Source organism: Leptopilina heterotoma, unplaced genomic scaffold (genome assembly GCF_015476425.1).
Source record: "Leptopilina heterotoma isolate Lh14 unplaced genomic scaffold, ASM1547642v1 Lhet_268, whole genome shotgun sequence".
Classification (NCBI taxonomy): Eukaryota; Metazoa; Arthropoda; class Insecta; order Hymenoptera; family Figitidae; genus Leptopilina; species Leptopilina heterotoma.
Genome location: NW_025110977.1, coordinates 1,353,796 through 1,425,884, shown reverse-complemented (window position 1 = coordinate 1,425,884; position 72,089 = coordinate 1,353,796). Strand labels below are relative to the sequence as shown.

The following is a 72,089-nucleotide window of genomic DNA, read 5'->3' as shown; positions in this document are numbered from 1 at the left end:
TTAAAAAGTGTTTTTATTTTTTATCATATTTGTAGTTGAAAAGTAAAAATAATAAATTTAAATAAGAAAAATAAATTTAAATAAAAATAGCAAAGTATATCTAAATAGAAATTAAAAATAAAAAAGTAATAAAATGAAAGTGATGCTTCAAAAAACAAATAATTGAAATTTCAAATAATTGAAAATATAAATTTTGAAAATAAGTGTTTAAATTAATTTCTATAATTTACATTCTCTTTTTATACAGACAAGATGCCGAGTTCTGATTATAGTGAAATAAAAATTGTCAACGATGGTCTCGATACTAAAGATATTATTAGGGATATCATCAATAGTAAAAATCAAGAAGATGCCTTTCATATTTTAAATGTCGGCGAAGTGGTTTCAAGACAAAAATTTTGGAAAGAAAACATGCCCCGAGTAACGCCTTACTTTGGTAAAAATAAAATAAATTACAAACTATTTTTTATCAATAAGTTAATATCAATATAATATTTTTTAATTTTTTAATAATATTAATTTAACATCAATTTTAATTCTACACGGAAAAAATATTTTACCTGGAATAGCGACAGTTTTTTCTAAAAAAGCAAAAGTCTTAACTGAAACATCTCAGTGTTTCGCTAATATAATAAAATTTTTAGTTATTCCAGAGAAAATATTTCTTGCATGATATTATTTATTATGTTTTTATTATATACTTAATTATTTTAACATTTTTTTTTTTGCATTTAAATTGTGATTTTTGCATTAAAATTTTGATTTTTGCATTAAAATTATTACTAATTTGAAAGAAATATAAAAAAAATTTCTAAAACTACAAAAATAATTTTCTTTTTCAGCTGTAAAGTGTAATCCTAATCCAACAGTGATAAAAATTTTGGCGAAAATGAACGGACACTTTGATTGTGCATCGAAAGTAATATTTTTCTGCCACTTTTTCATTTAAATAAATAATTAATATATTAGATATTTTTTCTTTATTTTTCTTTATTTTTTATTTATTATTTATTTTTATTTAAGAAAATTCACAGTTTTATTAATAAATAAATATATGTTTCTGGATTTCTGCAGAAAGAAATATCTGATGTTATGAAATATGATGTGCCTGGCGAACGTATTATTTTTGCTAATCCAATGAAAGCCCCATCGCAAATTAAATTTGCAAGAGAAGTTGGTGTTGACAAATTAACCGCTGACTGTGAACATGAAATTTATAAGATAAAGGATTTATTTCCAGAAGCAAAGTGAGTGTAAATTTTTTTAAATATAGCCATTATATTTTTGTTTTCAAATAAACCAAAATTTATTGTTTATTTTTTTAATCTGTTGCTTCCTCATAGAGAATTAACTTTGTATATAATTATTTACAAATATTTTTATACTGTTTAAATATATGATTAGGGTTCAATTTTTCTAAAAGGCATTTTTTAATATTTTGAACAATTTAAAAAAAAATATTCTCTAAACTTTCTAAAAAAGCGAAAACAAGTTTTACAAAGTTTGGAGAATATTTTTTTATTGAAAAAGTGACCTTAAAATATAATTATTTGTATAATTTATAATTTTATAGTTTATAATTTTATGCATTAAAAATTATATCTAATATTAATTTATAAATTTAATTTTAATAAACAAATTTTTATACACAAAATTTTATATTTATAAATATTTAAATAATATTATTATTAAGTAATTTTTATTATTTATGAAAATAATTAACTTTGCATACAATTTTAATAAAATTTTTTTTTAAATAATTGAATTCTCTTTGGGAAATTTTATTTTTTTTAGTGTTTTCAACAAAAATTTAGATTAGAAAATTTTTGAATTCTATTCTTTTTAAAATTGCTATTTTTATTTTCAAAAGGTAGTAAAAAGAGCGTGAATTGTTGCTGGTTTGCATTGTAATTTTATATTTTTCATTTCTTTTTTGTTTCTTCCGTAGAATAATTATTCGTTTTCGTTGTGATTCAAAAATTACGTGCAATAGTTTGGGAGTCAAGTATGGCTGTGATGCGAAAAAGGAGGCAATTGAATTGATTCGTTTAACCAAATCGTTGGGTTTAACATTATATGGATTTAGTTTTCACACTGGTAGTCCTTGTGGCGATTTGACAGCGTACAATGAGGGAATAAAAATTGCCAAAAATTTGATTGATCAAGCAAAAGCATTTGGTTGTCACGAGGTTTGTTTAATTGACATTGGCGGTGGATTTCCTGGCGAAAGTGATTACGATTTAAATCAGGTATAACTATATTTATATAAAATTTTATACCACGCAGAGAAAGGCGAAAATTTTTTATTAGAAGTAAATACAAATTAAATTTTTTCAAATTTTAATCACAGTTTTCTTAAAAGTATCAAATTTATACTAAAGTGGATCATACTACTGCCAAAAATTTGGATCAATTTTTGATTTGATCCATATTTTTTGTATCAATTCGTTCCAATGTGATACTATTATGTTAAAACTTTTAAAAGTGATTTAAATTTGATTAAAAATAATTATTTTTGTAAAATTTTATAAATGAAATAACCATTTTGAAAAATTTTATTTAATTATAAATGAAATAGACATTTTTTTGAAGATTTTATTGAAATACAAATAAATATTAAAATTTCTAATTTAATGCTTAAAATTTCTTGAAATCGTTTCTTTCTTCAATTGAAAAGATATCAAATGTCATAAACGAATCAATCAAGAACATCGATCCATCAATAAAAATAATAAGCGAACCAGGAAGATATTACGTAACAGCTGCTTTTGTGGCGGTCGCTCATTTATTTGGGAAAAAGACAGTAATTCGCGATAATGAAGAAGTGAAAATGTATTACATTAACGATGGAACATTTGGATCGTTCATTGAAGAATTGTTAATGATGAAAGCTCGTCATCCAATTTCACTCAATGGCGTAAGTACAAATACTGAAATTCAATTCAATTTTTGTTTATTTTCAATTTGAAAATTAATAACAATAATGTAACTGAATATTTAATTTAATTAAATAATTATATTATGATTTAATTTAATTAAATAATTACATTATATTTAATTCAATTAAATAATTATATTATATTTAATTAAATAAAATAATTATATTATATTTAATTAAATTAAATAATTATATGTGACGCTCCACGAGAAAAGGGACCTTATGATAAGAGTAAATAAGGTCCTTTTTCTCATGGAGCGTCACATATATTATATTTAATTACAGGCTAAGAGTGATAAAAAGTTCCTTTCGACACTATGGGGACCAACGTGTGATGCACTCGACTGTCTAATAAAAAATGAAATTTTACCTGATTTTGAAGTTGGCGATTGGCTATTTTGGAATGATATGGGCGCTTACACCTCGTCGTGTGCAAGTAAATTCAACGGCTTTCACCCTCCCACTGTTTATCCGTTTATACAAAAAAAAGATCTGTGAGTACTATTTACAATTACAAGACAAGATTAATTAATTTACAAAAAAATAAGAATAATAAAAAAATAATAGTCATTTCATTATATTTTAAAATTTAAATTTTACTTTTAAGTCTTTGCCGCAACACGTTTCAAATTATTCCTGAAAAATAATATATTTTAAAGTTTTAGTCGGCAACAATTTTAGTCGAAACATAATGGAATGACTCAAAAAAAAAATATTAATAAAAAAATAATACTAATTAAGTACTTTCTTTTTAGAATTACTCTAAAAGAAGAAATATCTAAAAACAAAAAAGTTTAAAAGAAGTGCCACTACTATTTTTTATATTAAAGAGAAAAAAAACATGTTTTATGACTGAAGATTTGAAAAAAAGTTTAGAAAAGAAAATTATAAATAGAATCATCGTTTCAAAAAATGTACTTTAATATTTTATATTATAGACACACTGCGTGTATTAAATTAATTGATTGATTTGATTAATTTTACTCAATTTAGGAAAATAATAATTTTCCATGGAATGAATTTTATTGAATGTAAGAGAATGTAAGAATGTAGAGAATAGGACAAACAAACAATTATTTTATCTTATGTATTTTATATTTGAATTATATTTCTAAAACATTATTTACATCCTTTTAAATCCTTTCCTTTATTTTCTTATTGTTTTGAAATATAAAAACTGTCATTAGAGTAGTGGATATTTTTAATTTTACGTTCTCTGTATTATGAATTCTCTATATGAAAGCGGTTGTTTAAAAAACCGTTCATAAGTATACTGAGAAAAAATTTGAAAATTAGAATGTTTTATCACATAAGATCTGTAGAGGCTAATGGTCTAAATATTCTTATTGTCTAAGAATATGATAATATTTAAGTAATATATGTAATTTAGAATTTATATTCATTGTCTTAATCATAGGGTATGTATGATATTATATTTAAATTCATTGTCTTAATTTTGAGGTTCATATTTATTTAATTATCTATCATTCTATTTATTTTATCTCTTGAACTTGAGAGGTATAATTTCATATATTAGATGGAAAGCGCGAATACAAATGTTATTTAATTTTATTTAATTTTATTCAATTTAAACGATTTTTTCAAATTTTCTTTAAAAAGTCCACTTGAACTCTAATTACAAAACTAAATCATTTTTGTTAATTTCAATTATTTTAAATATAGATTTTATCGAACTTTGTGGACAATTGAATGAATGTGAAAATGTGGTGCGTTAAATTTGTGGAAAATTGATTGTGAAAAACTGGTCATTTTAAAGGAGCTTCTCAAATTTTCTTTAAAAAGTCCACTTGAACTCCAACAAAAGTAAATAATTTTGGTTAGTTTCAATTAATTTAAATACAGATTTCATTTAAATTTGTGGAAAAATGATTGAATGTTATAGAATCTTGACAATTAAGATAATTGTCCTAAATTTTTTTCAAAAATTCTACTTGAACTCCTACAAAAGTAAATAAAATTTTTGTTAATTTAAATTCTTTTAAATTCAAAATTATTTTACATTTGTGGACAATTAAATAAAATGCAGAATCTGCTTAGTAAAATTTGTGAAAAATTTATTCAGTGTGAGAATCTGGTCAATTTTAACGACTTTTTCAAATTTCCCACATAGCACAATAGTATGAGGTAAGGTTATGTTGAGTACTAATCGTAAGGCACATAAGGTTACACAATATTGCTGCGGTAGACCTGAGGTGAACTAAAAACTTCCGCCATGGAGGTAAGGTTACATGTTAGGGTGTGGTGAGTATATATGATAAGGCCATGGTAACCTTACACGTTAAGGTTAAGGTAACCTTACACGTTAAGGTTGATGTAACCTTACACGTTAAGGTTGAGGTAACGTTACATGTTAAGGTTGAGGTAAGGTTACATGTCAAGGTTGAGGTAAGGTAATTATTAAGTTGTAAGGTTGAGGTAAGGTTAAGGTAAGGTTGTGATAAATTTACCAGTTATGGAAAATATTGAAAAAATAATTAATAAATAAATATTCAATTAAAAAGTTAGTTTGTTGCTCCTCTCTATTTTGGAAACCTGACATGAAGCAGAAAATTTTGAAAACAAATTTGGGGGGACTGGGATTTGAACCCGGGATCGACGCGCATAAACCTATCATTCTAACTAACTGAGCTAAGTAGAGAACTGGTAGAAGGAAAATTAATATTGCCTTTAAGGAGTTAATCATCTTCTTGGTTCACCTTAAAGGCATCATTAATTTTCCTTCTGCCAGTTCTCTACTTAGCTCAGTTAGTTAGAATGATAGGTTTATGCGCGTCGATCCCGGGTTCGAATCCCATTCCCCCCAAATTTGTTTTCAAAATTTTCTGCTTCATGTCAGGTTTCCAAAATAGAGAAGAGCAACAAACTAACTTTTTAATTGAATATTTATTTATTAATTATTTTTTCAATATTTTCCATAACTGGTAAATTTATCACAACCTTACCTTAACCTTACCTCAACCTTACAACTTAATAATTACCTTACCTCAACCTTGACATGTAACCTTACCTCAACCTTAACATGTAACGTTACCTCAACCTTAACGTGTAAGGTTACCTTAACCTTAACGTGTAAGGTTACCATGGCCTTATCATATATACTCACCACACCCTAACATGTAACCTTACCTCCATGGCGGAAGTTTTTAGTTCACCTCAGGTCTACCGCAGCAATATTGTGTAACCTTATGTGCCTTACGATTAGTACTCAACATAACCTTACCTCATACTATGGTGCTATGTGGGTTTCTTTAAAAAGTTTACTTGAAGTCCTGTAAATCTAAAATCTTTAGGCTTGTTTTGATGATTTTAGGTGCAACTTGCAGTAAAGTTTGTGGAAAAATGATTGAATGTGAGAATCTGATCCGTAAAATTTGTAGAAAATTGAACTTATGTGACGCCAATATCAAGGATTTTCTCAAATTATCCTCCAAAAGTCTAATTGAATTCCTAGAAAACTAAAACAATTTTGTTAATTTAAATTCTTTTAAATACAGATTTCATTAAAATTTGTGGAAAATTGAATGAATATGAGAATTTGTTCCTTAAAATTTGTGGAAAATTTATTCATTCATTGTGAGAATCTGGTCAATTTAGATGAGTATATGCTATTCTCAAATTTTCTTTAAAAAGTCCACTTGAACTGCTTCAAAACTAAATAATTTTTTGTTAATTTTAATTATTTTAAATTTATTATTATAAATTTATATTTAAATTCAGATTTAATTGAAATTTGTGGAAAATTGACTTAATGTGAAAAATCTGGTCCGTAAAATTTGTGGAAAATTGATTATGTGTCAGAATCTCGTCAATTTGAAGGATTTTCTTGAACTCCTACAAAACTAAATAATTTTTGTTAATTATTGAATTATTTTAAATACAGATTATTCAGTGAGTTTCTCAAATTTTCTTTTCAAATTTCACTTGAACTCCTAAAAAAACTAAACAATTTATGTTAATTTGAATTATTTTAAGTACAAATTACCGTAAATTTTGTGGAAAATTGAATGAATGTATTCATTCAATTCAAAAAATTTTCCCATAAAAATTTAGTAAGCAAATTCGATTAATTATTTAGAAAAGTTTACAAACATTATTAATTAATACTGTAAAATCAATTTTATGGTTTATGTTCTCCATTTTTAATAATTTATCATTCTATTTACTTTTATCTTTTGAACTTGAGAGGAAAATTTAATTTCTATGCAGATGAATGACGCGAATACAAATTGTATTCAAAATGTAAAATTTATTCTTCGGTTCGAACGCTTTAAATTTTTATTTATTAATTTAGAGATAGATCACGTTCTATCACGAGCAGATAGATAGATCACGTTTTTAAAAATTCATCAAACAGTAAAATTTAAAATAATGATTTGAAAAAAATTCAAAGATCAATTTTTTTTGGAGATATAATATTTTACTGTATATATTATTTGATGCGCGGTAACAATGTTAGACACGATGCTTTCGGGACGAAATACTTGGTGATATTAAAAATGAATAATGTAACACTTTTGTTCCGTGTTAGAGTACAGAGGAACTCATCAGTTAATATATACGATAAAAACTTCACTACTACCTAAAATCCCGTTGAAATATGAAAACAAAAAATTTTTTAAAAAATCGTGTTCCCCTTTTTCCCTCTTTTAATGAATTTTTGTGAATGATTATAGTCTTTTTCCTATAAAGATAAAAACACCGTAAAAAAGATCGTGAGACTGTTTTTTGACGATATTTAATTTTTAATTAAGATTCCATTTAATGTAGAATATAAAATAGTATAATATTTAATATTAGAATACTTAGAATATTTAGAATTAAAAAATTAGAAAATTAAAATATTTTACATGGATATTTTTATTATTTTATAGATTTGAAATTTTTGAGTATAATAATTGAAATACAGGCAGTTATAAAATCGGCTTGTTAAACAAATTAGTGAATTGTATGGCTTAATTAGATCAGAGAAGAAATTTTGTGATCGGAAGTAATATCCGGGTTGCGCCGAGGAAAGAGAAAATCAGTGCTGAATGACTTGCCGTTTTGTAAAACGATACCGAGTGACTGAGTGTGAATTCAATTAAGGGCTCACTTTAAACATCTATCAAGTCTTGTTTAAGGATCATTCATTATTTGGATAACGAGAGATGAAAAATGTTAATTTCAAGTCAATACAAGATGCAACTTATTCTCCACAAACTAAATTTAAAAATTAAACCGCAATATTTCTTCATTTTACATCAGAAGAAAATATTTCAAAAAAAAATTTGTAGAAACTTCTGAATAAAAATTATCTGATCGATTTAATTTCAATATTTTTTCTACTATTTTTCAATACTTTTTTAGATAATTTAAAAAACATTTTTCTTTTCTAAAAAAAAGTTTCTTTCTGAAAAGTTTTTTCCGTTGAAAAAACATTTTTTGAAACTTGTTCTTCTTACATATAATATAAAAATTGAAAGCTGAAACACGATTCTCCATAGTCAATGCGGCAGCCATAAAGGCTATACGGAGGAACATGAAAGCAGGGCGTTATAGGATTGAATTCAGTCCAGCCTCTCTCCCTATAACTTTCAAAGACCCTTCACCAATATGACTCCAGGGCACAGAAAACTGGGATGTGAACAAAATAGTTCGGGGCGTTTCTATCATGTGCTTCTTAATAAATTATGTCGTTGAAAATTTTTTCATTCCGATGAAATATCTTCGTAAAAATCCCAAAATTAGATTCCGATTATACATAGAAAAATACTTCTCTCATCCAATATCTTAATATTGCAGAAAAAATTTTCTACACAAAAATGTTTATTGTCCAGAATTTTATTATTTGTCTCAACATTCATTTTTATTCAAATAAGAATTCGTAATTACATTTTTTTTCTATTAATTCTTAATAGTAGTAATTTTGTATAAGTTATTCTCACTATAAATTTGAATTAGTGAGAATTGTTTACTAATTTGAATTAGTGACTTGCTTTTGAATTTATTTTACTAATAAATTAGTTAAAATTACTATTTGGTAGTGAAATTTACTATTTCAAAAGCAAAAAGTCAGTCACTAATTCAAATTAGTAAATATTTTTGCTAATTCAAATTTAGAGAGCAATTGGAAATTTTTTGTCAGAATTTTAATTATAAGATGTGCTACTGTTAATTAAGTCGATCACTTCAGGGAAAAAAAACTTTCAGGTGGAAGATTATTTTTGGTATTAAATTAAAAGATCTAAATGGGAAATGGAATTTTGGGATTATTTACGAAAGACGATGTTAATAAAAACTAAAGAGGGCTGTTGTGTGGTAATAATCCGCAAGTGCCTTATATGGCAGAAACCCTCTCTTGGAATTATAGGTCCGGTCAGTCGGTGGTTTATAGGATTAATTAAGGCGAGAGTGTTAATGCTCGATTTCGTCAGTCTTGACAAGGATCTCTGACAATGAGTTGGACAAACGGAGGGTCATTTCAAACGCACTATCCTCACTGGAATCACTTCCGAGAATTAATATATGTACAGAAATGAATGTTCCAATAAATAAAATTCACTCTATTTGTTTGTGTAAATAAAAAAAAATTAAAAAAATTTTATGATTTTATTGAAATTTGTAGAAAATTGAATAACTGTCAATATCTGAACCGTAAAATTTGAATCTATTGTGAATTTAAAGGGTTTTCTCAAATTTTTTTCGAAAAGTCTACTTGAACTTCTATTAAAGTATAAACTATTTTTATTAATTTCAATTTACTTAAGTACAATTTACAGTAAAGTTTGTGGAAAAATGATAAGTGTCTTAAATTTTTCTGAAAAAGCTCTTCTCTAATAAAAAAAATCTCCAAATTAATGAAGAAAAGCCCAAATTTGATATTCGACTCCAAAAAATTTTGCAAATAAATTAACAAGACAATCGTCGTTTTTCAAGATACAATTTTTTCTGAATCAGAAATAAATTCTATAAAAAAAGTTCTGAGTACCTTATCGTAATTCGGAAAAGCTCTTTTTTAATCAAGAAAGCTCAAATTTTTTGAAAAAAGACAAAATTTAATAATTGCCTGCAAAAATTGAGAAAATAAATTGTCAAGACCATAGCGTCGTTTTTCAAGAAACAAATATTTTCTAAATCGGAAAAAAAATTCTAAAAAAGTTCTGAGTACTTCCTTGTTTTGGAAAAAACTCTCCTTTAATAAAAAAAGCTCCAACTTGGAGAAAAAAGCCCAAATTTGATCAATTTGACTTGAAAAATTGAGAAAATAAATTGTCAAGACCATAGCGTCGTTTTTCAAGAAACAAATATTTTCTAAATCGGAAAAAAAATTCTAAAAAAGTTCTGAGTACTTCCTTGTTTTGGAAAAAACTCTCCTTTAATAAAAAAAGCTCCAACTTGGAAAAAAAAGCCCAAATTTGATCAATTTGACTTGAAAAATTGAGAAAATAAATTTAAAGGCCTGCGTCGTTTTTCAAGATACAAATTTTTTTGTAAATCGGAAATAAATTTTAAAAAGTTATGCGTACCTATACGTGTTTTGGAAAAAGCTCTTCTTTAATAAAAAAAACTCCAATTTGATGAAGAAAATCCCAAATTTGATATTCGACTCCAAAAATTGTGAAAATAAATTTACAGCTTCCTTTTTTAAGATCCAAATTTTTGTGAATCGGAAATAAATTCTGCAAAAAGTTCAGAGTAAAAAGCTCCAATTTTATGAAAAAAAAGCCCAATTCAAAGGATTTTTTAAAATTTTCTTTCAATAGTCTATATACTTGAAGTCCTACAAAATTAAATAATTTTTATTAATTTCAATTATTTTAAATACGAATTTCATTGAAATTTGTGGACAATTGAATTAATGAGAGAATCTGGTCCGTAAAATTTATGAAAAATTCATTGAGTGTAACAATCTGGTCAATTTGAAGGATTATCTCAAATTTTCTTTAAATAGTCCACTTGAACTTTAAAAAAAAATAGATAATTCAGGATGGTTTTAATTATTTTAAATGCAGTTTTTATAGACAAATTTCTGATAAATTGTACGAATGTCAGAATTTAATCCGTAAAATTTGTGGAAAATTTATTGTGACAATCTGGTCATTTTAAAGGAGTTTCGCAAATTCTCTTCCAAAAGTCTAATTATAAACTCCTACAAAAATAAATAATTTTTGTTAATTTTAATTATTTTAAGTACAAATTACAGTAAATTTTGTGGAAAATTGAATGAAAGCGAGAATTATTGTCTTAATCTTAAGGTATACAATAATATTATATTTAAATTCATTGTCCTAATTTTGAGGTTTACGTGCATCAAATTATTATCTATCATTCTATTTATTTTCATATTTTAAACTTCAGAGGACAATTTAATTTTTATGCATAGATGAAAGACACAAATACAAGTTGTATTCAAAATAAAAAATTTATTCTTCTATACGAGCGCTTTTAATTTTTAGGTATTTTTAGTTTCAATTAATTTGAATACAGATATTTCATTGAAATGTGGGGAAAAAGTGATTGAATGTTAAAATCTGGTCAATTTAGTTAATTGTCCTAATTTTTTTTTAAAAGTCTACTTGAACTCCTACAAAAGTAAATAATTTTTGTTATTGCTTCCTCATAAAGGAAGCTTTGTATTAGCAAAATTTTGGATTGTCATTTTTTGACATATTTATAAATTTTTTTTTATTATGCCTAATCTTTTAGTATTTTATGCACGAATGGGCATTGATCCTATAAATGTTATAAATAAATAAAAAAAAATTTCGACGTATTTTGATCTCCGAAGTTCAAAAAACGGATTTTAAAAATTTGTCCCGATGTGTGTGTGTGTACTAACATTACATTTGCGTCAATATCTCAGAACGATAAAGAGCTAAAGGCCTCAATTTTTTTTAAATTGTAGGTCTCCCCGGGGGACATAAAATGAGATTATTTTCAGCTTGATTCATAAAGTTTAACTATTTTTTTTTTTGCATTTTTCATTTAGTAAAAAAACGTTTTTTGGACATAACTTAAAAAAATGTTAGGACACTTATAAATCTTTTTCTTTAGTTTTGTAGAGTTTTTTCACACGCATCTTTTCAGCCTTAATTGACCATTTTTCGTCCATATTAACCGGAGATATTAAACTTTTAAGAATCAAAAATTTTGGAAAATAAGACTTTTTTAAAAATTTTGTTAAAAAATGTAAAAGTTTAGTTTCGTTTTGTATTTAGTTTTGTAGAGTTTTTTTCACACGCATCTTTTGAGCCCTAATTGAATATTTTTCGTCCACATTAACCGAAGATATTAAACTTTTAAAAATCTAAAATTTTGAAAAATAAGACTTTTATAAAAATTTTTTTAAATTATGTAAAAGTAACTTCAAAAAATTATTACCAACTTGAAGAGCATTAAAAAACGCTTCAATTGACCTACTTTTAACCTGATTCGGGCAGAAATTATGAAATTATTGGTATTTGAAAAATCAAAAATTGTGGAAAATATCATTTTTTCAACATTCTTGTTTATTAACTGATGTGCAATTATTAAACTATTATTACCATTTTATAGAATATATAAAAACACGTTTTTTGGACCAAGATTAAATGATTTTTAACCCTTTTATAAAAAGTAATTCTTATATTTCAATTATTATTATTTCTATGAGGAAGCAAAGTGTTCATGAAATGAACACCATCAAAATTATAAAAATGTACAACTTGGCAGCGGTTTTTTCAATTATTTTAAATACAAATTGCAGTGTCGAAGGTAATGATATTGAAATCTTCCATAAATATGAAACCAAATTTTAATGATCTGCAATTGGATGTATGCTCTGAGTTAACAGACGAAATTTTTGTTACATTTCGTTATATTTCGAATAGTGACAGTTAGATCCGGATGTATTGCTTGCATATACATAAGCCTCATTGGAATTAGCTACCAAGGAAGGAGACGATGCCAGGAGTGCAGCATTATTATACGAGGAGCCAGCGACAGTAACTGTCGCTTGGTTGCTGCCCCTGTGTAGAGAGCGGCTGGGCGGTGAAAAGGTTTGGCTGGCAAGCCGCGTGTTCATTAATCTTGATCGGATCAGTCGAGATAGCGGCGAGCTGTTTCGGAAACCCCTCTCTCTCTCTCTCTCTCTTTCTCCTCATCAAGTCTTCTAGTAAAACCAGTACCATACCTTCCTTCTCCTTATTTCTCATCGCACTTTCGGAACTCTCCTTTTTACCCCCTTCCCTTATCCCCTTTACTTGATGCGGTCCATCCGCGCGCTGGACTACTCTCTCGTAAAAGAAAATTCACCGCGCGCACTGATCGGAACGCTGAGGGCCACCACCTTAATTCCGTCGGGATTGCCTGCCAATCTTACCGCCTGCTTATAATTCATTAAAATTCTTTTTGCCCTCTGAAAACGTGATGGATTTTGTTTTCAATTTAGTAGATCCCCGCTGTGACCTACTACTATCTCCCTCGTGGAATAGCAATGAGACTATACTATGATGGTTCAGTGTGGCATTGAGACTGTTTTTGTAAAACTCTCGCATTGATACTGGATTTTTATAGAGTTTGGCCGATATAGATTAATGGCTCAACTCTGGTGCTGTATACTGTCGGGATGATGTTGTATATAGCAGAGTGGACTAAATTTTTAATACATCAAGTTTACTTACAGCTTTTGGTGACTTTTATCGTTATACGTTTTTTGCATCATACTATATATTAAAAAGATGTAAAGATCGCCAAAAACTATGCTGCAATATTGACATTTCGTAAATATTTCTAATTCTTTTTACCGGGATCTAGAAGAAAAATTCAAATCCATCAAAATGTTTGTAGGATTTCTAGGAGAGGAAAGTGCAATAAATTTTCAATTTTCTTTTTGCTTCTGATACTATTAGAAGGAGGTTCGTCTACAGCATCAACATAAAGAAAAATCGATTACTCCGATTCTTCGACTCGGAGTGATCGATTTCTTCATATTGTATAATAATTAAAAATGTCAAATTGATAAAATTATTATTTTGTATTATAAGAATATTGTACTTCTTTAAAATTATTTTCATGATTTCAATGCAATTATTATTTTTAAGAATTTTCGACTAAAATTTTTCTTCAAATCAATTAATTTTCAAAAAAGTTCTTCTACATTCTTCAAAATACATATTTATTTAGAATATTCAATTTTACAAAATTTCAATTATTCATAAATTCTTCAATATATATTAGAAAAGAAAAACATCAAATAATAAAAAAAAATCCCGCGCAATTAATCTTTTCCAAAAAAATTAATTTCAAAATTCAATTATTTCTAAAAATTCACGCCATATATTGATTTTAATATTCAATTATTATCTAAAATTTGAACTGAAATTCTTTTTTATGAAATGAAAATCAATTTTTATTAGAAAATTCTACTAGAATTCAATTATTTAAATACAAAAATAAATAATTTATTGAACAATTGAATATGTTTCTTAAAATTCGAAATTCAAAATTCTCATAAAGAATTTTACCAACATATTTTTAAATAATTGAATTCTTTCGACAAAATTCGATAAAATTTTTAAGAATAATAATTACATTTTCCGAGAAATTCGATTAAAATTGTATTAAAAATAATTGAAATTCTGCATTGAGTTTAATTATTTTTGAAAATGAAAATAATTCAATTCCTAAGAAGAATTTTACTGTTTTTGAACATAATTAAATTGCTGCGAAGGATTTTATTATTATTGAAAACAATTGAATTTCTGCAATAATTTCTAACTTCTCCAAATTAAAATTTTTTTTGAGTGTTAACTATAATTTTTCTATAAATCCATTATTTTTATTAATTTTTGAAATAGTTTTTTAAAAATTTTCAAATTCATTTGAATGTTTCTTAAAATTGAATTCTCATAAAGAATTTTATAAACAAATTTTTAAATAATTGAATTCGTTTGACGAATTTTAATAAAATTTTTAATAACATTTACATTTTTATCGAGGAATTTGATTAAAATTTTATTTAAAAAAATTGAAATTCTGCGATGAGTTTTACTATATTTATGAAAATAATTAAATTCCTAACAAGAATTTCATTATTTAGAAAAATAATAATTTGAACCCTGTCAAGAATTTTATTAAAATTTTTGAAAATAATTGAATTTTGAAGATGAATTTTATTATTTATAAATATGATTGAAATTTTGACAAGAATTTTTTTAAAAATTTGAACAGAATTACATTTCTGTTAAGAATTTTATTACTTTTGAAAATAATTGAATTTTGCAATAATTTGTAATTTCTGTAAAATTTTCCAAATTATATCGTACAATTTACGGAATTTTTCTTCTTTTTTAATCAAATTACGGACATTATGGACAAAAACTGACTTTTACGGACTTGAATCAAATAATATAATGTTAAAAAAATTATTTCATGAAATTTATATTCTTTCTAATTAAAAATCATTAAAATTTAGTTGAATTCATGTAGAAATTCTATATAATATCGTTCTAGTGAAATTCTATAGAACTTTTTCAGCTGATGCGTCTATAATAGACCCACAAAAAAATAAAAAATTTTTTCTGAGTGTGCACACTCAGAAAAATTTTTTTATTGGATTAAGCGTAAAAAAATTGTCAAGACCAGTCTCGTTTTTCAATAAACAAATTTCTTCTGAATTGGAAATAAATTCTAAAAAAGTTCTGGGTTATTGATGATAAATAATATTTTGTAATATGTAATTTTGTATAAAATATTCCGTGTTTCGGAAAAACCACTATGGTCCATAAATTTTGTGGAAAACTGATTGTCATAATGATGAATCTGATGAATTTTGATATTTCAAACAATTCTTGTTTTTTATTCCTCCAATTTTCTTAATCTTTAGATCGGTTTCCTATATTCGAAAAAAAAATTAATTAATAATTCCTGAATTTCTGGTCACTGTGAGGGTAGTACAATATTTGTTCCAATAACGAATTGAGTACTGATTCCAGTATTTACTAAAATACATATTCCATTATCTAATTCAATTCATTTTTCCCCCATCGATAAACTTTCAAATCCATAAATAAATACAGATCCAGAAAATAAAATTTGAAATTCTTTTCCACTTCTAAATGCGTGAATATATATATCTATAGAGGTATTTTGTCTAATAAAAAAAAAATAAAAAAAAAATCTGTAGATTTTTTTTTTATTTGTCAAAAATTGTGTACGTATAAGTTTTTTCACAGCTTGTTTTGAGGATAACGCTTTAGGAATCTATCAAGTTGAAAGATAAAAATACATGTCCCTCGTTTTCAGTCTAGGTACTGTTAATGAATCCAGCTGAGTTGTGAAGACCGCCCACGTCATATAAGACGACAGAATATATATATATGTATGTGTATGCTGCTTGTTCGTTTTTGAACTGTCGGACAGCCACTGTATTCAACCGTGTTGTAGATTAGAAAAGATATACGTCCACGCATGCAGTAATCCTTTTAGAAATGATTTTTCAAATCGATGACTAGTTTCTTCTTTTTAGTCACAATAGTATTTGTATATTTTTTAGATTTTTTCATTATAGGATGAAATTTTTCTTTATTAACTTTTGGGGATTTAATGTATCAAGAGTATTCAATTATTAAAAATGCGGATCATATAGGTATTCAATTAAATTTATATTCTTTGAAAAGAATGGGGAAATATTTTTTCAATGTAATTTTGGAATTCTTACAGGAACTAACGGATTGTTATTTGTATGACTTAATATTTTTCTGTATTTATATTTGATTTTAGAAAATTAATACTATTAATTATTGAGTTGAACCTGCAATTCTTAATCCCTTCAAAACCATAAAAAATCCATGTGTGGCTTTTTTTCGTCAACGAAACAGGAAATTTCTGGTACAACAAAGATTAAAGATGCTTTTAACTCCTTCGAACTATACAATATATTGCACTTCGAATTTCAAAGCCAATTTTTTAGTTTCAGTTTTAAAGTATAGATTTCTATATATGCGGATCATGAAAATTTCATCTCTGGGTTACAGAAAATATTGCATCGCAAAAGAATATTATTAAATATTTGGAATGTAATCAAAAGACGATGTTTAATTTCCTCTTTCTCTCGATGACAAGAAGTACCGTGTTATTTTTAGTTGAGAGTCAAACTATATGTATATATATATATATATTTGAGATGCGAACTTGTCTTTGGGGGATGTCAGTCAGTTGGCGGAACGGATGTCGAGTGAAACGGTTTTGCTGAAGGTGAAGAGTTCGAGGGGGTGATTTTGGGGTAGAGATGCTTTGTAATTACAGTCTCTGATAAATGGAGTCGTGACTCGTTAATCCCCTACAATTACATCTAATGGGGATCGTTCGCACTAGATCTGCCTTTCGTTATTTTCAGCAACGTTTTTAATTTTATGATTTGCATTACATTTTCGAGTTCATTATATATTGAATTGAATAATTTACTGAACTCAGCAGAATATTTGCATCTTGAGACAAAAATATATCTGTTTGGTAAAATACCAAACAGATATATATTTTTGTCTCAAGATGCAAATATTCTGCTAAGTTCAGTATATTTAATTCTTTCTCTTTGAAAGTCTTTCTCTTTGAATAGTTTTTCTATATTTCGTTTTTGTTCTTTATATTTTATTGCTCTTTTATTTTTTCGATATCTTGTTTTTATCTTTGAATACCTTTTTTTATGAAAAGTGAGGGAAGTAAAAACTAAAAATTGTTATTTTTTTAAACGGAAGTTCATCTTGCGGCTTTAGGTAGTTTATTTGCCTTTGCAATAGCCACACTATAAATGATTGTATCAGGACACACCTGGTTGTGTGGTCAAAAGGGATAAGTAACCCTTTGAGAAAGATGGCAGAGGTGTGAGAATAAGTCATTGGACTTTACTAACTAAAAAGCAGCGACCACCCATTCTATAAACCTGATGCTTATTATATGTTCATTTCAAGATTACAAACAGGATGCAAAATAAAAAAAGGAAAAACATGTGGATCATTATATAGGTTCATCTTTAAATATTCTTCTAATTTTGTTGCGTATTTCAGGGTAGCAGCAGAGGATCAACTAATACAGAAAAATAGGGTTTTAGAAAACCGAATCGTAACCATTAGTAATTCTTGTTTTCAAAACAAAATCATCCTTTTTTGGAACATTTCTATAAGGTATGTATCAAAAAGAATAACAAAAACCATTTTCGATAGGTTTTCAATTTTTTTAAACTTCAGGTTAGGTGCAGCAGAGGATCAACTAATACAGAAAAATAGGGTTTTAGAAAACCGAATCGTAACCAAAAGCATCTTTTTCTTCGATTGTGCAAAACAGTTCCTAAACGTTTCAAATTTGTCAGAATCAGTCAGAATAGTAAAATTGTAACATCAGAAAATCAGTTTCTATAACTGGACAAAAAATAATTCTTGTATCATTAGAAAAATCTTCTCTTTAGTAAGACCATAGACCATATAATAATATTCAACCCCAGTAGCATATTAGAGATATGTTACACACCTAATAGCATTAGTGTTATTTATCTTACACCGCAATAGCGCATTAAAACTATCTTGCTCTCATCTCAAAGCAATTCCGACAATTTTTAAAAATACATCTCCCTCAAACGTCCCTAAAAATTTTACATAAAAAACACATAAAAACTAAATGAAGATACTTGTCTTTATTTATGATTTATAAAATAAAAATATTCTTCTATATAAAAAGATAAAACATTTCTCTGCGGGGATTTTTAAATTGGACTTGGAAATTTTTTATTTATTTTTTTTTTTTTAATGCCTGACCAGAATCCGGATCCAGGTTGATCATCATATATAACAGTGGATTATTTTTCTCGTAACTGAAGAGTTGCCTACCGTATGGGCGGTGGCATTGCTGGACGGGCGGCTCCCAATCGTTTCCCGGGAGCCACCCTCTTTCACTACACGAATTCTCCTCTCATTGCTTTTCTACACTGCTGCAACGATTTCTGTAGCAGTATATGTTCCATATAGTGGTATGTTTACTGATATTAATGCGCAAGCGCCGCACGTATTGCAATATTCAATTTCTATCATATTGTATGAAAGTTACTCGAAAAATATTAAATCCTATATAGTATTTACTATATATTTTATATATTTATAAGTATTTACCATATATATTATAAATAAAGTATATGGGAAATTCTACGTGAAATTTTTCTACATTTTAAAATCGGTAAATATATTTTTTTCTCGTTCTTTATAGAAAAATATTAAATACGTATTTTTTTATAACTGCCAAAATTTTCGAGTTATGAATTTTCGAAATTTAGGATTTTTAAAAGCAGACCTATTTTTAGTAGCTTATAACTTTGAAAGTATTGAGTTTAGAAAAAAGTTGTCAAAGAAAGAAAATTTTTGTTTTTTATCAACTTTTAAGTAGTTTAAAAAAAAATTTGTTTTAAATTTTTAATTAAAATAAATTATAATATTCAATATGCAATTAATTGGCTTTAGCAGCAGTTATTTTTTTAGAAAAAAAATTAATTTTTTTAATTTGAATATGATTAACCCGTTGCCTGTTTCCGATCCACGGGTGGGTCGTGAAAAAGTATAACACTATCACTCAAAATAAATATAATTTGTATATAAATTGATAGATATTTTTCTTTATATCAATATTATAAGACATTATAAGGGTCATTAAGGATATTTTAGAAAATAATTTTAGTTATAATTTAAATATATTATATACTATATTTGAAAAAGTATCAGATTCAGCTGGGCATTTTGGGACAATCATGTTGTATTTTCCTCAAACAGTTAAGGGGTAAATTTTAATTTTTCTCTATTTACTTATGCCTGATATATAAAGAAAATTTTCCTAAAAGAGTCCAGAGATGGGCCGATTGAGTTTAAGGAGTTTAAAATTTTTTTTAAAATTCGCTTTCAAGTTGCTCGTAGGCTATATGCTACTATACGCTTCACAGTGGGAGTTTTTTTTTTTTTCCAAAAAAATTCGATTCTGTCTATATTTTTCAAATTTTTGAAAAAATTAATTTGTTTATAAAAAAATAATTTTTTAAATTATTTAAAAATTGAAGAAAAACTAAAAGTTTATAAAAAAATTTAAAAATACGTATTTAATATTTTTTTATAAAGAACGAGAAAAAAAATATGTTTAACCGATTTTAAAATATCATAGAAAAATTTCACGTAGAATTAACCATATATAGTTCTTAAAAAAAATTTTGTCTATTTTCTTCAAGAATTATTTTTTTAGAAATTAAAATATTTATCTGTAATTAAAGGTATTTTTACTTGTTTGCTACTAATTTGTGTTGTGTAAACAACTTTTTATTTCTAGCATCTTTTATTCTTGGCTTTTTTAATTTCTATAGATTTTCATAAACAGGATGCAGGAACAAAAAGAATTTTAATGTAAAATGCTTCTTGATTCGTCAAATATTGCGTAACTTATTTTTTCCTTTTTTTATAACCATAAGTCTTTGTATTGAAGGTCTAACTGATTTCCGATGCAATTTTTTGTTATTCTGCATACATTTAATATTAATCTTCTTATATTATAAAATATATTTTTGGTCGATTATTTCGATTTCAAAATTTAAATTTCTGTTCACTGTTTTTTAAGACTATTAAATTGATACTAAAGTGGACCAAATTGATACCAAAAATGTCTTAATATAATTTTTATAATTATAAATTTTAATAGATCTTAATATAATCTTAATCTTATATTATAAAATATATATACTTTTGGTCGATTATATCGATTTAAATTATTTTTATTTTTAAAATAAATATTTAATTATCATATCCATTATTTTTCCATATATAGGTTTATAAGATTTCAAAAAAAATTTAAATTTTAAATCCTTTAAAGTCGAATACTTTTTAAGAATTGCTTCTGTAACTTATTAAAAATTATTTTCAAAATTTCAATTCAATTATTTTTTAGAAATTTTAACTAAAATGTTTCTAAAATCCACTTGTTTACAAGACAATTTCATGAAATTTCGAATAATTTTAAAGTTTTTCAATTAAATATTATATATTTAAAAATATAACAAATTTGAAAAAAATGTGAATAAAAATGTTTCATAAAACTAACTTATTCAGAATTTTCAATTAAAATTTTTTGCAATTCAGCTTCTTTAAAACTTCAATTTTGAAACTTTTTAAAATTCAATCTATATTAATATTAGTAATATATTAATTTAACATCTTAAAATATAGAAATAGTTGCTTATGAATAATTGTAAAAAAACGAAGTGATATTAATGCAAAATACGGTTTTTAAAAATTTATTTTTTCAGAAAAGAAATTTTATTTATTTTTATTGCTTATTTACTTTATTTATTATATAAAAATTTATTTTTATAAATTTCGTATCACTTTTGTTCTAATTAGTCAAAATTTTTACTAATTCAAATTTATTTTGTGATAATATTATTGCAAAAAAAATTTATAAATTGATTTATTTTTCACTATATTTCATAGGATGTGAAATTTTTTCTCTTTCAATTTTTTTCGACAAATTCAATTAAAATTATATATTTTGATAAATTATTGTTAGAAATAGAAAGAATTTAAAATTAACTTTAATATTTTCTTTTCTTAAGTCCGTTACGTTGGACAACAAAATTCATAATTTTTTTTATAAATTCTAAAAATAGAATATTTTTCCAGTATACTTTTGATAAAATTCCCTGACAAAATAAAAAGATTTTATAGAAGATAATTCAATCTTTTTTAATGAAATATTAATTAATAAGTCTTAAAATAAATATTTCTATTTTTTGTCACAAAATAATATCAGCATTTTAAAAAAAAAAATTCCAAAATCCTGTTGAAGATGAAAATTCACTGTCATTTCCCGGTTTTTCCTGGTCCAAAAAAATTCTCAGCTAAAATAACGTATTCTTTCTTATAATTCCGTATTGAATTATAAAAAATATATTTTTTTATTTTTTTTAAACGTTTTATTTTTATTTTCCTATCTTCATATTATTATTATTTATTATATACTATTAATTTTTTATTTTTATAATATTAATTTTTGTTATTAATATTAATTCTAAAATTTAATTTAATTGTAGAGGAATTGAAACGCAGTTTTTCTAAGGATATCAAATTGAGACAAAAAATGTATCAAAACGTTGCTTCGCAACTATTTTGATACATTTTTTGTCTAAATTTGATATCCTTAGAAAAACACTGAATAAATTGAATCCATAGAATTTAAAGTTTAATTGAAAGAGTTCCTAATTTAAAAAGTAGAAAAAAATTTCTTAAAGGATAGAAGGATAAAAATTTGCGAAAACAAAATTTAGAAAAAGAAACGAGAAATTACGAAACATTTATTTTATTTACGATACGATTGTATTTGATCGATTTCATTTGTTAATATAAACAAGCATTATTGCATGCCCAATTATATTATTATAATACAAGGTATATATACATTTACAAGGGAATACAAGTGTTCACACCTATATGAGACAAATTCGTATAATTTCTATGTTTTTCTGCGTTTTTTGTTTTTTTTTTGTTTTGCCTTTTAAATTTCGGTAATTATTTATAATTACAATAATTAAAACCGTGCGCATTAGAAAGATCGATTTAGAATACTGATCCTATATGTATACTTTTTAACGCGGATGTATACATGCATATTTTTAAAATTTTCGATTCACGGGTTACTTATATAGAATATAATTAATATTGTTTTGGTATAATCGTCACAGCGATTCTGTGGATCGCAAAATCGTTTGATTTCTACTCTCTTATTTTATATATATTTATAATAATATCTTGATTTATAGTAAAATGCTATATCTGTCCTATATAAACGGTATTGGTCATTCTGCAATAACATTCACTCGATAAAAATAGAGAAACTATTTTTCGGATTATATACATTATAGTTTTTTAACAATGGTTTTTTTTGTTTTACCTAAAATGGTCCTCAAATATTGTTTATTAATTCGAACATTTATTAATTATTGCTGCATTTGAAGAAAAAAAGGAAAAAATCAAGTAAATCCTCTTCTTTTTTAATGGTTTTGAAAAAAAATCATTTTCTTCAATTTTTGAAGACTATTTTAGTTTTTTCTAATCAGCCAAAAAATAACAAAATAATTTGTTAGAAAAGACTTCTTTTCTGTTTCAAAGGACTATTTGTCCTTCAAAAAAAATAAGTCTACAATTTTTGTTCGAAACGATATATTTTTAAGTTATGAATTTAAACAATTTTTATCAAAAAAAAGCGGGACGAAAGTACCGTTTAAGGTAAAAAAAAATATTTTTTCTCGGAATATATATAATTTCAGAAACAAAAAATTTTTATGTGATTTAAAGATCTCTTTACAAATATATTTACAAATTCTTAATTATATTTACATAATTATACATATAAAATAAGTTCATAATAGTCACAGGGCACATACTTTAAAAATCTAAATTTATCCTCACAAGTTGTCTTGAGTTTATTACATTATACAGGTGGGGGGTCATTCCTCCTGAAATTGTTTTGCCTTCTTTTTTCTCAAAAAAAATTTTCCAAACATATATAGAATTTATCGTATAGTTACAGTTTTATTCAGTTTCTTAATAAATAATTTAAATTTTCTAAAGTAATCAGAATTAAGTAAATTTTGCGCTTTTAATATTGTAATATTATATGTACATTGTTAAATACCTAAAAGTAATTAAAATTTCTAAAGGTGAATTAAATTTCTAATTTTTTTGCAACACTTTGACATTTTTCTAATATTTCGGCTTCTGTTTTGTTTTAAGGAAAAATTTGTGAATAATCAATTATATTTGATTTTTCAAAAAGAAGGACCCATTAACTAAAAATATATAAATTTTACACTTTGAGCAAAATATTCAGGAATCTTCAATTAATAATATTAATATTAATGAACAAGTATAATGGTGGTTAGGCAAATTTCTATTTGTAGTATTTGTTTCTTGTGTTCTGAAATAGGATTGGCTGTGCTTTTTCGAAAAAAAATTTGTTTTAATAATAAAGATTTTTTATAATCCAAAATTTAGATATTTAAACTTCAAAATGATTTGAAATTCTAATCTCGTTCATACTTTACAGTTTAAAATTTAATAAGTTTGTATTATTATTATTACAAAAGGAAAATACAATTTTTATAAAACTGATCAGTTTAATTTTTTTCTTCTTTCGCTTGAATTTAATCATTATGATTAAAATTATAAATCGTATTTTTAAGTTTATAATTTTCATTGAAATTTGTGCCTGGGAAAATAATTTTCTTTGTATAAATATCAGCATCTACCAATCCTGGTTTTTAAGTAAATTAAAAAGGAAGTAACATCACTAAAAATACGATTGAATATCACTCACGTAAGTTGCATTTTTCTATTTATATAGAATTTTACAGTCTACTGTTAATTATTATCAGACAAACGATTTTCTTATTAAAAACATTAAAAATTTTTGAAAACTGAATAATAAAAATTTAGAATTTATATTCTGTAATGGATGGCCTAGTGATTTTCGGAAACAAGTATGGATAAAAAATTGGATCTTATTTACACCAGATTGGATCAAATTGAAAACAAATTGGATACAATTGATACCAGCTTGAATCAAATTGAACCAAATACATTCCAAATTCCATCAAGATGATATTACATTACATACCAAATTGATACTAAATTGAATAAAATTGTACCAAATATATACCAAATTTGGGTTAAGTTGATACCACATTGAATCAAATTTACATCAAATTTGATCCAATTTATACCAACTTCAATCAAATTGATGACAAATTGTATTAAATGGATGCCAAATTGGATCAAATTTATACTGAATCGAATCAAATTGTACCAAATTGTATCAAATGGATACCTAATTGGATAAAGTTGATACTAAATTAGATTAAACTGATACCATATTTATTTTAATTGATACCAAATTCGATCAAATTGATACCAGAAAAAATATGAAATTTATACCAAATTGATACCTCATTGTATCAAATTGTATCAAATGTGTACCAAATTGGATTAAGTTGATACCACATTCAATTAAATTGATACCAAATTAGATCAAGTTGATACCACATTCAATTAAATTAATACCAAATTAGATCAAGTTGATACCACCTTCAATCAAATTTATATCAAATTGTATTAAATGGATACTAAACTGGGACAAATTTATATACTAAATTGGATCCAGTTGGTACCACATTGAATGAAATTGTATCAAATGGATAACAAATTGGATTAAACTTGGATTTATACCAAATTGTACTAAATTTATACCCAATTGGATCAAGTTAGTACAACCAAATTGGAACAAGTTTATACCTCGGTCAATCAACTTGATACCAAAATTGAATCCAATTGTTACCACAATGTTTCAAATTGTACACCAAATATATACCAAATTAGATCAAGTTGGCACCATCTTTAATCAAATTGAATTTTTTGGTACCATGGATACCAAACTAGATGAAATTTACAACATTGGATCTAGTTGGTACCATATTGAATCAAATTGTATCCAATTGATACCACATTGGATAAAGTTGATACCAAATTGGAACAACCTCATACCATAGTGATTTAAATTGATACCAAATTCAATCAAATTAATACCAGAAATAGGATAAAATTGCACCAAAATTTAAAAATTAAAAACCTAAATGACTCAGAATAATCTTGTTAAAATTTTTCCCTTTCTCAAAATACTAAAAATTGAATTTTGTTTTTCATTTGTATACAAGAAAAGAATGCATGCTTGATAATATTTGACAGTAGGTAGTTTTTCTTTCTTGTCAGTCAAAATTAACATTGGAATTATTCGACAATTGATAGTCATCGTAATCACTATAATATCGTGCGCGAAATATTTCGATAACAACACCTCGTGAAGGCATAGTCTCTCGCTTTATTTTTTATGAAAACTTTCGTTGTACCACTCGGTGCCGGGATGACCACAAAATTCTTAATACCAAACTCATAGTACATTCACAGTACAACTTATGGTTGTATCAACAGTTGTGGTACAACTAATGGTTGTATTGACACTCATAGTAAAACTGACAGTTGTATCAACATTCATGGTACAACTGTAAATGGTTGCATCAAAATTTATGGTACAACAGTAAATAGTTGTATTACTATTCATGGTACAACCACAAATAGTTGCATGAAAATTTATGGTACAACCGTAAATAGTTGTATCACTATTCATGGTACAACCAAAAATAGATGTATCAACACAAATGGCACAACCACAAACAGTTGCATCAAAATTTATGGTACAACCGTAAATAGTTGTATCACTATTCATGGTACAACCAAAAATAGATGTATCAACATTCATGGTACAACAATAAATAGTTGTATTAACAGTGATAGTAGTACTAAAGGTTGTGTCAACACTAGTAGTGCAACCATAATAGTTGTCATAATGGTACCAACACTCATAGTACTAGTAGTAGTTGTATTAACACTAATGGAGCGACCAGAATTGTTGTACCAACACTCATAGTGCAACTAATTGTTGTATCAAGAATCATGGTACAATCATAGTAGTTGTATTAATACTAGTAGTGTAACCATAATTGTTGCCATAATAGTACCAACATTCATAGCACTAGTAATAGTTGTACCAATATTCATAGTACAACTAATTGTTGTATCACTACTAGTAGTACAGCCATAATAGTTGTATAACTACTAGTAGTACAATCATAATAGTTATAATACTACTAGTGGTGCAACCATATTAATTGTACCAACTCTCCTAGTAGGACAATAATAGTTGTACCAGCACTAGTAGTACAGCCATAGTAATTGCACCAACGCTCCTAGAACAACCATAATAATTGTATTAACACTCCTAGTACGACCAATAGTTGTACCAACACTAGTAGTACAACCAAAATAGTTGTACCAACACTAGTAGTACAAACCATAATAGTTGCACCAACACTAGTAGTACAGCCACAATTGTTGTATCATCACTTAACAGTTATATTAACACTCCCAGTACAACCACAATAGTTGTCTCACCACTCACAGTACGACTTGCTGGAAATTATCGATAAGCTGACCGATTTCGTAATAATGGGGTCGATGTTACAGGGCCGTGAGTCCATAATCAGACTTTATAATTGGCGGTGGTACCGGAGTGGAAAGTCCAGGAGGACTCGTTGCCGGCGCAAGTGGACTTATACTTCCAGAATTCATGTGAACCATTGAACCACCAGAACCGACGACGTCCATCATTCCACCTATGTGATGATGACTCAGCTGTGCCTGAAGGTGGGCCAGTGGATGTGTGTGACCTTGAAAGCCAGGATGTGGGCCATGAGGATGTTGAAGACCACCACCATGAACATCGTTCATATCAAGTTGACCGATACTACCATCTAAACTATTCTCCATACCGCTTGACGGTGAATTATTATTATTTTTTCTCGAACTATTATTATTTCCATTTTTACCCCTTGAATTTGATGCTTTACTTTTTGATGGTTGCGATTGACCGCTGGTATTTTTTCTTCTCACATTCTTTGTATTCGGTAATTTATTGTCCTTCTTCCATTTCATTCGACGATTTTGAAACCAAATTTTTATCTGCCGCTCAGATAGAACGAGAGTGTGGGCAATTTCAATGCGACGTCGCCTCGTTAAATAGCGATTGTAGTGGAATTCTTTTTCTAATTCGAGTATTTGATGTCGTGTGTACGCGGTTCTTTGACGCTTTGGTTCCATTCCTGGCTGATAGGATCCATTTGCTGGAACAAAAAAAATTATTTTTGTTAAAAATAGAGATTTAAAAAGTGGGAGTAAAAAAATAGAGTTCGGATTCTATTCGCTTCATTTCGCTTGTGAGAGAATTTTTATGCCATCTAGGCGGTAATTTAAAGAACTGTCTTGGCGCGAAATTCAAAAATTTAATTAAGTGTATATTAAAATTAATAATATATAATTAATTACTCGCCATAAAAATAGTATTGTGTTGATTTCTAAATATTTTGAAATCTAAACAACAAAAACAAATAGAAAAAATAGAAAAGTTGAGTAGAAAATTAATAAATTATATAGTATTTTCACTAAATTTTTTGTACTATATCTAAAGAACCACTTTGATAAAATTCTATTGAATTTTCTTAACTGGGATTTTAATAGCAGCAAGCTTCTTATATACTATTAGAAAAATTATACATAGTTTTTAAGTATAATGAAAAAATGTATAATGTAATGTAACCGCAAAAGGCTAATTATAAAACCACTTCATCAAAAGTTATAAATATTAATAAACTCCGTCCATATAATGCACTTTTAAAACTCTATATTTTCTTTATTACATGCTGCTCACATTTCACACATCATTGTCAGGTATAATCGCAAAAAGAGTAGAAAAATATTTACATTTTATGTGCTAATAAACATTATCTCATCAAATCTAAATGCAATGTTACTGTTTTCTTTTTCCTTTTGAATAGCATAATATATATAGATATATATGTATTTCATAAAAAAAAGAGTCACTTTATTAAAAATTCATGTGTAAATTCAACATAGCCCATTTGGAGATAAATATCGAACACGTTATCGTGCTCGAATGAAAATGCAAATTAATATCGATTCAAGGTATACGAGTATAGGAAACGCTTGTACCTCGGGTATAGTAATAATTACTCTGAAGCTAATGAGTCGACTGTTAATATGTATACTTGAAAAAAATTTATTAATTACCATCACTTTTAGTTCGGGGTATAAAAATATATAAATATATACTTTCTCTGTTGATTGGACATGTGGTATTTTTCTCATTGAAATAAGTGACAATTAAGTGACAAAGTTTGATATTTTTATAATGTAGACATTAAATTAGATAATTTTTTTTAAACAAATAAAAAATAAAAATTGAATACAATATACTGCATGCGAGTGATTTCTCACTCGTGGTCACTTTTGCTCCCCAGTTTCCTATTTATTGATATTTAAAAATTATGTTCAAATCTGCTTCAAACTTTTGAAAATTAATCTTCACTATATTTTTCCATTTTTTAGCAATATAATCGAAAAAAATGTCAATTTTTAAACAAAGGTTATGATTTAATTTGAAATGGATCAAAAATGCGCTTTTCTTGATTCTTCCCGCACAGAAATCATCATTCGAAACTTCATCTCCAAAAATAAGTTTTTTTTGTGTTTTTTCCAATTTTCAGTGATAAATTTGTGTAAAAATATTTTTTAATATGTACTTTTCCCAATATTTTGTTATTCAGAACCAGAGTTTACTTACTCATGGATTTTTATTATTTTTATTCAAATTTTTAGTACGATTTTACTTATTATTTATATTGTCAAGTTAACAAGTTGTATTTATGTGTTGAAATTGCATAAAAAATAGCATTTTTAGCTTTAAAACTACAAAAAATTAGAAATTAATTTGTGTTTAAATATTTTGTAATATTACTGTATTGAGTATTTCCTAAGCTTGCTCAGAATACATTTTATTTGATTCTTTACACTAATAATATTATTAATGGAAAAAACTTGAATTTTTTAAACTTATTATTTAACCTCTGAACTAAAAATGTTACAATTGTTTATATAAGATTAAAAAAAATTTAAGCTCACTCTCTAAATTTAATTAGTAAAAATGTTTACTAATTTGAATTAGTGACTAATTTTTTGCTTTTAAATTAGTAAATTTTACTTATAAATTAGTAGAAATTACTATTTATTTAGTATAATTTACTAATTCAAAAGAAAAAGTCAGTCACCAATTCAAATTAGTAAACATTTTTACTAATTTAGATTTAGAGAGCAAATATTAACAGAATAATTATTTTCAAGCTTCATTAAGGGCAGAGTACACCAATATTTTTAACTATATATCAAGAAAATAATTTAAATATTTCACAAAATTACTTTTAATGTAATTTTTTTTAAGGAATTCAATTGTCATAAAATAAAATCAGTCAGAAAATATTTTGACCTTTTTCTGAATTTTTATTTTTTTTACAAATTTGTGGATTTTGAAATCCATACGTAATTTTGTAGAAAATAGGTTTTTGAATCCATTAAAAAATTGAAAAATGAAAAATTGATTTTCGTAATTTTTGAAGTAATTTGTTTTTAAAGAAAATCTTTGTTTTTAGACTGAAAATGCTAAAAAAAAATACCATTGTTATTGAATTTCTGTACATATGGAAATTCATTTGTTTATTTTTCTAACTAATTTCAAATCATAATTTTATCCTCATTTTGTCGTATTTTTAATTTTTTTCATAAAAAAATTATGATTTGAAATTAGTTAGAAAAATAAATAAATTAATTTTTATATAAAAAAATATTGAATAATAATAGTATTTTTTTAGTATTTTTAGTCTAAAAACAAAGATTTTATTATAAAAAAATGCTTCAAAAATTATGAAAATAAACTTTTTTATTTGGCAATTTTTTGTGGATTTACAAAAATTATGCACAAATTTTAATAGCTTTAAATTTTTAAGAAAAAAAAATTCAAAAATAATCAAAATACTTTCTGGTCGATTTTGAATTTCTCAAAATATTGTTTGACAGATCGAAAAAGTGATATTTTAAATAAATATTTAAATATTATATTTCCGTAGGAATTATTACAAATTTTCAAGACATTCAAATTCAAATTTTTTTAAATTCAATAACGAATATTTTTATAAAACATGAAGATAGCGATTGCTCCGAGTCGAAGACTCGGAGTGATCGATTTCTTCATGTATTATAATAATTAAAGATGACCAAGTAATAAAATCATTATTTTATATTATAAGAATATTATACTTCTTCAAAATTATTTTTATTATTTCAATTCAATTATTATTTTCTACAATTTTTAATTATTTTTTATGAAAATAATTGAAAAATTTTATTATTTATAAAAATAATTGAATTATTGCGAAGGAGTTTATAAAAAATTTGTAAATAATAAATAATACAATTTTATTATTTATGAAAATAATTAAATGTTTGCCTACTATTTTTGGGAATTTAAAATTGATTTGTAAATAATTGAACTTTGGAAAAGAATTTTGTTATTTATAAAAATAACTGGGATTTTGACGAGAATTTTTTTGAAAGATAATTGAATTTTATGAGAAGAATTTTATCACTTTTGAAAATAATTGAATCTCTGCAATTATTTGTAATTTTTCCAAAATTTGATTTTTTTTAGTGTTTTCAACAAATGAATTACAAATTTTTAAATTCTATTATTTTTAAAATTGCTAATGACAACCTAAAAAGTTAGTCGCGCGCTTTAGCGGACGAATTGTTGCTATAGTATATATTAAATTTTGTCAAATTATTTTACAAACTGGAGAAAAAAATTACAAAGCGAAATTTTGATATAAAAAATATACTGAACTTTAAAAAAATTTATGTGAAATTTTGTATAATTATATCAAATATCAAGAATATTAATTAACTTTACTTTTCACCTAAGTTTTTTTAAAGTTTTGTATTTTTTATATCAAAATTTCGCTTTGTAATTTTTTTTCCCAGTTTGTAAAATACTTTTACAAAATTTAATATATTTTCGCTCTCCGTGTGGAATATTTAAATTATTTTCTTAATATAGTTAAAAAATAACGGTGTACCGTTCCCTTAAAAAGATTTTATATGGAAATTTTAAAAAAAATTAATTTTAAAAAAGTTACCAATTTGTAGAGAGCAAAAGATTTTAATAATTAAAAATTTCAAACTAAAGCATCATTCAATTATTATTGTTTTTGTTTCTTTAAAATTGATAGCGTACGCTATCAATTAGCGTACGCTAGTGATTTGATTTCTATTTTTTTCAAATCAATATTACACGTGTAATATTGATTTGAAAAAAAATAGAAATCAAATCACTATGCTATTAAATTTATAATTTTTAATTATACGAACGAAATACATTTCTTGATATTATATAAATAGCATTTTCTGCTAACAAAATATAAATTCCGTACACTGCAAAAAGAAGTATTAAAAGTGACTACAAAGTTACTTAATTTTTTTTTTTTTAATTGTCTTCAAAATTTTTTAATGGAAAATTTGGATTCTTTGGCCTCAAACTCAAAACAAAAATTATATTAAGATCCAAAAACGGACTTTCAACAAATTACTTAATTTTTGCAATTAAATAACATAATAAAAGATGAATTTAAATCTATGTCCTGTAATAATCAATAGCACATGTTATTAAACCAACAGTATTTGAATTCGAAAGATATTAAATGTGCAATTTCTTGCGCGACAAACAAATATATTTATGATTCAATAGCTTTTTTTCAGTGTATAAAAGAAGAAAAAAATAATTGAGTACATATATATGTGATTACTCAATATACAGGATATAAGTCGCCATAAAGTGTGTTTTCATTACTTCTTAACTTGCTACTCGTTAGAAATGAGAGTTCATGGTCCGTCAACTTTGTATGTAAGACAATTATGCTTGAAAGTACTTCTCATGCATTCTCGATTCGAATCAGGTCAATGTAACTGGTTCAAGCAGGAAGCAAGTCCTATGATTTTATATATATAAATTTTTGCTTCGTCAACTACCATCATCACTTATAGAAAACGGATTTTCCCTTCATAAAACTTCAAATTTACAAAACTAAAAATATCCGATCATTTTCCATTAAAATAATTCCCTTTATAATAAAAGTTATGTAAAATATTTCATGTTAACTTGACAAGCTTATTAATTATAAAGAAGCAAGGAAGTTGTTTTTGAGTCTTACTCTTAAAAAAGAAGAAAAAAAAAGCCCAGAATTCCTTTCTTTAATTAGTCTTAAACTCGGTTAAAAAGGATCGGCTGTCATGGGAGTGTTCTTAATCAGCACCGCGATGAGTTTATGTATATATAGTGTACCAGCAACAGCAGCTGATTTTTTTTTATTTTTTTTTTTCAAGAAGCCGAAAGTCGTATATCGATTAAAGTGTCAAAAATGAAACCGAGAAGAAGGCTACTGAACTGGACTAATATCGCAATCGTTCCCATATCTTTTATGCGCGCTTGTTTTTGGGGACCTTTTTAAAACAAGACGATGGTGGTCCTCTATATAGTGAGTCATATTATTCGGGGACAGTTTGTGTGAGTGCGTGACAGGGAATATCGAACAAGATAGCAAGATGAATACGGAACAAGTATTTGGTCACTCATCCATCCTCATCACTGACGATTACCGTTAGTAAACAATAAAAGTGAAACCGATATCATCTTTTCGCTTTACACTTTGTATCGTATATATATATTATTATATACAAAAAAGCAGAAGAACTATGAGCGATTATTTCCGATTTATCTCAAAAAACATTCTCAATTTGCTACTCCATCAAAAATAATAAGAATTCAAAATTGAAATATGCTGTTTGGAAATAATTTAGATGCGCATGTTTAAAACGAAATCGGTGTGTTTTTATCGCATAGACTTCAACTATTTTGCATATTGTGAATTCAAAACTTTTGTCATATTTTTCATATACAGGGAAAAGAAGATAAATTTCCTAAATAAAAAGATAAAACAAAGAATTTCATATCGAAGAAAAAGAGTTAAAAAAATTTTTTTCGTAGAAAACAATTGGATTGTTAATATTGAACAATAATTCTGTTTAAATCTAAAATTTTATTTGAAAAATATACTGTTTCTCTGTAAATTTTTTTTGCAATATTTTTTTTTAATTTAGAATTTCTTGATGAAGATAAAAAAATTATATTATACAACCCAGTCAGAAAACTTTTAAAATTCAGTTTTACTACAATGTTTCTATAGAAATATTTTCTAATAATTCTAGTTAATATTCTGTACAATTTCTATAGGATTTTAAAAAAATTTGGTAGAAATGAAGAAAGACGAAAAATTTTAAACCATATTAATACCCCAAACAACATAGTATTTCTCTAAAAAATTCAATAAAAGTCTTTCACAGAATTCAATTATTTTCGAAAATTTTCATCAATTTTTTCACAAGAATTTAATTATTTTCGAAAATTTTGTTCAATTTTTCATAAGAATAACTCAATTCTGAAAAATGTTGATATATTTTTTTTTTAAAATTCAATAATTGTCAATAAAATTTCAATAATATTTCTGGAATTTAATTTTCAAATTTTAAGAGAATTAAATTTTTAAAATTATTTTTATAACATGTTTCGAAAAAAAGAAACTTATTTTTAATAAATTTAATAAAATTCTTGGTATATGAATTAAGGAATTGAATAGATATTAAAATTCTTCACAGGAATTCAATTATTTTCAATACAATTTTAATAAAATTTTTCAGAAGAACTCAATTCTGAAAAAAGTTGATAAAATTTTTTATAAAAATTCAATAATTGTCAATAAAATTTCAATAATATTTCTGAAATTCAATTCTCAAAATTTTAAGAAAATTAAATTATTTGAAAGAATTTTTATAACATTTTTCGAAAAAGCTAAATTTATTTTCAATATAAATTTAATAAAATTCTTGGCAAGAATTAAATAATTTCATAGATATTAAAATTTTTCACAAGAATAAAATTTCATTTTTAATAAGATTTCTCAAATGAATTCAATTCTAAAAAATGTTGATAAAATTTTTAATAAGAATTCAATTATTTTCAATATAATTTTAATAAAATTTCTTGAAAAAATGAATTTTGAAAAATTTTGATAAAAAATTCTTTCTAAGAATTCAATTGTTTTCCATAAAATTTTAAATAAATTCTTTGCAGGAATTCAATTCTCACAAAATTTTAAGAGAATTAAATTATTTTCAAGAATTTAAATCTCGCATTTTTCGATAAAATTCAATTTATTTTCAATAAATTTAATAAAATTCTTCGCAGAAATTCAATTATTTTGAATACAATTTCACTAAAATTTTTCAAAGGAATTCAATTTTCAAAAATTTTGATAAAATTCTTTATGAGAATTAAATTATTTTCAATACAATTTTATAAACATTTCTCAAAAGAATTCAATTCTCAAAAATTTTCATAAAATTCTTGAGGTATAAGAGTTCAATAATTTTCAATATAATTTTAATAAAATTTCTTGAAGAATTCAAGTCTCAAGAATAAAATTCTTATCAAGAATTAAATAATTTTATAGATTTAAAAATTCTTCATAAGAATTAAATTATTTTCAATACAATTTTATAAACATTTCTCAAAAGAATTCAATTTTCAAAAATTTTTATAAAAAATTCTTTATAAAAATTAAATTGTTTCCAATACAATTTTAATTCAATTCTACGACAGAATTTAAATATTTTTATAAGAAAGAAAATTCTGCGCAGGAATTCATTTCTCAAAAATTTTGACAGAATTACATTATTTTTAGGACCTTGAATAACATTCTTCGAAAAAATTCAATTATTTTGAATACAATTTTATAAACATTTCTCAAAAGAATTTCATTCTGAAAAATTTTGATAAAATTCTTTATGAGAATTCAATTGTTTTCAATATAATTTTAATAAAATTTCTTGAAGAATTCAATTCTTAAAAATTTTTAAAATATTTATTATAAGAATTTAAATATGGTTTCCAATACAATTTTAAACAAATTCTACGAAAGAATTGAATTATTTTAAAAAATTTTATTAAAATTCTTTGAAACAATTCAATTAAATTCAAATATTTTTATAAAATTCTTCAATAGAATTAATTTATTTTTACAAATAAGAAAATTATTCCAAGGAATGTAATTCTCTAAAATTTTGGTAAAATCCCTTAAAAGAATTCGCATTTACATACTTTCAATACAATTTTAATTATAAATTCCTCGAGAGAATAAAAATTGTTTTGAAAATTTTTTATCGAAAGTCGACTGTATACGTTTTAGTTTTTAATACCTATTATTCGTTTTATAATTGAATCGAAACCATTTTTATATCATCACCATTTTTCACTTTACAGTCGAACCTGTCGGAATGTAACTCATCTATTTAGAAAATTTTTTTTTTGTATTTAAAAATGTCCAACAAGAATTATTTTTACACTTAGTTACAGAATATTGTAAAAATATTACAAAATTAAATTATAAAACAATTTTCTAAGGATTGTAAAATTTATTTACTGTAATAGAATCTAAAAAATCGAGTTGCATTCGAACAGGTTTCACTGTATTTTGTTTGTGAGCGAATTTTCATGCCCTCTAGACAGCAATTTAAAGAACTGTTTTGGCGCGAAATTCAAAAAAAGAAAAATTTAATTAATATCTTGTATTTTTAAATTTAAATTCAACTAATTTAAATTTATATTTAACTATTTTAAATTTAAATTTAAATTTAACTAATTTAAATTTAAGTTAGCAATAATTAACTAAATTAATATCTATGAAAAAAGTATCGTGTAAATGTCTGCCTAATATTTATTGTAAAACACTAATAAAATTGTACAAAATTTTTTTTTTAATTGAGAATGCAAAATTTGTCTATTCACGATACTCCTACGAAGAAAATAAAAATAAAAAAAAATCATCAAACTTCCGATATCGATATGCCAATCGTGTGTGTATATTTTTTCTTGTCTCAATGTCAGAATATTATACATATATAAGCATGTAAAGACAAAGGGAAAAAGAAATCAATGGACCCGATTGTTGGTGGTCCAGTGGTTCTAAACAATTTCTTTATAGAAATATTTAAGGCCGGTACTTGTGTAGAATCAGTGCGAGCACATTCCATTCGAATCTGACCATGATGTTTCACCGTCCCTTCTGGTCTCAAAAGTTGCTGTTAGTCCTGAGCATTCAAATATCCGAAAGGGGAGATCGTGGTGCGCGTTCGACAAGAGAAGCGACGGTCATTGCATACCAGAGTCTAAAAGTTACGTGTGTACGAAACCTCAAACCAAAATTTAGGGACCAACCGCAATCTGTAATCAAAGCTACTACAAAACTTCAATTTTTTTTTCTAGACATAGAATTCGACCGACAGGAAAACGAATTTTAATTTTTCGTAATTTTAATTATTTTTTAAACTTTTATAAATTTCGACTTTATATTTTTTACTCTTTGGCAAATTCAATGTTGTCACAATTTTTTCTAAGGATGGCAAATTGAGACGAAAAACGAATCAAAAATATTGCGAAGCAACTTTTTTGATTCGTTTTTTATCTCAATTTGCGATGTCCTTGAAAAAACGGTGAGATATTTTTCGCTTTTGCATTAGGTGAAGTTCACAACTATGATCAAGAAATTGAAATTAAAAGAAAATTTTTTTTCTATGCAAAATTTATTATTATATTCAAGGTTTCCAGCAGAAATTAAGAAACAATTTCCTGACTTTTTCTGACTTTACAACCCTATTTTTGATTTCTTAGGGCCAAAGTTTTCTCTCTAAATTTGAATTAGATAAAAATCGTAGTTTTAAATAAAAATCAGTCACTGACGCTTTTTGCTTTTGATTCAGTTAAAAATAACAGATTTTCAGTGAAAAATGACTGATTTTCAGTGGAAAAATAACTGAAAAATTAGTTAAACTTGATTAATTGAATCAGTTAAAAAAATCTACTGAAACAAAAAAGATTTTTAACTAACAATCAGTTATTTTAAAAGGCTAAATTATGAGTAGAAATATTACGAATTGAATTAGAGGCTTTGAAAAATTTTTCAAAATAATTGAAATTTAAAATTAATTGAATTTTAAAAATAATTTTTCAAAATTTCAAAAATTTTATTACTTATATGAAAATAATTGACTTCCTACGAAAAATTGTATTATTTATAAGAATACTTAAATTATTGACAAGAATTTTATTAAATTTAAAGAAAAATTGAATTTGTAAAAGAAATTTCAGTATTTATGAAAATAATTGAATTCTTCGAAAAAATGGTATTATTCTTTATAAAGATAATTGAATTCATCAGAAGAATTTTATTAACATTTTCGAAAATAAATCAATTTCTAAGAAAAATTGTATTATTTATAAAAATAATTGAATTGTTGAGATGGATTTAATTTAAATTTTTCAAAATAATTGAATTCCAGAGAAAAATTTTATTATTTAGAAAAATAATTGAATTCATAAGAGGAATTTCATTATTTATGCGAAAGTAAATAAATTTCAGCAAAGAATTTTGTTATTTATGTCAAAATTATTAAATTATTGTAAATAATTTTATTAAAATTTATTAAAATAATTGAATTCTTTCAAGAAATTGAATTGAAACTTTTCAAAATAATAAATTTATTGCGAAAAATTTTGTTATTTATAAAAATAATTTGCGAAGAATTTTGAAGAAGCAGAAAAAAAGGTTAAAAATAGAAAAAAGAATAAAAGTAATTAACAGAATCAGTTAAAAATAACTGATTTTCAGTAAAAAATTTTAAGTTAGTAAAAAATAACTAAAAAATTAGTTAAACTTAACTAACTGAATCAGTTATAAAAAGAAATCTACTAAAGAATCAGTTATTTTTAAAATTTTAACTACTGACAATCCATTATTTTTAACTAAATGTTAAAAATCTAATGTTAAATTAAAAAAATTTTAAATTCATAAATAATTTTCATTTTTGTAATAATTGTTTTAAAGAAATTTTCCTTGACTTTGAATGAAATTTCCAGACATTTCTTGGCTTTTCGCCGACTATACCAAAATTTCCTGACTCTTTACTAACTTCCCTAACCGCTAATCTAGTTTCAATAAAATTTCTTGATGAATTAAATTCTCAAAAATTGTAATATAGGTAAATCAATTGACTTTAATACAATTTCAATTATTAAATTCTAATTAAAAATCTAATAATAATAATTGAAATTTGATAAAGTCTATTAAGAATAATTCAAATTTGACAAATACTTTTAAAAATAAAAAAATTTTTGAAAAATTTAAAAAAATAATAAAATTTTTAAAGAATTTCAATTATTAAATAATATGAACATAATTGTTTTCTCCAAAGTGTTAAAAATAATTTAATTAATTATAATTAATTATGATTAATTATAATTAATTTTTAGAAGCAAATTTTCATTAATTTTCATTTTTAAATTTACACTTGAAGATTTTTTATGAAAATTTGTGAGAATTTAATTATTCTAAAAATTTGCAATTGAAATTCTTCAAAAGTTGATTTTCGAAAATTGTAATAAAATACTTAAACAAAATAAACTATTTTTAATTAAATTTTTCAAAATTTCAATTATTCTAAAATTCTCTAATTATACATATATATTTTAAAAATTTTACTATCGTAAAAAAATTATTCAAAAATATAATTTTGAAAAACTTGTCTAATACAGTTATTTTTCACACTATAAAAATCGAAATAAGTTGCATTTTTTACTAAAAAAATGTGGTATTTTGTTGCAACATTTGGAAAAAAAAGTTGATAAAGTCACAATTTTTGAAAATAAATTGAAAAAAGTCGAAAAAGTCTTAATATCCGAGGCCTACAGTCAGAAAAACAAAAGACAACCTAAAAATCTTCTTTCTAGTACAAAATTGTTTTCAATTTCAGAGGAATAATTTCAATCAAAGAAGAAAGTTTATTAAAATTAATCTTTTCGTGAAAAGTCAAAACAGGAATTTTTGTCTATAGACAAAAATTCCTGTTTTTTTGGCTAGATGAATATTTACGTATATTGAAAATAAAATCTAAAAATTATTTTTTTGGGGGAATTTTATTTTTTTCGGTGTAGAATTTTTTTTTTCCAATTATTTTAAATAGAGAAATTATTTCTCTCCACGAGGAGAATACCTTTGTTTTGAATTAATCGCTGATTATAAGCGTTATGAACTTCACCGACGTAAAGTAAAAAATCATTAAATTACCAATTCAATTTTTCTCTCTATAAAATTTCGGTATAAAAAACATTTACGTAAATATACATAGAAAAAAAGAGTATTTATTTTTGGTTTCATTTTCTTTTTTTCCATATATTCGAGTCTAAGAATATATTTAGCATCAAAAAAGCCGATATGGGGTTTTAACCCATATTTATATTAGTGTTTGTATACACACACAGACACAGACACAAATACAATATATATATATAATAAACATACAATAAGCCTGCTTCTGTCTAGTTTATAAGTTCGCCAGTTGCCTATATAGCCGTAGATCGCTCGGGCAATAGTTGCAAGTTAGAATGAGCAGCAGTTTTTCATATACACACTACATATATATGTATATAGTCAAAAGAGGGACTTCTATAACAGGGGGAAGCTGCAAAGCCGATCGAGACAGCCAATTCCGAGGAGTGTTACACGGCAAAAAATCGTTTTCGAAACCTCCCAGCCTGTGAGCTATTCATTGTTAAAGAACACGTGGCGCGAATTGGGATTTTTTTTATTCTCCCTCCCTCTCTCTTTCTCTCTCAAAAGGCCTTATCTCAATTTCAGAAAAATCTGAAATTCACGCTCATATTTATATATTTTCACAATGGCTAAATGAAAAACAAATTGTACACTATAACGGACAACAATTCATTTTATTCTCCAAATATGTGTATTTTGACAAAAGTTTGGAAATTATTTTTCAACTTTAGGAATAGTATTTTATTTTTTAATATACTGTTTATGAAAAAATATTTGCGTAGTTTTAAATTTTAGTGGGTGTATTTAGAATTTAACTTTTCCTGAATTAAATTATTTTCTATAATTCTCAACTAAACTTCATCTCTAAATCAATTATTTTAAAAAATTTTCCAAAAGTTCTTCAAGAATTAAATTTATTATTTAAATACGAAAATTCAATTTTTTATAATAATTAGGTATTAAAAAAAAAACTAATCAATTTCTTGATGAATTTTAATGAAACATTTTGAACATGATTTTTTTCTCCAAAATGTTCAAAATAATTCTAAAATCTTATTATTTTTTGTATGTATTTGAATTTTCGGAAATTTGCAATTAAAATTCTTCAAAAGTTGTTATGTTCAAAAATTCTAACAAAATACTTGAAAAAAATTAACTATTTTGAATTAAATTTTACAACTTTCCAATTATTTCAAATCTTTTTAATTGTATATTTCGAAAATTTAAATAGCAAAATGATTGAAAAATAATGTTTGAAAAAATTTGTTTATAGTTATTTTTCGCACTATGAACATCGAAATGAGTTACATTTAATACTGAAAAATATAATATTTTGTTGCAATATTTGGAAGAAAAGTCGAGAAAGTCGCAATTTTTGAAAATAAGTCGAAGAAAATCTCAATTTTCTAAATTTCCCTGCAAAAAATTTTTTTTCTGACATTTCCCTGATTTTACCTGACAAAAATTTTGTTTTACTGATATTTCCCTGATTTTACTGACTTTACTGACATGTGGCCACCCTGAATCTACTGAAATTAAAATTATTTTCCCTTAACAAAATTCTTTCTACAGAAAAGTATGAAAGTTTACGGAAAATGAGTAAAATATTTATGAATTTTAATGATTTCTAAAAATTACAATTATAACCCTTCCTGAGTTCAATTATTGTCTACAATTTTCAACTAAACTTCATCTCTGAATCAATTATTTTAAATAATTTTCCGAAAGTTCTTCTAGAATTCAATTATCTATAAATACAAAAACTCAATTTTTTATAATAATTGTAACTGTCCATGTTTTTTTCTTAAGTTATTAAGGTATAATATTTTCAAAACACTGTAATAAAGAAATTCTTACAATTAATTTTTTAAAAATATTTTTAAATAATTTTTGAAAGACAATAATTGTTTATTTATATACAATTGAAAAATTTCCAAACAATGGAATTGAAATCTTTTAAAAACAATTAAATTTTTGAAAAAAATCAAATTTTTAAAAAATTTTAATTATAAATAAGAACATTATTTCTCCGAAATTTTAATAAGTCTAAAAAAGTACATTTTTATAAATTTTTATTTACTTTGTTTCCAAGATAATTGAATCTTAAAAAATTATGATAAAACAATTCAAAGCATTAGATTTTAAAATATTTTAATTTAATTTTTCGAAAATAGTTGAATTTTTTAAAAGAATTTTTGTATAATTTAAAAAAACTAATTAATTTTTTGATGAATTTAAATTAAAAAATTTGGAACACGATTTTTTCTCCAAATGTTAAAAATAATTCTAAGATTTTATTATTTTTTGTAGGTATATATATGTATTTAAATTTTCGGAAATATATTATTAAAAATATTGAATTTTAAAAAAATAGAAGCTAATTTTCATTAATTTTCATTTTTAAATTTACATTTAAAAATTTTTCATCAAAATTTTTGATAATTCAATTATTTTCAAAATTTGCAATGAAAATTTTTCAACAGTTGGTTTTCAAAAATTGCAATATAATAATACTTATAAAAAACAATTATTTTCAATTAAATTTTGCAAAATTTCAATTATTTAAAAAGATTTTTATTGTCGATATATATTTGAATAATTTAATTATCATAAAAAGTTATTCAAAAGTTATTTTTGAAAGATTTGTTTCTAGTTATTTTTCGTAGTATTTTTACTAGTATTTTTTAATAATAATAAAAGTATTTTTACTAAAAATTGTGATATTTTGTTGCAATATTTTGAAGAAAAGTCGAAAACTTCGCAATTTTTGAAAATACTTAAGTCGAAAAAAGTCACCTTTAATTTTTCTTAATTTCCCTGACAAAAAAATTTTTTTCTGTTATTTCCCTGACTTTCCTGACAAAAAATTTGGTTTTTCTGACATTTCCCTCACTTTACTGACTTTGCTGACATGTGGCTACCCTGTAATACTAATACTAGCGGTTAAACTAATAGGTATTTATTACAATAAAAGTAATAGTAGTACCGATAATAATACCAATAATAATAGTATTATCAATATTAATACCACTAGTAATAGTAGTATCAAGATTAATACTAATAATACTACTAATAATAAAACTAGTAATAAAAACTAGTAATAATATATTATCAAAAAATACTATTACTACTACTACTACTACTACTACTAAGAATAATAGTAGTAATAATAATAGTAGTAATAATAATAGTAGCAATAGTATTAGTAATGGTGATACTATAGTAGTAATTGTAGTAGTAATAATAATAGTAATACTAGTGGTATTACCATGAATTATATATAAATGAATTTAAACATATTTTAAGTAATACTAATAGTAATAACAATATTAATACTACTAGTAGTAGAAATAGTAACACTAATATATTACTAATCGAAATACTAATACTAACAGCAATAGTATAATTCTAATAATAATAGTAAAAGTAATAGTAATATTGATAGTAAAAATTAATACTAATAGTAATAGTAATTAGAAATAGTATAATACTACTAATATTAATAACATGATAAAAGAATTTAATCGTTTTCATTATGGGATCTCAAGTATATAAACTGAGACACCGATCAAAATAAATATCGAAAAAATTAGTGACGATAATTTTTTACAAGAAAGAAATATGTTTGAATATAGATGATATATAAGTTTGTATTAGTGTGCTTGGTGATAAATTAGATGTAACAGATTTATTTGGAAAGTAACACCTAATGTGGGCCCACACAGGTGACAACAAGGTGCTCAGGATAAATTGCGGCTCATAAGTCTTTCCGTATATTTTGAAAGCATCTCAAATCAAATGGAGATGGATGCGCCAGTCGAATTTAATGCCTAAGGTGTGCAACCTGTTAATAATGGCGTGCTATTTATCTCATCGAGTATATATACATCACTTGGGTCAAACACAATAATACTTTATACTGATTCCTCTTATGAGTATTTTCATTCACATTGTCATTCATCAATAAGTACAGTCATTTAAGCGCAACAAAAGTGTTTCGATAATGTTTCGTGCTTTTCGGGGTATTTACTTTAAAGAGTACCAAACATAATGTAATGTTTAGGCCAGACCTTGAAAAAGAATTTTTTATAAATTGATGTGAGTTTGTTGTTTGATTTCCACCAAACATGTCAGAATTTACTAACATTTTTTGAGAGAAAATTATGTTTAGTTTTCTATCTTTTTTTTTTAAAACTATTTCAATATTTTTTAATTTTGAAATAGTCTTTAATATTAAAATACTATTTAATATTAAAATTGTTTTTAATATTGAAATACTATTTAATATTGAAATTGTTTTTAATATTGCAATACTATTTAATATTGAAATAGTTTTAAATATTGAAACAGTCTTTAAAATAGAAACTGTATTTAATATTAAAATATAGTTTTGACCACTGCAACTTAGTTTTGAATACTCAACCAATTTTTAATATTAAAATATAGTCCTTAACATTGAAATAGTTTTGAATATTGAAACAGTCTTTAATATTGACATACTATTTCTAATATTGACATACTATTTAAAATTAAAATTAAAATAGTTTTGACTACTGCAATAGCTTTAAATATTCAACCAATTTTTAATATTAAAATATAGTTTAGAACATTCAAATACTTTTGAATATTAAAAAATATTCTTTAATATCGAAATACAATTAATAGCTCTGAACATTTAAACTTATAGTCTTTAATATCGGAATAGTATTTAATATTAAAATAGTCCTCAATATTGAAATAGTTTTTTTAATATTTATAATACAATTCTCTATTAGAGATTAGATTATAATCTTTCTTGTTTTTTTCGTGGAGAGTATTTCATGCGTTAATTTCGAGTATTCAATATATAATCGACCGAGAAAAGTGGTCACCATTTGAATATTGTATACTATCATGACATTCAACAGAAATTATAAGACCATTAAAGAAAATTGTAGTCATTATATCAGAGGTCATTAGTCGAATGTATGTGTATAAAAATCGTAATAATATACAGTAAGGGTCACGTTAATGATGGTTGTAATTGATATACTTTGGATTGTATCTGATTCAATATTCTCGCACCCTCAATACATGAAACTATAATATTTATCATTATTTTCAATTCATTATTAGTCAATTTTTTATCCCCCGCACGCACCTGTGCTTTACTCCTATCAGTTATCTATAATAAATTTATATCCTAACTGCAGGTTTTTGGGGATGTGGATTTTTTTTCACCGTTTGTTAAAAATTTGGGTATTCTTTTTGGAAATTTATGAGCATCATTCATTTATATCAAATGAATATATGAAACCAAACACAATTTTTTTTTTTGAAAGTATGAAATTGATACTACAAACTATAGATGAAATTGATGCTAAAAATTTGGATCGCATACTGTAAGAAGAAGAATCTTAAAAGTGACTACAAAGTTACTAACAGGGTGGTCATAAGTTTCAGTTTCACAATTTCCCTGACATTTCCCTAAAAATTTACTGACATTAAAATTATTTTCCCTGACAAAATTCTTTTTACAGGAAAATATGAATGTTTAAGGAAAATGAGTAAAAATGGTGAATTTTAATAATTTCTAAAAATTACAATTATAAACCTTCCTGAATTCAATTATTTTCTACAAGTTTTCAACTAAACTTCATCTCTGAATTAATTAATTTAAATTTTTCAAAAGTTGTTCTAGAATTCAATTATTTTAATACAAAAACTTAATTTTTTATAATAATTGTAACTCTCCATTGTTTTTTCTTAAGTTATTTTTAAATAATTTTTAAAAGATAATTATAGTTTTTCAATTTTAAAAAATTTCCAAACAATTAAAATTTGGTAAAATATTTTAAAAATAATTGAATTTTTGAAAAATGTAAATAAAAAAGATCAAATTTTTCAAGAATTTTAATTATAAACAGGACAATGATTTTTCAAAAATTTTAATAAGTCCAAAAAGTAATTTTTAAAAAATTTTTATTTACATTTTTCGAAGATAATTGAATCTTAAGAAATTATTATTATTATTAAACAATTCTAATAATTAGTTTTTAAAAATATTTCAATGGAATATTAGAATTTTTCGAAAATAATTAAATTTATTAAAAACGAAGTTGAAGTCCACAATGTTGATCAACGAAATAAATTTATTTAATGCAATCAAGTATTATTCTTAATTTAATATTTAATTGTAAAATAATTAATATCAAAACATAAACATCAATCTTTTTTTTCTAAATATTTTTGTGTCAATATTGCTGCGTAATTTTTAATTAATTTACTAAGACCCAGTTTCACCAACTTCTGATTAAAAGTTAATCAATGATTAAAGAAAGTTTAAAGGCTTCTGATTGGTTAATTGAGGATTTAATCATTGATTAACTTTTAATCGGTGTTGGTGAAATCGGCCCTTAGTGAACAATTTTTTTTCGTTGATCAATGTTGTGGACTTCAACTTGGTTATTAAAAGAATTTTTGTATAATTTAAAAAAACTAATTAATTCTTTGATAAATTTTAATTAAAAATTTTGAACATGATTGTTTTTCTCCAAAATGTTAAAAATAATTCTAAAATGTTATTTTTTTTTTGTATATTTGAATTTTTGGAAATTTGTATAATTGAAAATAATAAAAATATTGAATTTTAAAACATTAGAAGATAATTTTCATTAATTTTCGTTTTTAAATTCACCTTTAAAGATTTTTCATCAAAATTTTTGATATTTCAATTATTATTTTGACAGATCGAAAAAATGCAGATATTTTTTTATGATTTAAATAATAAAACAATATTTGAAATTAGAAAATATAAAAGAATTATGATAAACAAATGAATTTCGTTTATTATATGCTTTTTTCTATAACAAATTACTCAAATAAATGTTCTGTTACATTTATATTTACGAATTTCTTTAGTTGTAAAATTATTCGAAAACATCAATAACTTTTTTTTTAAATAAATATTTAATCAATATTATTTTTTCATAGGAATTAGGAATTTCAAAAATTTTAAATTCAAATCTTTTTAAATTCTATAACTTATAAGAATATTTTTATAAAACATGAAAATAGCATGATAATGATAACATGATCGATATCTTTATGTTTTATAATAATTAAAGATGACCGAGTGATAAAATCATTGTTTTATATTATAAGAATATTATTACAGTAATTTTTTCAAAATTATTTTCATCATTTCAAATCAATTATTATTTTTTACAATTTTTAATTATTCTTTAAGAAAATAATTGAATTTTTTAAAAAAAATTTTATTAATTATAAAAATAATTGAATTTTGGGAAGGAATTTATAAAAAATTTGTAAATAATTGAATTCTTGAGAAATTTTCATTATTTATGAAATTAAATGTTTGCGTTCTATTTTTGGGAATTTGAAACTGATTTGAAAATATAGTTGAACTTTGGGGAAGAATTTTGTTATTTATAAAGAAAATTTGGGATTTTGACGAGAATTTTTTTAAATTTAAAAGATAATTGAATTTAATCAGAAGAATTTTATCACTCTTGAAAATAATTGAATTTCTGCAATTATTTGGAATTTTTACAAAATTGGATTTTTTTTTTAGTGTTTTCAACAAACATTTGAATTAAAAATTTTTAAATTCTATTATTTTTAAAATTGCTAATTTCATATCCAAAAAAAAGTTAGCCCCGGCGCTTTAGCACGCGAATTGTTGCTAGTTTCTATTATAAATACATTTGAAAAATTTAATTATGTTAAATAATAATTGTAAAACAATTTTTGAAAGATTTGTTTTTATTAATTTTTCGCAATCTAAAAATCAAAATTAAGTTGCATTCTTTTTTACTAAAAAATTGTTGTATTTTGTTGCAATGTTTGGAAGAAAAGTCGTAAAAGTCGAAATTTTTGAAAATAAGTCGAAAAAAGTCTCAATTTTCTTAATTTCTCTGATAAAAATTTTTTTTTCCTGACAATTCCCTGACTTTACTGACTTGTGGCCACCCTGACTAAAAACATTTGTTGTTTTAAGCAGATGTTTAAAATCTTTAAGTAACTTAAGATTAAGATATATGTTTTAAGTATAACTTTGTAGTCATTTTTAAAATTACTTAATTTTTGCAATCCAACTTTTGATTCGATTCACTTTTTTTGGTATCAATCCGTTGCAATTGGATATACCTTTAAGTTAACAGTGAAGGAAAAAAGAAAAAAGGTTGTTGTTCATATACACTAAAAAGAAGGCTTCTTATTTTAATATTTATTGTAAGTCACTTCTAGGTTGTTTTGAAAAAGTTATCAGAAACATCTTATAACGAATTGACTTTTAAGATGTAGGTTCAAAAATGAGATGTTTTCAAGACTACAATATATTTTAAGATACTTCTTTTTGAAGTGTTGTTTTAAGATATTTCTATACTATTCTAGTCAATTCTAAGTTGTTTCAAAAAAATTATCAAAGGCATCTTATTGCATTGATCTTTAAGATAAAGGATCAAAAAATAAGATGTTTTGAATATCTGAAAAGTTGATATACAATGAATTTTAAGATGCTTCTTTTTGCATCAGTGTAGTATGTTCCGAATTGTTTGCAGTCGGATTATGGTTTTGAGAGTGTCGGCAAATTTTTGGGTCTAAGATGAAAACATTACTGTGTTTTTTCTATAACATTCCGCAGAGTGATTCCGTAAGATTGCAAGACTATAATGTTCAAAACGAATATATAGATTTAGAAAAGGAATTTTGATGTGATGCTAGATGGTCCAAGAAATATATATGTAAGAAACTTACCGACTCCAGCAACGTGAATCTTCTTCATCCAGGGATAGACAACACGACTCCCTTCTTCCTCGTCATCATCATCATCCATCATTCCCGGCGAACCATCCATAATTTGATCATCATCAACATCCTCCTGATCAGAACCCTCATCCGTATGATGTTGATTCTGATGCTGCTGACTTCCCTGCATATGTTGATGCTGACTCGATTGTTGCTGCTGCGGTAGGTCTGGGGAATTATCTCTATGCAATGATCCAGAACCCGCCGGACTGCATACATTAACATCATGCTGTTGCGCCGTCTGTTGAAGTTGAATACTTTCCGATTGTCTAACATGATTCGATATAATGGACGGAGATAAAGGCGTACTGCCCAAAACTGTCGATGCGGACACTGGCGTTTGTTGTTGTTGTTGTTGATTGTGCATCGAAGGCGGACACGTAAGGGGCGGTTGTTGTGCCTCCGGAGGCATGGCGAGCGCTCCGACGGCATGATGATGAGGATGCAAACTCGGATGATGAACCGCGTGCACTTGATGATGTGGATGATGGGGATAGTAACCACCATAACCAGCGTAACCACCATTCAATTGCACTGCCGAAGACGCACCATAGGGCGTCGACGCCGCCTGATGATGATGCTGATGATAACCATATTGCAGTTGATGGGACTGAGGATGATTCAAGTGATGACCACCGCCAAAGAAATCGGCGCCCGCCGAAGGAATATAATTATTCTGACTGTATTCCTCACTAGGTGGGAATTTTGGATCGACAACCGAAGCTGGTCCCAAATGATGGGCCACTGGTTGTTGATGCTGCTGATGATAACCACCCGCCGGATTCATTAGAAACGAACTCATTTTTTCACTTATTCTTGAATTCACTTTTAGCTTATTTTTTATTTTTTTTAAATAAAATTTCGCTCCTGAAAAATCTATACACTTTCACAAAATGCACAGCACAACACTGCACCAGGGTCCATCGTTTCTCACACCCTTTTCTTTTTTTGAAGGATTTTTTTTTATAGCTAGAATGTCGCGGTATTTCGAACCAACTGATCCTCCTTTCTTTTCAGTCTTTTTTCTCTAACCTTCTCTTTCTCGCACACACTTTTGCAATCACCCTTCAACGAAGAGAACCGGTTCCCGCCCACCAGTGCCCAATTAGCATACCACGTGACCGCGGAGAACCAATCAGAGTCGCCCCCCGTCCGCGACCATGATGGATTGTCGGCACGCATGCAACATGTGAGTGGCGCCACAAGATCACTGTGGCAGGTGCACTAACTTCTTTTTAACTTCTTCTTTTAATCAAATTTCTCGATTTCACCTGCTTCAATTAATTTTTTTTCCCTCTTCTGAATAATCTGCTATCACTGGTATAACACACTTAAAATAACCAATTTTTCGTCAATTTTGACGAAATCCACTAAGAAAACAAGGGTCAGGAAGTTTTGAATATTTTTGTACACTTTTCTTCACCTTTTTTTTCGGCAATGGAATAGGGGGAAAGAAGTGAAGGAGCGCGAAAAGAGTTGAATGTGAGCTACAAGAGTGAGCTCGCCGTGCCTCGGCACAAACTCGTCTGGCAACTATGTTTGGTTCACGCTCCCTCCAGCTTGCCACCTCGCGATGGCTTGAACCGCCACCAGTAGACTTTCCCCCCCACCTAGACTGCCACTCATCCCCTCCCAAAGGGGAACACGAGGCCAACCCCTGCCGCGCAAAACCCTAGATCCTGTACCCTTATGGGTATTAGCTCCTGCATGCCTATGGGGGAGTCACTCCTACAGCTTTCCTTAACCCGCCTCCCAATGCTCGAAATCCACCTTGGATCATGCCGGTGCTTCAGAATGTAAGTGGAAAAAACAAAAGCCAAACCAGGAAGGTAAATAAGATATATACGAATATAAACTTATTATCAGATATAGTCTCACTATCATGATGGTCCGACGACTATTTTTGAATAATTTCAATGTACAGAAATAGACGCATGACAAGGTCAAAAAAAAGAAGAATATATCTTGTCTGAGAGTCACTGGGGCCCTAAATTGAAAATAATGAGTGCTTGTCATACTTTATGGAGCAGCGTGCGTATAAGATACACAAAGTATCTTTTGCCGCAGTCGGACCGCACGATCTCGCCGGTGAGCACTCGGATAGAACTGTCGAGTCATCCTATAAACAGCATTCTCACTCTGTTTTACTCTGGCACAATAACACAATGTAGCGAACTTCCAACTTTGGAGCCAACCGTTTCCCCGATCTGTTTTGTGCAAAATGCACATTGTACAAGAGTAGGGAATAGTATTTTTCAAGAACGTATTTGACGGTTATAATGCTAATGTATTATACCGAAATGTTCCTCCCTATTCAGACACAATGTTTTAATCGGAAACATATATGTTACCGATTAAAACAAAAAGTTGTGTCTGAATAGGGACATCGTTAACTTTTAAATTTCACTGAGAGAAAATGCTACTGAGTGAATGATACATTTGTTTGTGGTAATAAACGGCATTTTCAATATTGATCGAATACAAATACTGCTGGTTTGATAACATGTGCTATTGATTAAAGTATATACTTTAGATTTATATTCATCTTGTATTATATATATATTTACAGAACCCAACACGTGCGGTACAGCACCGAAACTTTCCTAAAAAATTATTAAAGAGTTACTTGCAAACTTCGGAGTATTTATACTTGTAAAATTTAGTGACAATTGTGTTAAGATTTAAATGTCCCGCACTTCAATAAATGTTTAGCGTGAAATGCATTTCGTACACATAATTAAATGTGTTATAAATTTAACAGCATGTAGTAGTGATTTGATTTTAATTTTATTTTAAAGCAAGAATAGTACATGCTATCAATTTTAAAGTACATAAACAAATTTTGGATGATGCTATAGCATCATTATCATGCTATAGCATCATCAATTATATACCTATTGTTGATGCTCTTCTTAAAAAAATTCTGTATTAGGTTATAAACATATTTTTGCTCTTTAGTAGGATGATGCTATACCATCATCAAATTATTGTTGAATATAATTTGTAGTAGTAAATCTGAAAAAAAACGCTGTTTAAGGAAATATAGTAAACATATTTTTGATCCTTATACATAGTACCTATAATAGTTCAAGATACACAATAATTTGAGATAGAAATTCACAACTTGATCTAAACTCACAATTTATCGGAATATAAACTTAACACACTATTTCAGGGTTGCCACAGATCAGGGAAGTCAGGGAATTCATAGGAAAAAGTCAAGGAAATTAAAATTTGTCAGGTAAATCAGGGAAAAGTCAAGGATTTTTATTAAAATTACTGGAAAAAATTATATTTTTAGAATTTACAAAAAAATTCTGAATTTTAAACTATAAAATCGTCAAGAATTCTAATACAAAACCTACAATTTTTTCTATTTCTGACAATAATTTATTTTTAAATAACTTAATTCTTCAAGAACTTATCATAAAAAATTATTTTTAAGAAATTATTTCAATTATTTTTAATATCTACTATTTTAATAACATTTTTCAAAAGAATTCAATTATTTAATCAAAATTTTAATAAAATGCTTTATAAATTTCAAAAATTAGAATAAAATTGAGAATATAATATATAATCTCGAAAAAATTCCAATATATTCAGAGAATTGCAGAAAAATAGGTCTGACAAATTCAATTATTTAGAAAAATTTGAATAAAATTTTCTTAAAAATTCTATTATTTAAAAAAATTTTTACAAAATTCTTTACAATATTTAATTAATAAAAATTTCAATAAAATTCTTCTTAAAAATTAAATTATTTTCACAAATAATACATTTCTCATAGGAATTGAATTATTTTTAAAAAATTGAATAAAATTCTTCGCAAGAAATCAATTATTTTCATAAATAATAAAATTTTTCTCGAGAATTCAATTGCTTTTAAAAAAAATTTAATAAAATTTTTCGTCAGATTTAAATTATTTTCAATTTTTTAATAAAATTTCTCTATAAAACTTAATTTTTTTAAAAAAGTTTTGAAAAATTCTGAGAAATTCAATTATTATTTAAAAAGATTTGAATAAAATTTGTAACAAGAAATTAATTAATTTCATAAATAATATATTTTTCTCCAGAATTCAATTATTTTCACAAATAAAATTCTTCACAGGAATTCAATTCTTTAAAAAAATTTTTAATGAAATTTATTGCAAGAATTCAATTATTTTCCTAAGCAGTAAATTTTTCGAAGCAATTCAATTATTTAAGAAATTTTAATAAAATTCTTCCCAAAAATTCAATTTTTTTCAAAAATAAACATTTTCAATTTTTTAGGAATTCAATTATTTGAAAAAGAATTTAATAAAATACTTCTAAAATTCTTAAATTATTTTCAATTTTTTGATGAAATTTCGAGATAGAATCTAATTTTTTTGAAAAAGTTTTAAAAAATTCGGAGAAATTCAATTATTATTTAAAGAAATTTAAATAAAATTCTTCACAAGAAATTAATTATGTTTATAAATAATAATATTTTTCTACAGAATTCAATTATTTTCACAAATAAAATTCTTCACAGGAAATCAATTCTTTTTCAAAAATTTTTTAATGAAAGTCGTTGCAAGAATTCAATTATTTTCATAAATAATAAAAGCTTATCGCAAAATTTCAATTATTTTTATATAATTTTAAATAGAATGCTAGAAAATTGCATTTATTCTTTAAATTTTTTTTTAATTTGCCGAAAGAATTCAAGTATTTTTAAAAATTTTGATAAAATTCTTCATAAAAATTCAATTTTAAGAAATATTCAATTATTTAATAAATTATTTATTTTTGTATTAAAATAATTGAATTCTCGAAAAATTTTCTAATAAAAATTGATTAAATAATGAATTTTACTTAAAATTTAAAATTATAATTTGATTATTAAAAGCAATAGCGTGAATTTTTAGAAATAATTGAATTTTAAAAAGGGTTCAAAATTAAAATCTTTGAAAATTTGAATTTATAGTTACAATATTCTTATGATATAAAATAATGATTTTATTACTCTGCCACCTTAAATTTATCATAAAACACAAAGAAAGCGGTGGGTTTCTTCGTGTTTTATAATAATATTCTCATATAATACATCAAAGTGCGATGTTGACTTGAAGTTCCTTATATACAAAAAAGATTAAATTAACACCGCTTGTGAGAGAAAAAATTAATTTTTCAAGGTTTGGTGCATATTCAGTGGCAGAAAATATTTAATAACTTAAGTACATTATTTTATAAATCTTCTTTAATCTTTATTTTTATTATTGTTTAAAAAAAAATAAAAACTAACGTTTTTCGTATTTGTTTTATTTCTGTTTTTTTATGTGCGAGTTTTTTGCTCTAATAAAATATATAAGTGTAAGAAAATAAAGAGTGCAGAAAATTCATTTTCATTCTCAGAACGAAATTCCGCACATCAAAATCATTAATAAATGTTTGATCCATATAAAAATATATGACAAAACGAAATAAAAGCAATTTTTTTCGAAATTAAAACTAGTAAATATAAATTAAAGTCAAAAGTGTAAATAATATATATATAAGAGAAAAAAAAATGTCAAAGACACCCGACAATATTCTTGTAATGCAGTTACACACTTGACGTTTCATTAAATTTTTCTACGTATTTCACTCAACTCTCATCATATATATACACGTACGACATCTGGTAGAAACGTTTTATTCTAGTTGCTGGTTAATTGATTTCCTTGGCTCTTCGAGGGTCTTTTTAGGAAATCGAAATAAAACTTTTGCTCATATGAGTCGATTTTTTCTCCTCAAAGAAAAAAGTAATTTATAACTATTATACACGGCTCTGCCTCTCCCTGTATATATATAGAGAGAGAGAGAGGAAATCAGCATCAATTTTATACTCTATTGTGTATAGAGCAGAGGAGACCCTGATCTTTCTGATGTATTATACCCCTGACTCTAAATAACATGAAACTATTTGCAAAGCTTGATCTCTTGATTTAACCGCGCGGCTTACAATCGCCTGCTCCTGTTTATGCATTCGTTTTGTTTATTTTGCGGAATCATTCATAACATGATTTTCCATATGCACTTGTTGTTATATGGCTATAATCCGATTTATTGATGAATTGTAGTGTAATCAGTTTTTTTGTGATTTGATTTATTAGGTGTATTAGGCGTAATTTTACGTTGTGAAAATCATTGCGCATTTTGTGGTTCACTTTATAGATTCGTTTATACAATTTGATACTGTCAATAATTTTTTTTCTCAGATAATGGTACCGATTGGTTTATTTTTATGCGCATTTCAAGTACCAGCTTGCAATAAAATATACTAAAAAACTCTGGATTAAATTACATTTTAATACATATAAGTTTGTGGTATACAATTTGGTTCAATTTGATACAGTTTGGTATCAATTTAGATTAAATTAACATCAATTCGATTCAATTTGGTTTTTGGTATCAATTTGATTCGGGTTGGTAACAATTTGCTTTAATTTTCAACAAATTTGATAGATTTTGGTATAAGTTTAATTTAATTTGGTTACAATTTAATTCAATTTGATTTCAATTTGATTCAAGTTTGTGCCGAATAAATTCGATTTGGTATCATAATTTTCGATTGAATTTGATATGAATTTGAATCATTTTAATGTCAATTTGATGCAGTTTGGTATTAAATTGGTTCAATTTGGTATCAACTTTATATTTAATTTCGAATTAACTTGATGCACCTTTAATTAAAAGGAATTGGTAACAAAAATGTGAAATAAATCAAATTTGAATCAACTTCGTGTCAATTGGTTTTATTTTTGTATCGATGACTTAATGCAATTAAATTTTGAATCAATTTCATTCAATTTGGTATCAAGGTGACTCAATTTGGCATCATTTTGACTCATTTCTTTATTAGTTTGACCTAATTTGCTATAATTTGAATCAAGTTTTAAATATCAATTTGATTTTGTATGGTATCAATTTCAATTAATTTAATGTTAATTTGATATCAGTTGGTGCTAATTACATTCAATTTGCTATCAATTTAATCCATTTTCGTATCAATTTGATACACCTTTAATTTGATATATTGTTAACTATAGAAAGTATCAAATCGCAAAAAATTGATACTAAAGCTTTGGATTAAATCACAATTTAATACTAAAAATTTTGAATCATGGTTAAAACTTGTTTAAGCTTATTATCAGTTTATGATTCAATTTGGTATAAACACGGGGAAAAGTGGATATTCAAAAATAGATATTAAAAAAAATTAGAAGAATCTAGAATACTATTAATACTATTAATACTATTAATACTATTAATTTACTCATAATTTGATCCAAATTTTTATTATCAATTTGACTAAACTTGTTAACAATTTGTTTCACCCATTTTTAGGTGAATGAAAAACATTTTAAAACATAAAATGTATGGAAACTAAATTTTCTTTTCTTTTTATTTTTTGAAAGAAGAAAAAAATTATATGAAAAGCACAAGATTTTTTAGAAGTCATTTGGCCAATATTTTATTCAAATATTTTTAAAAAATCGCCATTTTCAATGTTTTACAAAAATTTTAACAACTTCTAAAATAATGAACGCTTTTTACTGATCTTAGGCTTATTTTAAAGGACATTTTCTACAGTATGAAAATTACTTGTAGGCATTAACGTGTAATTTTTTTTCTTAGAAAATGCAGGTCTTCAAAGTTAGACAAAAAAAATTCAAGAAATTTGAAATAATATTTTTGTACTAAAAAATATTCTGGAAAATATAAAACATGATATATTGTAGATTTTTCAAGGTCATTTAATAAGAAAAATATATTTGAATTTTTAAAATTATTTTTCTGTTATAATAAGTTTGTTTCGAATTTTTTGAACTTTTCTGGTCCAAATTTGACGACCTGCATTTTCTAGGAAATCAATTACACGTTAATGCCTATAGGGAATTATCATTCTGTAGAAAATGATCTTTAAAATAAGCCTAAGATCATTAAAAAGCGTTAATTATTTTAGAAGTTATTCAAATTTTTGTAAAACATTGAAAACGACGATTTTTTAAAAATATCTTTAAATAAAATATTGGCCAAATGACTTCTGAAAGATCTTGTTCTTTTCAAAATTTTATTATCTTTCAAAAAATGAAAAGAACAAAAATTTTCGTTTCCGCATATATTTTATGTTTTAAAATGTTTATCATTCACCTGAAAATGGGTATGGTCTCTCAATTTTGCCCAGTAGTGTGTATGTCTAATACACGAGCAGAAAACTCAAATAAAAAAACAGGAATAAAAGAAATACAATATTTCTGTTTTTTTATTTGAGTTTTATGAATTGTTCTTTTAGTTTATTATAGATTTGAGTCAAAGAGCATGCGTGAATGTGTTGCTACTGTTTGCGCATGATCAGGAACGTGCGCAATTAGGTTTCGACTGTTGCGCATGCGCAAATAGTTTTGCTACCGCTTGGGCATGCGCAACTGAGTTTGGCCCTGCTGTCAGAGAAATATCTTCGTTAAAAAATTAATAAAACGTAAAAACAGATCCAACAAATTTGAAATTAATCAAAAGTTTTCTTCTGAATCGTTTGCCAAAACTTTTCAATCCGGATTCATTGAATTTAGGCGCGTCACTGCTTATTACTGTCTTTCCATCTACCTAAAAATATTTATAGGGTACGCTTTTCGTCTAAACCGAATAATTCCAGCCGGAAAAATAAGTCAAGGTGGCGCCAAGTTCGATTGTCCCCTCTCTTCAAAAATAAATCCCTGATTTTCGGGGATTCCATATATTGAATTCAATCTATACAACATTGATTATATTGAATCTGTAGGACGAATTATTATCAATAATAGAAATGGATATTTTTTTGGGTATAAAATTCGCGCAAGGAACGTGAGGAGATTTTCTAAATAAACAGGAGTTGATTGTGCGATAGTACATAGCAGAGGACTGGAATTCAGAGAAGATCAGAAAGAGAGCATCTGAGCGTCCAGGCTTTTCGATCTGTGAGGGTGGACAGTGGGAGTGAAAGGGGGTGTCATGCCAGCGGGTCAGGAGAAGTGATTGATTGTGTTTCACCGGAAGAGTAGAGAGCATGAGAAAAGAGGGTGAGTATCAGAAATAAGAGCAAGAGAGAAATAGAAGATTATAAAGTGTATGACGAAGAAGGGAACTTTTGGAAAGTGCGCGATGATAGAGAGACGACCAGTAGCAAAACTCGACCAGCAAAACGAGCAGGAGACAGAATATCGCCCTGCGCTTTTCCATTGCATCAAACCCCATACTCCATTTTTCATCCCCCCACATCCTCAAAAACCCAACCTCCAAACTTATCCAGATTCTACTTGAAGCTTGTCTTTTCCTCTCTCTCTCTCTCTATATATATAGTATACTCAGCATCATGAAGTGGATGTATAGAGAAGAAAAATAAAGAAATAAAGAGACAACTGTCTCTTATATACAACTCTTGGAAAGACTCAAGTCTTAAGGACAAAAAGCAGGTGATGCGTTCTTCTTCGCTTGCTTGAATTACTTCTCTTTTCTTACTGTCTTCTCTTTGGCACCGTATCGCATTTAGTTTCCCTTTTTCTCTCTCCCTCTCTCTTTCTCACACACACACAATTCTCGTATCTTTTTCTGCAGCAAGAATGGAAGGAGATGAGACGAAAACTGTCGTCGCTATCATTCCAACAGATCTGAACCCCTCGCTGGGCAAAGTTTCGAGAAGGGTAATATTTCAACTGTTGAGAGGGAGAGAAGGGGTTAGATTGGATGAGCATTCTTCAAAAATTCACTCCTAGTTCTTATCAAACAAGTTAGGAGAAGACTCCATCTTAATACTCGCAACGTAGAAATTGACATATATTCTTAAATATATAGGTCGAAAGTCTGAAATTTTCTTAAAGACGTCGTTTATTTACAGTTACTGTGGTAAACTGAATTTTAAGAGAGTGGGAGTAATGAGAGTAAGTGAGAAAAACGGGAAATTCTCTCTCACTTGCATTACCTCTGCTTCGGCGCATGCGCAAGCATTAACAAAAACATTTGCGCACGCGCAACAGTGAGAACTTAATTGCGCACGTTCCTGGTCATGCGTAAACAAGAGCAACACATTTACGCATGTCTCACAGTTGCGAAAAATGTACTTTTTTGTCCTACCTGCATGAAAAGTATGTCATTTCGGGCACTTAAAGTGGGCGCAAAGTAACTCATTCTCGCCCGGGGCCAGGGAAGCGTAGTTAGGGAAGCGGTCGCAAAAGATCTTTTACGCCCGCTGACGTCACACAAGCGGGCGCAAAAGTACTTTTGCGCCCGCTTCATCTAGCCCGAGCGGGCGCAAAAGTACTTTTACGCCCGCTTCGCTCGTGCCCTCGATGCCATACTTTTCATGCAGTAAGGACAAAAAATTATGTTCGCAACATGGGCGCAAAGGAGATTACGACTTTGGCGAGATTTCGGGACCTCAGGGACACTTTCGCACCCGCGGCTTCGCCTCGGGCGCGAAAATGTCCCCTCGGTCCCTTCATCTCGCCATCGCCGCAATCACCTATTTTGCGCCCTTGATACGATAATAACTATTTCGTTTCAAGTCACTGTACAGATCACAATTTTTGACAAAACTGATTTTTCTTTTTTACTAAATCTTCGTAATTAAATTCTCCGCATCGATCTCTCGAGCCTGATTTTTGAATTTTTATTTTTCGACATTTTTTTAATAACAATAAGTATTAAAAAAATCATAAAAAATATTTTCTTAAAGCTTCATTAATTAAGAAAATTGATCAAAAAACTTATTAAAATACTGTTTATGTGTGAGGAGCATGATTAGTCCCCAATTGTCATTTGACCGAACTGTCATTTTATCGAATTGCATTTATCCAAACTGTTATTTTAACGAAATGTCACTTTTGCGAATCACCATTGTTACGAATTGCCACTTTTGCGAAAAGTCATTTTTGCGAAATATCATTTTTTCGAATTGTTAAATTATTTTTGCGAATTGTCATTTATGCGAATCGTTATTGTTCCGAAATGTCATTTTTTCAAATTGTCATTTTTACGAAATGTCACTTTTGTGAATCAACATTTTTACGAATTGTCACTTTTGCAAAAAGTTATTTTTGCGAATTGTCATTTTTACGAATTGTCACTTTTGCGAAAATTCATTTTTACGAATTGTCATTTTTACGAATTGTCATTCATGCGAACTGCCACTTTTTCGAATTGTCATTTTTACGAAATGTCACTTTTGCGAAAATTCATTTTTGCGAATTGTCATTTTTACGAATTGTCATTTATGCGAACTGCCATTTTTTCGAATTGTCATTTTTACGAAATGTCACTGTTGCGAATTTTGTCTTTTTTGCGTAAAAATGATATTTCTCAAAAGTGACTTTTCACAAAAGTGTCAATTCGTAAAAATAGCGATTCGCAAAAGTGACATTTCGTGAAAATAATTGTTCGAATAAATGCAATTCGGTAAAATGACAGTTCGGTCAAATGACATTTGGGGAATAATCATGCGCCTCTTTATGTGTTTCTGTTTTATGAAAAAAAGTATAACAATTTCTTAAATTGTATAAATAATTAATTGCTGTTATTTTTTTATAAACTTTAATTAGGGCTATAGAAATTACTAGTTTTTTCTCAACTGTGCAATTTGTTATGAGTAAAACATCTACTAATGATACAAAGTAATTGTAATTAAACATTGTTTAAACAATTAAATGTTATTTTTTATAAACTATACTTAGGGCTATAAATTTCTTTTCTTCTCAATTGTGCAACTTGTCATTAGTAAAACATCTACTACAGATAAAAAATTAATTAATTAAACATTGTTTTAACAATTAATTGTTGTTTTTTTATATACTGTTCATAGGGCTAAAAATTACTATAGTTTCTTCTCAATTGTGCAATTTTTGATTAGTAAATATCTACTGATGATAAAAAATAAAAAATAATTTATTTATAAATTGCTTAAACAATTTATTTTGTTAATTTTTCAATTTACTGTACTTAAAACCATAAATTCATAGTTTTTTCTAAATTTTGCAATTTTTTATAACATTAACAGTTAAGTAAAATAAAAAATCTAAAAATTTATTATTTAATATCATTATGTTTAAACAATTTATAGTTTTTAATTTTTCAATTGTTTGTATTATCATTAGTAGATATTTTACTAATGAAAAATTGCACAATTGAAAAAAAACTAGAAATTTCTAATTCTAAGTACAATTTATGAAAAAAATAACAATTAATTGTTTAAACAATTTAATATATAATAAATTATTTTTTATTTTTTATAATTAGTATAGATATTTTTCTCCTGAAAAATTGTACAATTGAGAAAAAGCTAGAAATTTCTAGTCCTTAGTACAGTTTGTGAAAGAAATAACAATAATTAATTGTTTAAACAATGTTAATTAATTTATTTTTTATTTTTTATCGTTAGTAGATGTTTTACTCATGATAAATTGCACTATTGAAAAAAAACTAGAAAATAGCCCTAAGTATAATTGTTGAAAAAAAATAACAACAATTAATTGCTTAAACAATGTTTAATTAATTAATTTATAATTTAGTATCATTAGTAGACGTTTTCATTATGATAAATATTGCACAATTAAAAAGAAACTAGAAATTTCTAGACCTAATTACAGTTTATGAAAAATAACAACAATTAATTGTTTAAACAATTTAATAAATTGTTGTAATTTTTTTCATAAATCAGAAACACATAAACATTATTTTAATAGGTTTTTTGATTAATTTTCTTAATTAATGAAGCTTTAAAAAAATATTTTTTACGATTTTATGATTTTTTTAATACTTACGGTTATTAAAAAAATGTTTAAAAAGAAAAATTTAAAAATCGGCCTTGAGAGATCGATAATGAATTTAATTATGAAGATTTAGAAAAAAAAAATTAAAGTCAAAAGTACATCATCTATATTCCGATTTAAAATTTTAAATTATTTGTAAGTGCAATTTAAAGGGTGAAATTTTTAGTTCAGTAAATGAAGGGCGTCACAAACAATAACAATCTATGGTGACCGATAGTCATTTGTCATAATTATTATTTCGAAGAGAGAGGGAGAGAGAAAGAGAACTTACCTAGAATAATAAACAGATCTAAACCCGCATTTATTAGAATATTATATTGAAAATTAAAGAGAGAAAGAGACAGAGAGTATTTACTTATTGGAGTGATAAACAGGTCGTAACCCGCATCATTAGAATTTTGTATTGAAATTGAAAATTTTTACCGCAGTTATAATTCCTCGCTCGAACAGTGACCATACGTGCGCTCATTTCTATAATTCCAAGAGTCTTAATTTCAGAAGTTCAATAATTTTATTCTTTTTACCTCTTCATATCATATGAGAAGATATTTTTCTAATCTTTATGTGTTTTTTTTCATTTTCAGTTTAATTTTTACTCGTGTGTGCTCGTGTGTTTAAATATTCTATAGTCATAAATCTGTGAATCGTATTAATCCAGTGAAAAGTTTTTAAATAGTACCGGAATAGTGAAAAGTTTTTTTTATTAGAAGAAAATTTTGCAAGTACTTGGAAGAATTTATGGAGTCAACAAAAATGGCGGAGATAAAACATCGTTCGATATCGAAGGACATATTTTAAGGTGCGTGTAATAATTTAATAGTAGTAATTATATTTTCTTGAAAATAGTTTAAAACATTTTCCTTTGCAAAAAAATATTGTAATATTACGCAATTTACATATATGTACCAAATTTTTTTTAAATTAATATAATTGTGACGCACTTCGAAGAAAGGTCTACGAAGAAAATCATTTTAAGGTTTGTTCCTTGAAATGAGTTTACTCTAAGGCCATTTATTATATGTTAATTTATTATTATCTTTATTATTATTATCATTCCTTATTTACACCTTTTTTTAAAATTTATTTTGATTTTTTAATTTTATAATTCTTTCTCACTACAAACATTTAGACGCTCTGGATAAGAATTCTTACCCTCACCCGGCGTTCTTAAAAGATTATTTTTCAAATTTATTTCTATATTATTTAATCCACTGAATATATTTTCAGATAATGTTTCTAAGCAATTATATCCAAAATCAATAGAATTTACATTCTTCCAATCTTTAAATAAATCTTCTAAAACCAGTTGTTATTCTATTATCCAATAAAAATATCGCGTTCATATTTTCTAAAAGTCCAAATATGTTTTATCCGAAAGATGCATCAGCATATTATGATTTAAATTTATCCTCTTTAAATTATCCAAGCCAATGAAAAAATCATAGGGCAATGATGTTAAATTATTGTGCTGTATATCAATTAAATTAACCATATTGTCCAATTTTTAAAGAAATCCCTTGAAATTTTTGTTATTTGATTATAGCCGAGATAAATTGCTCTCACATTATCCTGTACTCCAAATACCATTTCTAAAAGTTGGGTTAATTTATTCTGACTAAAATTAATATAGTAGAGTTTCTTTAAATCGGAAAATAGTCCATTGGGTAGTGATGTTAAATTATTGCCTTGGAAATTAATAAACTGTAGGTTTGTACTCGGGTTTGTATAATTTTTAAAGCAATTTGGTGATATTTGTTCAAGTTGATTATAGTGGAGAAAAATTTGTTTCAAACTTGTTAGTTGTTGAAAACTTTTCTCTGAAAGTTGGGTTAACGTATTGTTACTTAAATCTAATAATTGGAGATTATTAACATTAAATAGAAAATTGTCAGGCAATGAGGTTAAATTATAATCTATTATTTGAAGATATTCAAGATTTGTTAGTCCTGTTAAAGAAGTACTTGATAGATACAAGTTTTTATTCTTATTTATAAATAGATTAACAACGTATTCGTTGGTTGATTTTTCCAAATATTTACATTTCCATTATTTTTTATTTGAATTGATCTGAGTGTTGGAATATCGTCTAATGTTTTTTGTTGAATTGTTACATTTCCACTTGATGATATTATTAATTCTTTTAATTTTTTAAGTTTCTTGAGTTTATTATATTTTGAGAGAGTTAAATTACTATATTTTCCTCTCTTATTGTTAATTTCAAATAATCAGCTTCTTTAATATTCAATCTGTTAATTTTTCGAAATTTCATATTGGAATTGATTTTGCAATTTATTAGATAAATTTTTTCCATTTTGATCTCTCTTCCATAATTTTTGTGTAAATTAATACTGTTATTGAAATCTGCGAATGTGGTATTGTTGTTGCATGTTAATTTTATAGAATTCGAATCCATATTAATTTCAATATCAAAATTAGAACAATTTATATTCTTTATTTCTATGTAATCATTAATCCTTTCTGCTCGACAAGTGAAATTTGGAAGTTGAAATTCATCTTCACATCCAAATGTTGCAAAAATTTGTTGAATTAAAATTAGTCCAAGTATAAGAGAAAAGTGTGGAATTTCATTATATTTTTTTTCTTGTTTCCTTCTCTGTAAATAAATAAGTTTTATAATTCTAAAATTTTTACTAAATTCAATAATTTTATAATTTTTAATTTAATATTCTTCAAAAATACGATTATATTTAAAAATAATTTTTAAAAATAGAAAAAAAATTCTTTAAAATATATACATAAAATTTTTTAAAATTCAATTTGGCAAAATTACCAAACAAATTTTCAAAAAAATATTAATTTTAAAACGGATTTAAAAAAAAAATTGAATTCAGAAATAAGAAGAATTTTAAAATATAGGAACATTCGAGTCCACTTGTATAATAGCTGTTTTGTTTCAATTACGTTATGCAATCAACATTATAATTTTGCTTAATCATTGAATTTTTTTAGAATCTAAACTTTGTTTTTTCAAAACAACTACTAGACTGAGACAAATTTAATATTGAAATTAATTTCATGTGCTTGAGTGTTTTAATTATTAAGCATTTGTCCTTTTTTATTTTTAAACCACTGAAATTTTTATAAATTTACAAAAAAATAATTTAGAAAAACTTATCTATTTCTGATTTCACACTTGTGTTCTTCGCTTGAATATTGGAGTTACTATTAATGTTGATAATAAACTTTGTTTCTTTATATATATAATAGAAGAAAGATTAGAGGATCATTGAACTTGACTCTCTTTTATTTACTTAACTTTTGATATGCTTTTGCGTGTTATTTTATTCTATTTACAGAAAGAAATAAAGTCTCTAAACATTAAATATTATAAACTTTTATTTTTTTATTTATTTTTTTTCTTTTCATAAATTTCCATAACTTTTCATAAATTATAGAAAATTTTGTTATCATTTTTCGAATAATAAATGTGCCAAAAATATCTTTATAAATATAAATTGAACTCTACAGCGAATATTTAATTTTCTTTTTCAACTATTAAATATTTTGTAATGGGTTTGTGGAAACATGTTAGAAAGCGCAGTTAATTTAAAAAAAAAAATATTAAAAATTGGAAAGAAAAGAATTTCTGACACAATGACAAATGAAATAAGAATTGCAGAATTGTGTACATCGGCTTTAAGATCTAGGGGCCCATTTATGGTTTATTACGCGCAAAAGTTTTAATAAAGCCTCTCATCTTGAGGATACGGGTAAAAGAGAGAAACGATTACGATCTATCTTTGACTCCTTAAAGTTATTAAGTGTCACCCTTTTGTATAACTTGTTGATTGTTCATGACAAACGATTCAACTTTGTTTCTCGCTCAGATTTTAATTTAATATATATTCGAAATATTTCATTCTCTTTAAGAAAATTCTCCCATTGAAACTCGTGAAATCAATTTTGAAAAGTAAAAGAAAAGGGCGTATAAAAAATAAAAAAAAAATTTTGTAAGAAAAAAAAAACTATATATTTTTCTGAAAAATTAAAAATATTAAAGTTGTCCTCGGAATACTTTTAAATTATTAATGAATTTCTTTTGCGTATTGATAAAAATCACTTTTCCTTTTTTCTTCTTTTTTTTAAAAAAAACACCATTACATCCCATTATCACCTCATAAATTATACGCGTTTTATTTTTTTTTGAAGAAGCATGAGAATAATGTGCTCGATCAAAATGACAAGTAAAGTTGTGACAACTCCCTTATACACTTCACGAATGAAGATCCACAACAGAGAGTCGATCAAAACATAATGATTATTTCCTGAGATGATTGATCGACGAAGACGTTTATAGTCATTTCTCGTATTATTTTCAACTTTAGGAGAGAGAGGCCATTAAGAAAATGAAAAATATTTTGCCAATGATATTAGAATTTTTTTTTTTTTGAAAATGACATACACAGAGTTGCCACAAAAATTTAATTTTATTTTCCTCTGAATTTTTCCTGATTTCCAGACAAAATTTTGACTTTTTTCTTGACCCAAAAGAATATTCTGATTTACTCTGAAAATTATTGGATACTCAAAAAAATGTTTAAAAAAAACTATAAATTCAAATTTTCAAATATTTTAATTTTAAACCCTTTTCAAAGTTCAATTATTTCTAAAAATTCACGCTATAATGCTTTTAATATTCAAATTATAATTTAAAATTTTAAGTAAAATTCATTATTTAATCAATTATTTTTATTAGACAATTTTTCGAGAATTAAGTTATTTAAATACAAAAATAAATAATTTATTAAATAATTGAATATTTCTTAAAATTGAATTTTTATGAAGAATTTTATCAAAATTAAAAAAAATATTTGAATTCTATTCGGCGAATTTAAAAAAAATTTTAAGAATAAATGCAATTTTTATCATTTTATTTAAAATTGTATAAAAAATAAATGAAATTCTGCTGTAAGCTTTTGTTATTTATGAAAATAATTGAATTCTTTCAACGAATTTCATTAAAAAGTTTTTCAAAGAATTGAATTCCTGTGAAGAACTTTATTTGTGAAAATAATTGAATTCAGGAGAAAAATATTATTATTTATGAAATTAATTAATTTCTTGTGAGAAATTTTATTCAAATTTTTTTAAATAATAATTGAATTTCTCAGAATTTTTAAAATCCTTTGTAAAAAAATTAAATTCCATCGAGAAATTTCATTAAAAATTTGAATATAATTAAAATCTGACGAAGAACTTTGTTAAATTTTTTTTAAATAATTGAATTCCTATGAAAATGTTTCTTTTTGAAAAGAATTGAATTCTTGGGAAGAATTTTATTAAAATCTCTTAAATAATTGAATTACTTCGAAGAATTTTATTTCTTAGGAAAATAGTTAAATTTTTTTGAAGATTTTTACTAACAATTTGGACAATAATTGTATTCCAAGTAAGAATGTTATATTTTACGAAAATAATTGTATTCTATGATCAATTTTATTATAATTTTTAAAATTTATAAGGCATTTTATCAAAATTTTTTTAAATAATTAAATTCTCGAGAAAAATATTATTATTTATGAAAATAATTGATTTCTTTCGAATAAATTTATTCAAATTTTTTAAAATAATTTAATTTCTTTGAAAAATATATTAATTGTGAAAATAATTAATTTCTTGAGAAGAATTTTATTCAATTTTTTTTTAAATAAATGAATTCCCATAAAAAATGTTTTATTTGTGAAAAAATTTAAATTTTTAAGAAGAATTGTATTGAAAATTTTATTAACAAAATCTTGTAATGAAATTTGTAAAAAAATTTTTAAATAATTGAATTTTTAAAACAATTTTATTTAAATTTCTCTAAATAATTGAATTTCTCAGAACTATTTTTTTCAATTCTCTCAATATATTTGAGTTCTTTCGAGAAATTTCTTTAAAAAATTAATAATAATTGAATTGGTTCGAAGAAATTGATAAAAAAATTGGTAAATAATTGAATTCCTGCGAAATTTTTATTTTTGGAAAGAATTGAATTCTTGGGAAGAATTTTGTTGAAATTTCTTAAATAATTGAATTGCTTCAAAGAATTTTATTTTTTAGGAAAATAATTAAATTGTTTTGAACATTTTTACAAACAATTTTGACAATAATTGTATTCCAAGGAAAAATGTTATATTTTACGAAAATAATTTTATTATATGATCAATTTTATTTTAATTTTTGAAATTTCTAAAACATTTTATCAAAATTTTTTTAAATAATTGAATTCTCGAGAAAAATTTTATTATTTATGAAAATTATTGATTCCTTGCGAAGAATTTTATTCAAATTTTTTTCAATAATTTAATTCCCATAAAAATGTATTATTTGTGAAAATAATTGAATTTCCAAGACGAATTGTAATGAAAATGTTATTAACTAAATCTTGTAAAGAATTTTGTCAAAATTTTTTTAAATAATAGAATTTTTAAAAGAATTTTATTTAAATTTCTCTAAATAATTGAACTTTTTTTCAATTCTCTGAATATATTTGAATTTTTTCGAGAAATTTCTTTAAAAAATTAAAAATAATTGAATTGGTTCGAAGAAATTGACAAAAAATTGGTAAGTAATTGAATTTCTGTGAAATTTTTATTAAAATTTTGTTTAAATAATTGAATTCTTTTGACAAATGTTATTAAAATAGTAGTTATTAAAAATAATTGAAATAATTTCTAAAAAAATAATTTTATGATAGTTCTTGAAGAATTAAGTTATTTAAAAATAAATTGTTGTCAGAAATAGAAAAAATCGAAGGTTTTGTATTAGAATTCTTGACGATTTCATAATTTAAAATTCAGAATTTTCTTATAAATTCTAAAAATTATATTTTTTCCAGTACTTTTAATAAAAATCCCTGACTTTTCCCTGATTTCCTTGACTAATTTTAATTTCCCTGACTTTTCCCTGTGGCAACCCTGATAGAGGGAGTGATCGAGATTTCAGTTTTTTTTTTATAGCCAAAATGGAAAATATTTCCAGAAAGTTTTTCCTTCCGGCATCTCGTGTTGGCAAGCGGGAAAAATCACAAGAGGAAAAATATATGAGTCCCTTGAGATTCGTCCTTTATAAGTTTGCTGAGTCACGAGGTCGCGTTTACAGAGCGCACACGGGTCCATATCTCGAGGGATATTTTCAACATCAACGCCTAAAAGACGATTCTCTAGGCTTTCCCCCAGGTATAAAAGGGGTTACAATACTCGTGCGATTCTTCTTTTAAAGGCGTTACTAAATAGGCAAAAAGGTGATTCTCCATTTTTGGCTTCTCTCTTTAAATATATTTTCGTGAGTATATTTAAAAAATTATAATATTTATTTAATATCCAAATAATTTTTTTACTTATTAAAATATGGTAATAAATAGGCACGAAAAAATATGATAATCGGTAGTTGCGCGCGCATTCGCGCCTGCGCGCACGACAATTAGACTCGAGCGTTGCGCAAACAATATGCGCGTAGAAAATAACCTCAAAAGAAACGAAGATAAATTGAAACCTTTTTTTTTTAAATTTCTCCATAAGTCGAAATAATTAAATCAATTTTCAATATCAATTAATAGTTTCGAAATAAGAGAGAATTTTCTTGTTGAACTAAAAAATAAATCACTATTGGATAAGAACCGATGGGTTCGGAAAAAAAAATCTTATATAAAAATTATTTTTTCTCGTATAACTAATGTGTTTGTATTTGAATGATCCATAATGGAACGATCACACATCGTAAGTATTTCCCATCTCGAGAAGAATTCATATTCCTCCTTTACAAAGGGAATATTTTGCTCAAATATCATCGGCCCTAAACGACACATGCCTCCAGAATATAACACTTCCAAATCCCCCTCCTTCAGGAGGGGGGGGGGGGGATTTGGAAGTCAACCTCAAGAAACACGAATAAAATTCACGCTTAAATTCAAAACCATTAAGACCATTCTTAAAATCGGTTACAATTTTTGTCTGGCATCCGGAACGGACAATCGTCTTTTTTTCATTTTGAAAAATGAATTCGAAAAGTGTTTCCCTTTAAAACTAGCTGAAAAAATACCGACAATACAGATCCATTAATCTTTTTTCATTTTTTTTTTTTTTTTTTGAAAAAGTCTTGTGCGCTTCTGTGGAAACTGCGCGAAGGACGCGACACACAGACAACAAATCTTCGAATGATTTCCATTTAGGGTTTTTACATTGGGGAAACGTGAGACTGGTTTTTGTGTCAATTAGTCCTTTAAATGTAACTGGGTCAAACGGACAGTGGGGGGTGGTTACCCTACACTTTCTAAATTGTACTTATATGCAAAACAATTTTTGAAGGTCGGGAGTATTATTGTGTTTGGGCCAGAAATGGATTGTTTAGGGTCATATGGATGAAGGTCGACATTAACCCGGTTAATTTTCTCGTCCGGTGATCACTTTGGAATACAATCTCTCTCTCTCTTGAGACACTCTTTGACTTTATGTTATTTGAGTGTTTCGTGTTAGTGATGAGGTAGTTTAAATACACGACAAGCGTGACAGGTGCCACGCGTATCCTTTCCTCAAGTCCGATTTCGTTTTACTTTGGAGTATTGTTTACTATTACTATTGTTTACTATTTACTATTAGCTACTATTAATTACTATTTCTTTTACTATTTTTTACTATTTTTACTATTTTTACTATTTTTACTATTTTTACTATTTTTTACTATTCTTACTACTCAAGTGGTCAGGGAATTCAGAGAAAAGTCAGGGAAAGTAGAATTGATCAGGGAAATGAGGGAAAAGTCAGGGGAATTTATTAAATGTAATGGAAAATATTAAATTTTTAGAATTAATAAGAAAATTTTGAATTTTATTTTCATTTTTGTTTACCTTATAAACTATGCAATTACCACAAATATTCTAGCATAAAACCTTTAAGTTTTTCTATTTCTGACAACTATTTTTTTCTACATAACATAATTATTCAAGAACAATCATAAAATTATTACTTAGAAATTATTTAATTAATAATAATATTACTTAAATATTTCAAAATTAATTGAATTTCAAAATAGTTGCATTCACATTTTTCATAAAATAGATATGAACTTCAAAAGGTTTTAATTTGAAATTCTATATTTCAGAATTTAATTAGAAATTTTAAAGAACTTAAATTTTTAAAAAATTTTAATAATTCAAATTTTTTAATTAATTATTAAAAATAATGGAAGAAGAATTTTAGTTAAAAACACTAATAAAAATTGAATTTCGGAGAAATTACAAATTGCAGAAATTCAATTATTTTCAAATCTAATAAAAAATTATTCGCAGAAATTCTTTCTTTAGAAATAATAATATTTTCCTCCGAAATTCAATTATTTTCAAAAATTTTCAACAATTAAATAATTTTCAATACGTACTACTTTACTAAAAATTTACAAAAGAATTCAATTATTAAAAAAAAATTTAATCAAATTCTACCCAAACATTTAATTATTTTCATAAATAATAAAAATCTCACAGGAATTAAATTATTTACAAATGTTTTTTAAATTTCTTCGCAATAATTTAATTATTTTCATAAACAATAAAATTTTTTACAGTGATTTAATTATTTTTATAAATAATAAAATTGTTTTGAGGAATTCAATTATTTTCAATTATTCATAAATTCAATTCCTGAATTCAATTATTTTCAAATCTAATAAAAAATTCTTCGCATAAATTCAATTATGTTAAAAAATTAAAAAAAATTCTTCTGCAACATTCAATTATTTTCACAAATTTAAATAAAATTATTGTCAAAATTTCAATTACTTTCAAAAATTTTCATCAATTCAATGATTTTCAATATCGAATATTTTAATCAAAATTTTAAAAAAAAATTAAATTATTTTAAAAAATGTTTGATAAAATTCTACGCAAACATTTATTATTTACATGAATAATAAAAATTTTACAAGAATTCAATTATTTAAAAATTTTAAAAAATTGATTTTTTCAAAAGTTACAAATGATTAGAGAAATTCAATTATTTTTAAAAGTAATAAAATTCTTTCCAGAAATTCAATTATGTTCAAAAGTGTTAAAAACATTCTCGTCAGAATTTTAATTATTTTTATAAGTAATAAAATTCTTCTCCAGAATTCAATTAATTTAAAAAATTGTTCTCAATTCAATAATTTTTAATATTAACTATTTTAATAAAATTTTCCAAAAGGATTCAATTGTTTAAAAAAATGTTTGGTATAATTCTACGCAATTATTTATTATTTACATGTAAATAATTAAAATTTCACAGGAATTGAATTATCGACAATTTGAAATTTTTAATTCCTGTGGAAAAATAATAATGATTAAATATTTATTTAAACAAAAGTATTGCTTTTTTCGAATAATTTTACAAGTTGAAAATTCGTAAATAAATAATGTACTCTCTAAATCTAAATTAGTAAAAAAAATTTAGTAATTTGAATTACTGATTGACTTTCTAATTTTGAATTAGTAAATTTTACTAAAAAATAGTAATTTCTACTAATTTATTAGTAAAATTTACCAATTCAAAAGCAAATAGTCAGTCACTAGTTGAAATTAGTAAACATTTTTACTAATTAAAATTTAGAGAGTAACAGATGATTTTTTTGAGTATCTAATAATTTTTAGATAATCATAAGATTAATGATTTTAATAATCATCAGATTATTCTTTAGGGTCAGGGAAAAAGTAAAAATTTTGTCTGTCAATCAGGTAAAAACGAAATTCAATTTTTGTGGCTACCCTGCTATTACAATT

The 72,089-nt window shown here is 25.3% G+C and overlaps 2 protein-coding genes across 4 annotated transcripts in view; one reads left to right on the top strand and one right to left on the bottom strand.

Moving 5' to 3' along the window:
• Positions 1-3,753, top strand: part of LOC122503675 (ornithine decarboxylase 1-like) — a 3,849-nt gene extending 96 nt beyond the window's left edge. The window contains exons 1-8 of one of the 3 annotated variants that reach the window (XM_043614304.1): positions 1-42; positions 248-436; positions 843-919; positions 1,075-1,247; positions 1,949-2,249; positions 2,678-2,917; positions 3,224-3,432; positions 3,694-3,753. The exon at positions 1-42 is cut by the window's left edge and continues 96 nt beyond it. In XM_043614304.1, coding sequence (XP_043470239.1) covers positions 253-436; positions 843-919; positions 1,075-1,247; positions 1,949-2,249; positions 2,678-2,917; positions 3,224-3,432; positions 3,694-3,736 — 1,227 coding nt within the window. In that variant the 5' untranslated portion in view covers positions 1-42; positions 248-252 and the 3' untranslated portion in view covers positions 3,737-3,753. Of the gene's footprint in view, positions 43-86; positions 126-247; positions 437-842; positions 920-1,074; positions 1,248-1,948; positions 2,250-2,677; positions 2,918-3,223; positions 3,433-3,693 lie in introns of those variants that run through there. The other 2 variants (XM_043614305.1, XM_043614306.1) reach the window with 2 other exon arrangements.
• Positions 3,754-22,367: 18,614 nt separating this feature from the next.
• On the bottom strand, positions 22,368-50,092 carry LOC122503683 (homeotic protein deformed). The gene is made up of 2 exons (XM_043614315.1): positions 48,477-50,092; positions 22,368-27,722 (listed from the first exon to the last, which is right to left on the bottom strand). The coding sequence occupies exons 1-2, from the start codon at positions 49,327-49,329 to the stop codon at positions 27,061-27,063; spliced, it is 1,515 nt and encodes a 504-aa protein (XP_043470250.1). The 5' UTR covers positions 49,330-50,092; the 3' UTR covers positions 22,368-27,060.
• Between the last annotated feature and the right edge of the window lie 21,997 nt (positions 50,093-72,089).

Excerpts from the sequence above, each read along its gene's own strand:
- LOC122503683 (XM_043614315.1), bottom strand. The coding sequence starts at position 49,329 with ATGAGTTCGTTTCTAATGAATCCGGCGGGTGGTTATCATCAGCAGCAT. Across the intron at positions 27,723-48,476 it reads GATTCACGTTGCTGGAGTCG|CAAATGGATCCTATCAGCCA; the intron begins GTAAGTTTCTTA and ends TTTTTGTTCCAG.